Source organism: Lactuca virosa, chromosome 9, assembly GCF_052849685.1.
Source record: "Lactuca virosa cultivar CGN04683 chromosome 9, Lactuca_virosa_CGN04683_v6, whole genome shotgun sequence".
Classification (NCBI taxonomy): domain Eukaryota; kingdom Viridiplantae; phylum Streptophyta; class Magnoliopsida; order Asterales; family Asteraceae; genus Lactuca; species Lactuca virosa.
Genome location: NC_136434.1, coordinates 195599741 through 195671829, shown reverse-complemented (window position 1 = coordinate 195671829; position 72089 = coordinate 195599741). Strand labels below are relative to the sequence as shown.

The 72089-nt window shown below is 37.4% G+C and overlaps 2 long non-coding RNA genes and 1 pseudogene across 3 annotated transcripts; all 3 read left to right on the top strand.

Moving 5' to 3' along the window:
• The first annotated feature begins 23497 nt into the window (after window positions 1-23497).
• LOC145140794 (DNA replication licensing factor MCM6-like) lies at window positions 23498-27434 on the top strand (annotated as a pseudogene). The gene is made up of 17 exons (XR_013722287.1): window positions 23498-23677; window positions 23785-23937; window positions 24022-24147; window positions 24227-24583; window positions 24660-24858; window positions 24941-25018; window positions 25094-25323; window positions 25400-25514; window positions 25599-25673; window positions 25751-25891; window positions 25964-26167; window positions 26222-26383; window positions 26451-26506; window positions 26581-26687; window positions 26785-26890; window positions 27001-27133; window positions 27217-27434. The product of XR_013722287.1 is annotated as a DNA replication licensing factor MCM6-like (transcript).
• Window positions 27435-38405: 10971 nt separating this feature from the next.
• Window positions 38406-39570, top strand: LOC145136911 (uncharacterized). Its single transcript, XR_013720778.1, has 3 exons — window positions 38406-38498; window positions 38590-38674; window positions 39507-39570. It is a non-coding gene; the product is annotated as an uncharacterized LOC145136911 (long non-coding RNA).
• Window positions 39571-45936: 6366 nt separating this feature from the next.
• LOC145136679 (uncharacterized) lies at window positions 45937-47089 on the top strand. The gene is made up of 3 exons (XR_013720651.1): window positions 45937-46017; window positions 46109-46193; window positions 47026-47089. It is a non-coding gene; the product is annotated as an uncharacterized LOC145136679 (long non-coding RNA).
• The last annotated feature ends 25000 nt before the right edge of the window (window positions 47090-72089 follow it).

Here is a 72089-nt window from a genome sequence, read left to right as displayed (position 1 = left end):
ATAGATCCAACTCTAGGGTTGCATGCACACATAGGATTATTTGTATAAAACCTATCAATTATATGATGTATGTAGTGAATAAAGAACCCTAAACTTATAAGGATACTATGGATTCTTCTGAATCTCCTTATTGGAAATAGGCAATCAAAAGTGAGATTGATTCCATTGTGCAGAATAACACATGGAAATTGGTAGATTTGCCACTTGGGTAATAACCAATTGGGCATAAATAGATATTCAAGAAGATTTTTAGACCTGATGGTACCATTGAGAAGTGCAGAGCTCGTTTAGTAGCTAATGGGTATCATCAAAAGGAGGGTCAATACTTATTTGACACCTACTCACATGTTAGAAGAATTACATCAATTCATACATTTTTAGCAACTACAACCATTCATAATTTGGAAATACACCTAATGGATGCGAAATAGCTTTCTATGGTGAACTAGATGAATAGATTTATATGAATTAGCCTGAAGGGTTTGTGGTTAAAGGTCAAGAAAACAAAGTCTATAAGTTGGTTAGATCACTTTATGGACTAAAACAGACTCTAAAGCAATAGCATGATAAGTTTGACAACACATTACTTTCTAATGGATTTAGAATTAATGAATGTGATAAATGTGTTTATGTCAAACAATACAAGAATGCTTGTGTGATTATATGTTTGTATGTGGATGATATGGTTATAATGGGTACTAATAAATCAAACCAAGAAAATGCTACACTCCTCCTTTTCCATGAAGGACTTAGGAGTAGTAGATTTGATTTTTGGTGTAAGAGTTCAAAAAAGATCAGATGTATACACTCTTACTCAATCCCATAACATTAAAAATGCACTCAAAATGTTTGGACACTATGATGATAAGCCAGTTGTCACCCTTTTCGATCCTTCAAGTCATCTTAAGAAGAATAAAGGTGATAATGTAGCTCAGTTAGAATATACTCAAGTTCTTGGTAGCTTAATGTATATTTTGAGTTGTACAAGAACGGACTTAGCATATAGTGTAAGTAGATTGAGCCGCTACTCCTACAGTCCAGGGAAAGATCATTGGTATGCATTAGTGAGAGTTCCTAGATATTTAAAGCATACAATGAATTATGGATTGCATTACATGAGATATTCTCCTGTTCTTGAAGGATATTGCAATGCAAATTGGATTTCCAACACTTCTGAGGCAAAATCCACATGTGGATATGTGTACAATCTCGACGGAGCAACTATATTTTGGAAATTATCTAAGCAAACTGTGAATTATCGTTCTACAATGGAAGAAGAGTTTGTTGCTTTAGACAAAGTTGTTGAAGAAGCTGAATGGCTCAAAAGCTTCCTAGAAGGTATTCATTTGTAGCCTAAACCAGTTACTACTATTGGTATACACTATGATAGCATGACTACTCTCACTAGAGCACAAAGTCAGATGTACAATGGCAAGTCGAGACATATTAGGCGCATACACATTACAATAAGAGACTTGTTGAAGAATGGAATCATTTCCATTAGTTACATAAAGTCAAAGGAAAATATAGTTTATCCTTTAACAAAAGGCCTTAGTAGAGAGCAAGTTATCTTCACATCGATAGCGATGGGCTTAAAGCCAAAACAATGAGTCACCTCCTGGAAAAAACCTAACCTAGCAACATTGGAGATCCCATGGTTTATGTTCAACAGGAAAACTAGTTGGTAAATGCCTAAAGTAGAACTAACACAAAGGTATGCTCACTCCTATGATATTTATTTTGTATTTTTCTATTGATGATATACGGATGAATCTTTATTCTTAATATTTCTGAGCTTTTATAATGGAATAGTACATATTTTTCTAGATTGGGATTACCTATGTGAGATGGATGTGTGGCCATATCTTTGGGAGCTAATATGGCTAATTTCTCTAAAAGTCTCATGAAGAAAGGATTCTTCATGACATAAATGAACACAACGATAAGAAATGTACCATGTTTAGATATGATATGTGTGATACCTCTTGCTTTGATTCTACTATAAAACGTGGTTAGTTCATGACTCTAGTTCACTACCCACAAAGTAGATCCAAGTAATATTCACTATTAAAGGTTCAAGTTTTACAATACATATTTAGATGCATGTCATATCTTACTTTCCTTATTTGAATATCGAAGTTAACTTATTTTCTATTCAAATGTGGGGTATTCTTGGAGTTTGAATAGAAAATGTGTGGTTTTGTTGGATCTTTATTCTACAAAAAATACAACATGGGACTTGTCCCACATAGGAGGAAGAGAAAACATTTTCCCACCTTATAAGTTTTGTCCCACTCATTTAATCAAATGGACTAACTAATGGGTCAAGCATCTTGGATTTGGGTTGTGGTGTTGGACTAGTAAAAAATGGGCTAGTAAAAGGATTAGATTTACTATATATTAATGGTCAAGGATAGGGTCGTGGGCCTTGAGGCTCTTCTTGGATAATTAATATATTTTTTTTATTAAAAATCCAAAATAAATTTTAAATAATTAATTTTTATTTAGTAAAATTCTGTTAATTAGAGACTTAACTGCTTGACAGTTTTTCGCATTTAATTTCAGTTGATGGTTTACAACCACTACTTAAAGCCAATAAATAAATGGTATAGACAGGATTTTAAGGTTAATGAAACACACACTTTCTCTCAAAACTTCGTTCTTCATATCACAAGGGATCATGGTGATTTTCGATATATTGAAGATCTGTTCTTGAATTGATTGTTGTATCCTCAAGACAAACCAATATTAAGGAAAATTCTGTCTTAGGACACTGTTAAAGAAGACCTCAATCAGTACATTTTCATGATTGTATTTTCTGTGTTATCAACATTCAAGTATATTTTCTATAAACTGATTCATGTATATTACATTCAATTGAATTTCGTTTGTATTATTTCTATTGTTTTGTTGATTGTATATATCTATCATAATAACCTGTTCTTGGTGATCGGCTATTGACATCAAAACCCGTTAAAAAGTTCAAATGAAAAAAATCAGTGTAAATATTAGACATTAATAGACACAAAAAAATGAGTTTGGGTAAAAATTACAAAAAAATTGTAAATTTGAGGGGTTTTATGGCATTTGCTCTACATAAGAATGTTTGTCTATATATATATATATATATATATATATATATATATATATATATATATATATATATATGCATCCAAACATACAAAAACATATGAAAGCATTTTGCAAAACATTATATTTTTTTCATTCAAGTTATCAATATAAGCATCACATTTTTCATATATTCTCTTTGTATTTTTAGTATATTCTTGTTGTTTTCTATTCTATATTTTATAATTATACACTTAGTTTATTGTTCACACTTTAAAGATCATAATATCAAAAGTTATTAGCAATTTTTTGTTTTAAAATAATCCACAAAAAGTATACCCTTCATACAACAAGGCTTTCAAAAAATAAATGGTATATATCATATTATCATGATTACGTGTGTGTAAAGGTCAAGAAAATGAAATAAGTAACCATTCCTTCTATTTCACCTTTGCTAACTCAAGAAAATACACTTGATGATGGACATAATTTGATTTAAAGGGGTGTTGGTATGTTTTGACTTTAGAGTGTTTATCCAATAATTTGACTGAAATGTTAAATTCTACCAAATAACTAGTATGTCTTTCCTTGCAAGTAAATTATAAAGGGTCGAGTATTTCTAACTTATTTTTTACCGATTACCATTAGTGATGTCATAAAATTTCGAGCAAGCATTTGATTTAGGTTTACTAAAACTCGAGAAAGCTATCGATTAGTCTCTATAAGTAGGGGATGTGTAACAGTGGCGACGGTGGTGTTGAACTGTTGTGTTGATGGAATTAAGACGATTTAGGTAGGTGGGTTGCTAATTATAAGAGCACCGACTATGATGGTTAAGATGTTGTTTTCTCGATGGTCGTATTACAAGCAGGTGGGAATGGTTGTTGACAAGGATAAAGGTGATGGTGTGTCTAAGTTGGTGGTTAACGGCGGTGATGAGACTGAGAGTATTTGGAATTCGGAGGGTGAAAGGGGAGTGAGAGAGGAGAGCATCAAGGTTCTTGTTTAGTTTCCTTTTTATTTTACATCTTTGGTCCTTAAAGTTTATAAACAGTAAAATAAAATAAAAGACCAAATTATGGGTGTTTTAGTTATTTTACTTAAATATAACGTTTGATTTGTAATAAAGTTGGAAAAAAGACTAACCGAGCAAATATTTGAAACTATAGAGACAAGTGGTGTAACATTCTCATAAATGAAAGAAGATAATTTATGATAATGATCATTAATATTATACTTTTTATGCCCAAATTTTATGAAAATTTGTTATAATAACATGTTACCAATTAAAGAAAATAAGATGCATTGAAGGACGATTTATTATTAAATTCTTTTAATTAATATCAACTTAATTTCATTTAGATTGTTTTCTATTTTAAATTCGAGTGAAGGTGGTGTTTTCTTTTACATGAAAGAAGATAGTTTGTTCTACAAATAAGCGAAAAAGAAAATGTGACAAATATGTAAGAAGAAAAGAAATGTCCGCTAAAAAAAAGTTAAGTTAATCTTATAATGATTTTAAAAAAAAATTCTAACAAGTGAATGGTTGATGATGCGACATCGGAATCCGGTCATCAGTTCCTGAGTTTTGGATTTTGATCATGGATCGGAGATGTGCGCCGTTAGCATGTTCCTTGTAACGCATACATAAATATTCCTTAGCTTTTATAAATAATAATAATAATAATAATAATAATAATAATAATAATAATAATAATATTATTATTATTATTATTATTGTTATTATTATTATTATTATTTTGAATTTTGGGTGGAAAGTGTCGAGTGGAAAAACTTGTATCGTGATGAATTAGGAGTAAGGGGCTAGTTTTGCCATTATGACAAAGTGGACTTGTGGGATCCGTCCAATTTTTTTGGTTAGCCCTATTTTACCCCCTTGGGCCGATTTATCATTTAGAGACAAACCCTACTCATTATTTGATCGTGAACGAGTGTGCGTATACTGTAAGGCCGAGAGAAAAGGTAGAGCGGGAAAGAGAGGTGTGGCGGCACTTGGTGATCAGAAAGAAGTGAAGGGATGTTGTAGGAGGCTTGTGGAGGAGAAAGGAAGAGCATTTGAAGGGAAGGAACTTCATTAATTGAGAGGTAATACTAAGTTTTCTCCATACCTCTTATTTTTTTTTCGAAACTTGCATCCATCACCACCATTACTATTGGTGATGGCAACCACCACCGGTCACTACTGCCATGGTGGCAATGAGTGGTGGTGCTCCATGTTGGTGGAAGTTTAAGGGGCTTTTAAGGCTATTATGGTATGCAACACCTTAACCCTAGTTGTCAAATCCCAATTTTGGCAATCTACTTTGTTTCTCCTAAAAAAGCAATGTGCTTTGGAGTGTGGGATTAGAGTTTTTATTGAAATTTTGACTAAACGGATTGTCACTTCTCTTAAAAACTTAATTCCATAAAATAAGACCTTTTGGTTTAGGTCTTAAGGTGTTTAGAAGTAAATTAACCCTAATTTATACAAAGTTGTAAATGCTGAAAACACCATAATCTAGTGTAATGCCCGTGTTTCTAGGCTAGGCATTAATGATGATGTAATTGTCTAGGTTAACCTTTGTAACCCGTTTTGAAGTAATAAAAAATGTATTATTTGAGTATTATGTATTTTATGCTTAATTATTGTGACTTAAATGAATTAAGGATAAAAATAAGCGTTAAAATAAAATATTACATAAGCCCAATATCTATACACAGAAAGGTAGTGGTCGTGACAAGGATTCTGGATATATGAAGAATGCCGAATCCGAGTTATAACGAAGATGTTATGACCTGTCGAAGTTTCGCGACAGAACCGGTACGACACAGCGTGACGTAAATAGTGAATTTACGATGGAGCGATTTTTAGTCTTAGCAATCTAAACGAAAGTCGTAGAATACGTTAAACCGAGAGCGTGCATAAAAAGAACGTCCAAATCTGACTTCGTATGAGGAAGTTATGATTTTTCGAAGTTTTAACTTAGCAGTATGCAACCCAAAGTTCGAATATGAGATTGAGTGGTTTTTAGATGAAACAATCTAAACGAGAATCGAAGATCTCGTCGATACTAATGCAACTGTAAAAAGACAGACGAAAACGGACGTCGGATGAAGAAGTTATGAATTATTAACGGACTTTTCCTGTCCCGGCCTACTAAAAATATAACATTAAAAATAAAGTCAAAATTAGTCGACGGAGTCTAAATGAAAGTTGTAGAGCATAATCTCACCTACGCGTGGATATAAAGAACATCGAAAACGGAGCTCGTATGCGAAAGATATAAAATTATGAAGTTCGGGGAACGAACTTCAACCTGTGTCAGGATTCACGACGTGAACAGGAGCTTCACGACGTGAACCATTGAATGACACCGTCCAGGGCTAGGAGTCAGACGTCGAGTCTAAGAACTGATCATGACCAAGTTCACGACGTGAACACTTGTGGTTCACGAAGTGAATAGTGAAATCTCAGCCTATAAATAGAAAGCGAGGCCAGTCGATTTAGGTTGCTAATTCACACTCTCTCTCACTCTCTATACCCTCTCTAGCCATCTTAAAACACCCCCGAAGTCCCGGTATCATCCCGACACCCGAAGCAAGTCCCGAAGCCCCGAAGATCCCGAGAAAAAGAGTTTTCAAGCCGAAACTCTGCCCGCGTGAAGCCCGATTTTGGAGAAAACATCCCGGTTTCATCAAAGAATATTACTTTAAGAGCCGTAGTGCTGTCCAATTATCGTCTTATCAAATGAGTGTATATTTATTTTCTTCTAACATATAGATACAAAGTATTCTCTATAAAATACGTGCTATGTGTTTATACATTATTTGTTTATTTGAAATAAGTGTTGAATAAATGTTTTATACAAGTTTTAAACTGTATATGTATTTTTATCTACAAATATGTTGGGTTAAAACATGGGTAGATAGTTGATGTGTGATGAAATAAAATGATGAGAGACATCGATGTTGTTGCTGATTCAGTCATCTAGCGAAGTTTAGATGATGACCACGAACTTTTCTAGACAGTCCAGTGGAACGTTGGCAGGCTCGCCACCTGTAGGTGTTAATGAACTTGGGTGTTCATTTGTTGTACTCCATCCCCCACATGGTTGCCTTATTTGACATAAATTGTTGGGAAACCCCCAAAGCAGTGTTGTCGCCCCGATGAAAATCCTTAGGCTAGGTCCCTTGTGATAGTTGTTTTAGGGACGTAAAGTGAGGATAACGGGAATGGGTAATTTGGTTATTGTTGGTTGATGAAATTAATATAATTATTTATTGTGGGTTGAAAACCCTATATGCTCACCAGGCTCCCAAGTCTGACCCACTCAGTTTTCTTTGTATTACATGTAGTGGCATCAGAGTATAAGTTGGATGACTTGTCAGGATATTTTGGATTATAGACCTGTAGTTGTAAATAACTGTTGTAAGGTCTGTATTGTACTGTTTATGCTTTTGGTCTGTATCGGAACATGACATCCCGAGATTTTGTTATATAATAAAAATACACTTCTTTAAGAAATGCTTTGATAAATTTTTATCATATTTTGTTTTGGGAACAAATTTCGCAACTCTTTTAATCAAAGGATTACTCTGATTTTCTTTTAAAAGCATAAATTAAATCGGTCTTTTCTGGCCGTGAATTTGGGGATGTCACAGTTGGTATCAGAGCATTAGTTTAAGCGAACTAGGAATTTGTAGGATTTCTAGACTTAAACTTAGAATGCTAAGTAAAAATTATGAGATGAGTGTCTGTTATATTTTAGATACGAGCACTAGTTTATTTTAGGAAAGATGCCTAAAATGCTTTTATGTTCTAAATGCTATATGTTTGCCATATATGATATTATTTGTTCGGATCTACGGTTTGTTGCCAACCGGATCTGGAGACCTTATGTGTTTAGGATTCTAAGCGTAGGATTACGATATTACAACTAGCATGTAAACGTTGCGAGGTGATATGGATGATTTAAATATCTGCCGTGAATGAGGACCTAAATTCACCTTATTCGGTGTATAGATCAAATATGGCAAGAACCAGAAGTGGAGTTGGAAACGCAAACGAAAACAGGAATCAACCACCTGTGATTGAGCAAGTAGCTGTTGCAGCAGCAGCACCTGAGCCAATGACAATGGTTGGGGTACAAGCGATGATTCAAATGATGTTGGACCGTCAAATGGAATCGAAGATCTCGTCAATAGTAATGCAACGGTAAAAAGACAGACGAAAACAGACGCCAGATGAAGAAGTTATGAATTATTAACAGACTTTTCCTGTCCCGGCCTACTAAAAATATAATATTACAAATAAGGTCCAAATTTGTCGACGGAGTCTAAATGAAAGTTGTAGAGCATAATCTCACCTACGCGTGGATATAAAGAACGTCAAAAACGGAGCTCGTATGCGAAAGATATGAATTTATGAAGTTCGGGGGACGAACTTCAACCTGTGTCAGGATTCACGACGTGAACCATTGATTGACACCGTCCAGGGCTAGGAGTCAGATGTCGAGTCTAAGAACTGATCATGACCAAGTTCACGACGTGAACACTTGTGGTTCACGACGTGAATAGTGAAATCTCAGCCTATAAATAGAAAGCGAGGCCAGCCGATTTAGGTTGCTAATTCACACTCTCTCTCACTCTCTATACCCTCTCTAGCCATCTTCAAAACACCCCCGAAGTACCGGTATCATCCCGACACCCAAATCAAGTCCCGAAGCCCCGAAGATCCCGAGAAAAAGAGTTTTCAAGCCGAAACTCTACCCGCGTGAAGCCCGGTTTTGGAGAAAACATCCCGGTTTCATCGAAGAGTATTACTTTAAGAGCCGTAGTGTTGTCCGATCATCGTCTTATCAAGTGAGTGTATATTCATTTTCTTCTAACACATAGATACAAAGTATTCTCTATAAAATATGTGATATGTGTTTATACATTATTTGTTTATTTGAAATAAGTGTTGAATAAATGTTTTATACAAGTTTTAAACCGTATATGTATTTTTATCTACAAATATGTTGGGTTAAAACATGGGTAGATAGTTGATGTGCGATGAAATAAAATGATGAGAGACCTCGATGTTGTTGCTGATTCAGTCATCTAGCGGAGTTTAGATGACGACCACAGACTTTTCTAGACAGTCCAGTGGAACGCTGGCAGACTCGCCACCTGTAGGTGTTAATGAACTTGGGTGTTTATTTGATGTACTCCATCCCCCACATGGTTGCCTTATTTGACATAAATTGTTGGGAAACCCCAAAAGCAATGTTGTCGCCCCGATGAAAATCCTTAGGCTAGGTCCCTTGTGATAGTTGTTTTAGGGACGTAAAGTGAGGATAACGGGAATGAGTAATTAAGTTATTGTTGGTTGATGAAATTAATATAATTATTTATTGTGGGTTGAAAACCCTATATGCTCACCAGGCTCCCAAGCCTGACCCACTCAATTTTCTTTGAATTACAGGTAGTAGCACCAGTGCATAAGTTGGAAGACTTGTCAGGATATTTTGGATTATAGACCTGTAGTTGTAAATAATTGTTGTAAGGTCTGTATTGTACTGTTTATGCTTTTGGTCTGTATCGGAACATGACATCCCGAGATTTTGTTATATAATAAAAATACATTTCTTTAAGAAATGCTTTGATAAATTTTTATCATATTTTGTTTTGGGAACAAACTCCGCAACTCTTTTAATCAAATGATTACTCTAATTTAATTTTAAAAGCATAAATTAAATCGGTCTTTTCTGGCCTTGAATTTGGGGATGTCACATCTAGCCAGATATTTGAAAGACCATCTCTCGGTCTTGGAAAACAATTTTTGGTCGAAACTAGTGCCTAAAGTTTCAAATGTGAGTCCTCTACAGTTAATTAGTTTTGACCGAAATCCAGAAATGCCTCTAGCTAGGGTAAAACCGACCATTTACGCAGACTGGTCCGGACTGAACTGTTATGCGAGACGGTATTGTAAAATTCTCCATAAATTGTAAAAAAATTGAATGTAGGTATGTGAATACAAAGTTTAAAGATAACAATCTAATCTATTTGAATGTGATATAGTTTTGAAAAATATGGAGGTTAAGAGGGGAAAACAGGTCCCGAAAAGACGCTAATTTGTATGTGGAAATCTAGAATTTTACTCATTAGTATATTTGCTAAAGTAAGGCAATTATTAACTAAAATCAACTCAATTTGTTATTATTAGGAAGTGTGAAGGTAAATCATGTGTGAATGGCTTTCGAGTTGCATGGGAGGTTGCATTGCGTTTGGAGGTGAGTTCCTCACTACACTGTGTTGTGTTATACATTCCTTATGTTAGCTCGTGTGTGCTATGTGTGTATTGTTTATGTGGGAAGTACTAGGTTGGGTAGAGTCTAGTGGTTTGCCTCACATATTGAGGATATGCATGGCAGGACTCGACACATCTGAGCGGGGATCGGACATAGCCAATGTGTCCCAAAGGCTCAACGAAATGAGCAAGAGGGATCAGGCATGTCTATTGTGTCCCAATGGGTTCGGGTACCCCCCCCCGGGGGGGGGGGCTTAGCCATTGTGTCCCAAGGGCTTGATGTACTGAGCAAGGGCGATCTGGCCTAACCAATGTGTCCCAGTATGTCTATTACTAATGCGTTCTTTGACATGCATTCAAGATTATGTGTTTGATATTGTTTGTATCTGTCAACAGGGTAAAGTTGATATGAAATGATATTGTGTATGTTTGGAATTCACTAAGATTTTTGCTTAACCCATTTCCCTTAAAAATATTATTTTAGGTACACAGGATGGTCGGGCGTGATTGTACAAATTGGCTCGGGGCAGATGCTGTTTTTTTTATTGTTTTTTTTGGAACTTAAATAAAATGTTTTCATAAATATTTTAGAATATTGATTGACATTGGTTTTGAGAATTATAATGGATCTTGGGATTTGTTTAGATTTCATTTTGAATAAATTTTACTAATTGAAGATTTACAAAATTTATAAGATTTCAAATTTGTTGCAAATTTTGGGATGTTACATTCCCGATGGGATTCCTAGTTGTAATAGGTAACAAGACCGTTAGTGCCGCCCTATGGAATGTGCCCCTGGAGAAGGCTCCGAAGATCAATTCAGATCTATGTGTAAGAGAACATATCTCTCCAGGACAGAGATACCCATCTCAATGTGTTGGGTGTGAGCATAGGCATAATGAAGGCGGATCTATAGATCAGAAGGAGATCCCCCTCATGTAGGAAGAAGACTTCTATTTATAGGGGACAATTAGGTCACATTGAATTAGGTCAGACGTTGTGCCACCCTAATTCAAGACCATCTAGCTAGTGTCAACGCCATCCAGTTGGGTGGTCGCTAAGTGGTGCTAGGAAGGTAATTCTGCAGCCAAGCATGGCTGGCTAGCACTCTTACCAGGCAGTCGGGTAGTCATGCTATTTGGCCATGAGAATGGACCAATACCATCAAGTCCTCCAAGTCTGATGTGATTGGTTTGCAGCCAATTGCATTGGAATTAGCAAAATATGTGTGCCAACATAAAATGGAATAACTAACCTCGTACATATGAGGCTGTAATGTTCTGTAGTAGATCCCAAGGTCGACTTGGATCTGTACAGCACAAGGCTGGCTTAACATTCTGTATCGAGGCTAATATTTGGATAATGTGCAATAGGGCTACTATGATGGAAGTGTAACAAGGCTTCTTATAAGAATGCTATGGGGTAGATATATATATCGATAGGACGTTAGGTCAAGGTAGTTAAGAAGGGTAGCTTTGCCATAACAATGTTGTATCGAGCTTCGAAGTCTATAAACTAGATAAAATGTATTCTGTCTGTGATTCCTGCCTTCCAGTTACTGTGAAAAGTTGTTCATAAAAATGCCATCGAGGAAGCTGCGCGCTATGCAAGAATGAAATTTGGCCCATGGTGGAGATCTCCATTTCTTTTCCTGTAGATGGTAAACCTTCTGTGCCTAACCAATAGAGCATACTTTCAAAAGTCCAATGCAAATGTTCTATAGACTGAGTTTTTCGGGCGTCATGCCAAGCTGGTGGCCAAACTAGAAGGTTGTATGATGTGGTTGTTATGACGTGGGCAGGCGTAACAGCGATAATCCAGGGTACTAGGCTGCAGTTTGGAGTACTTTCAGTTTTTGAAACGTTTCATGAAGTAGCAGAAGTATACTACTCTTCTCCCTTTTTTGAAAACATCGTTTCATTGTACAACAACGCATGTGTTGTAATGAGATATAATGTGAGGAAAAGTTCTTCATCGTCCGAGTAGAGAAAAACCATGATGATTGTCTTTATTGATCTTTATAGGAGAAGATAATCAAATGTGTGGTGTTAAGCATGGCTTAGGCTTGTGATGCACGACTTTTGATGCACGCCAATGAATGTTTTATATCGTGTGACTTAGGGTTGGGCTTAATAGCCAATAATCGTCTCGAAATGGAATCAGGAATGAGGCAAAGGTTGCGAGCCTTTAAGGCGTGGATCCTTTCCCTTTACCACACATAGAATCGATGATAGATGCCACGTCAAGACATGAACTACTAACATTCATAGACCCCTTAGTAGGATTCCAACAAATACAAATGGAACCATCCAATCAAGAGGATATTGCTTTCATAACCCCTACAAGTATATAGTGCTATATTACTATGCCTTTTGGTCTAAAAAATGCAGGGGAAACATACCAAAGGCTAGTGAATCAAATGTTCAAGAACAAATTGGGGGACACCATGGATGTCTACATTGATGACATGGTAGTCCGGTTTAAGAGAGCTGAAGATTACCTCAATGATCTTCAAGGAGCCTTCGACATCTTAGACGAATACAACATAAAGATGGATCCCTCCAAATGCCACTTTGGAATGAAGGCAAGAAAGTTTCTCGAATATATGGTCACCAAGAGGGGGATAGAAGCAAACCCTGAACAGATAAAATCTGTAATTGATATGAGTTCCCCAACTATGACCAATGACATCCAAAGGCTGACTGGCAGAATAACGACTCTAAACAGGTTCATTTCAAGATCCTCAGAGAGATGTAAACCTTTCTACAACATCCTAAAGAAAAACAAGAAGTTTGAATGGACCAAGGAGCACGAAACGCCTTCCAAGAACTGGAAAAATACATAAGTTCAACACCCCTATTATTAAAACCATTAGATGAAGAGCCACTCCTCCTATACCTTTCAGTATCCTCAAATGTTGTAAGTGCAGTCCTGGCCAAGGATCTTGACGGGGACCAACATCCCATTTACTATGTAAGTAAAATTCTCCTAGATGATGAGACCATGCATTCTCATCTTGAAAAACTAATACTTGCACTAGTTACAGGTTCTACTACATTAAGACATTATTTTGAGACTCGTACCATACATGTAAGAACTAATTATCTAATTAAGAATGTTTTGAGAAAACCAGAGATGTCATGAAGGATGGCTAAGTGGTCGGTGAAGCTTAGTACATTTCACATAAAGTACGACCAAGATCCGCAATAAAGTCGCAACCACTAGCAGACTTTGTGGTTGACTTTAATGATGATCTACAAGCTAAAGTGGAAATGGAAACTCACCAACTTTTAGAAGAAGAAAAAATGGGAAGATGGACACTCTTCACGGATGGAGCATCCAACCAAAGTGGAACTGGCCTTTGGATTATACTAAAGTCGCCATAGAGGGACATACTGCCCCAATCCGTTAGCTGTGAGTTCGATGCTACCAACAATGAAGCGGAATATGAAGCACTAATCATGGGACTGCAACTAGACAAGGATCTTCAAATCAAGGATCTTCAGGTATACATCGATTCTTTATTAATAACTAACCACTTTAATGGATCCTACGCAGTTAAAGATGAAAGGCTAGCATCATACCTTCAAGTTCCCAAAAAATTAACCGATAAATTTGAAACTTTTAACATAAACCAAGTTCCTAAAGAAGAGAACGCCAAAGCAGATGCATTGGTCAATCTAGGATCCTCCCTTAGGATCCCACTAGAGACTAAGATCCCGATAATCCATATAATGATCCCAACGACTGAGGATCCTGGTAAAAGACCAGAAGATCCCGGCGACCATGATCAGACAACCAATGTTGTAACAATTGAAGATCCTAGTCCTCAGCCCATTCACCAGGATCCCAATGCTTAGGAGCTTGAGCCAAATAACCGGGATCCTATGAGATCCTAGATAAAACCCATTATAGAATACCTTCGAGATGACATAATCCCAAAAGAAAAAAAGAAGCCACAAAGCATTTAAGATGAGGGTCTCATGCTTTGTGATGATCCAAGGGAATTTATACAAAAAGTGCATGACATGTCCATACCTAAGATGTTTGGAAGATCACGAAGTTGTAGAAGTCCTAAAAGACATACATGGAGGATATTATGGAAATGATACTGAGGGTAGGTCCTTATGCTCCAAGATACTGAGGACGGGGTACTACTGGCCAACAATGAAAAAAGATGATTTCTTAAATGCATAAAAGTGTGATGTTTTTCAAAGACATAGCAACATCCATCATCAACCAGCAGAACCTCTACACCCTATCATCTCCTTCTGGCCATTCATGAAATGGGGAATGGATATATTTGGTAAATTACCAAAGGCTCCTGGTGGAAAGGTCTTCATGCTAGTAATGACGAACTCTTTCTCAAAATCAATAGAGGCGGAAGCCTTTGTTCAAGTAAGAGACAAAGAGGTAGTCTCATTCATTAAACGTAATATCTTGACCAGATTCAGGATCCCGACTAAAATCATATGTGATAATGTGATAACGGGTCCCAATTCATAAGCAAAATGACTAGAAACTTTTGCGCCAGTTGGTAATTAAAATGATAACATCCACTCATGTTCATCCTCAAGCCAATGGTCAAGCAGAATCCAACAAAAAGATCATAGTCAACAATTTGAAGAAAAGATTAGATGAGAAGAAAGGAAGATGGACTGAGGAACTTCCTTTCATTCTATGTGCAGATAGGACTACATTAAACATAGGTCAAACTTCCTATTCCTTAGTATTTGGGACAGAGGTCGTGATCCCAACTAATGTCTTAATCCTTACGGAAAGATACCAACTCTAAAATTATGAAAACAACAATGAGATCCTTGCTTAGGATCTCGATACTATTGATGAACTTAGGGATCTTGCCAATATCTGCATTGTTTCTCATCAACAAAGAATTGCTAAAGCATACAACAAAAACATTAAAGTTAGAAGATTCCAGGTAAGTGACATAGTTTTGAGGAAAGCATTCCAAAATACCAAGGATCCTAATGCAATAAATTTGGCACCCAAATGGGAAGGGCCATATCTTATTGATTCAAAATCAGGAAAGCAATCATATTGGTTGGCTACCCTAGAAGGAGACATATTGCCAATATCCTAGAATGTTATACACCTAAAAGCATATTTCATGTAAGTTAAACCTTTTGTTTTCCAACAAGATCTAAGGTACACATTCTTTTCCCTTTACTTTTGTCTAAATTCTTTTGTTTATTTTTTTAAAGACCATTGCTGACTTGAGCATTGGAGGGGTGTTAGTTAGCCTAACGCCCACCCCAAGCTAATGTTTGCAATTCATAGAAATTCAAGGATCCTAGCGGTTATGAATAGAGACTGATCATCTCTCCTCCGGCTAAGGGTACTTAATCCCCTCTAAGGTTTAAAGAGTTAATAACCTCTTTCTCATGATTTTAGGTTTCTACACCTCGCTTGGACGCACGATATCTTAGTATGGGATGTTAGTAAGGGGATCATTTCACGCTTAGTGACTTGGCGGCCCTCTTATATATGAACATATGTTAAGATCCTAATGTTTAGTCAAAGGTTTATAACATTGACATGTTATCTTATGTTGGGATCTTCCCCGGTTTTTTTCTAAGTTGGGATCCTTCACAATTACTTTTCTAAGTTGGGATTTTGCCCAATGAATTTCTTAAGTTGGGATCTTCCCCAGTGAATTTCCTAAGTTGGGAACTTCCCCAATTATTTTCTAAGTTTGGATCCTCCCCAGTTACTTTTCCAAGTTGGGATTTCCCCAATATTTCCTAAAGTTCAGTTTTTCTAGAAGAAGTTAAATAGGGATTTTCCCTAGAAAATCCCTAAGTTTGATTATCTTCAGAGGGGTCCTTCCCTATACAAATCTCCAAGATCAAAACTAAACATAAGGATCATCAGGTGACTGACCGTTTTAGATTATTAAGATCCCAAGAGTTCTTGTAAAACATGAACTCTTTAGGATCCTAATCACCCATGGATCTTCAAAAAACCTACTACTACAACCACATCAACCATGAAAGAAGATATAAAGAACCATGGATTAAAATAAAAGGGGTTGCCTACCAACCCTACCAAAAAAGAAAAAGTTAATTGTCTTATACCCAAAATACTAAAATTGTTTTTAACTAATTAAACCTAAACCACAGTTTGATCATCACCACCAGGAACCTTCTCTGATTCTTCCTTCTCTCCTCCCATCTTCAGCTGCCCTGTAGAATCCTGACTGGTGTTAATAGGCTCACTAGTTAATTTATATAGGCTTCATGCTAGCCAGCTACATTCCAGTATCCTATGTTGGCCATGTCTTCTGCAAGTTTGATCTTAGCTTCCCAAACAGCTCAACAACGCTACCCTTCACCTCAGCTATCACCTTCGCAACATGATCCTCCTCTTTCTCAGCCTTCTCTTTACTCGACAGCTCCATCCTAATTAGGAGGTCTTCGTTGGTGGCTTTCCACACTTTCTCCTGCGTCTGTAAGGTTAGCTCAACCTTCTCAGGTCTAGCCTTCAAGTCAGCGGTGGACCAAGAAATGTGGTCAGAAACCTGAAACAAGAACGAAATTAGTAGAAATGAAAATAGAAAAACAAAGATCAAAGCTCCTAAAATACTATAGGCTTAGGAAAAAGAGACTAGCTTCCTGAGTGCTTCCTCGGCTCCGAGGTCTTATAGGCTCAAATACGTGGCCTCAACCTCTTCCGGGAGACTAGGGTCTTAACAGTGATATCAATGTGAGCCCTCTTCGGAGGAAGCAATGAGGCATCTTTTTCCTTCTTGACCACAATCAAACTACTGTACATGTCATCTTCTAGATCAGAGATGCCAAATCGAGCACTGGAGTGAGTAGCTTTGGGTAAAGTAGATGATGAGAATAAGGCATGATCCTTACCAATATCCATTGAACCAATGGTGGAAGACCCCTCTTGGAGACTAGATTGCTCGAGCTTGAAAGACCTATCAACTGCAGATAGAGTGAGGAAGTTTGCGACCTTGTCTTCAGTATCCTTGACAGCAGAAGTAATCTCTTCAAATTTGAACCCTACATCACAATAAACAAAATAAGAAATTGAATTTCAGGATCCTTTCAACTAATGAGTAAATCCTACCCTTATTCACCTAGGTCTTTAGCAGGAGATCCCAGCCAGGAATAGTGTCACACCTAAAAAAAGTACTTCTCTTTCCAGGCTCCGTCAGGATGTTTTGATTTTAGAATGAGTGGAGATTTTTTGGATTTAAGCTTGAGCAAAAAATGGGAATTCCTAAAGGTGGAGAGATCATAAACACGAGCCATTTTAGTGATGCCTATGCCTTAATCGTTGAATTGGTTCAACTGATTGGTCCGAAATACGATCCTCCATATGACAGGAATGGATTGGATATATGAGATTTTTGTGGTTTGAAAAAACTCAGAAATTATTCCAGAAAAGGGGTACTTCAGACCCAAAGAAAAGGGGTATTCGCGAAAGCATACCCAAGAGGAAGAAACAAAATCTGGCTGAATCGAAGCATCTTAAGACCTAAAAATCATATCTATGGGAAAAGCCCCATTGGATTTCATGAACCCAACATCCTCGTCATCAAATGAACAAGTCTAGCTTAAGGTGAGGAGATTTTGATCGATGATGTCTTTTTCTGAAGGGGTAATGATGTTAAAGCGAGAGCGAACAATCTTTTTACCCATGGTTAAGAGATTGCAAAAACTAAAGAGAAGGAGAAAGAAGGATACCTTTGGGATAGTCAGTGATGATCAAAGAACGAGTGAAAGAACTTCTCACTATTTACCCCTTTTTATTTAGGAAACAAGAGAGAGAGGATTGAATTGACCGCGCTATCATGAGGGTTAAACAGATAAAATTCTATCTGTTAGGGTTTGAAATTTAATAACCTTATATCCATTTAAATGAAATTATACATCTAAATACTCAAAGATTAAGGTAAATATTTCAGACGTATAATTTGGGGGCAATTGTTAGGGCCAAGTCCTCAACACTGTTCAGGATCCCGGATCTTCAAGAACTTTCAAGATCTCAAACATATCTCAGGATCCTGACCATTATCATTACTATTATTTCCTAACATTTTTAACAGATACATTTCTAGTCTTTTTCTCACATGTGCAGAAATAGTCAACATAAGATTCATTCTTAACGAAGAAATGATTTTACCAGGCAAAAGACCCGGGAATACCAAGTCAAACCAATGTGTTCATATTTATTCGAGAGGGTCCCGGAAATATCGGACTTATTGTTACTTAGACTAGACTATAAATACACATGTACATCGCACACTACACACAACTAGGCTCACTAAAATAATTGTACTCTTTACTTACTTTCATCTCTATAATTTATATTTCAATCAACACAATTAAACAAGGCAGGTGATCATTATCACCTCCTAAGGTTTTGTGTCGGAGATCCTAGCAAGCATCAAAGGCTTTCCTTGTAAATCACTTGTGCAATCTTGTTCTAATTTCGATAATCACTTTACTAACAACACCATAGCCTCTCATACATTTGGGTAATATTCATTCAATTGATTTTTGACCAATACAAGAGCAATGGAATCATGAAGGAATGAAATGCTTCATTTTAGAGGTTCTTTTCCATTCTTACAAGTTCAACAAGTCTTTGATGAAGTTAGAGTCTATGGATTCTGGAAAGGCCTTTTCCCAACATTGGTTATGGTACGTGTCAGTTACTTCTACTCCATACAATATGACTGTCCCTTTCTTCCCTGTTTATTTTTATCAATTTAGCAATCCTTACATACAACTTATGTTGTAGGAGACCTTACTAAAGAATTTAAAGCAACATCGCGCCTTAAGCAATAGTAACAAAGGCGTAATTGTTTTAGAGGCAGGTACTTAAATAAACATCTAAATTTTCTTATTATCATATAAATAATATTAATGTATTGTTGTTTATTTCGGGTATTTTTCCTTGATGTATTGGCAAAACTTGGACCTATAGTTGTAACATATCCTTTGTGGAAATATTGGAACGTATTAATTTGATATGTTATATTTTTCTGATATGTTATATTTTTGACTTAATCTAAAGAAGAATCACTCAATAGAGAAGGTCAAGAAAACTTTCCATTCTATTTCGTGTAAGGTAAATACTTTTACAAATTATAATACGTTTGTTGATGATATTGACTTTGTATATGAAACAGGAATTGGAATAACATAATGGAAGTATATGAGTAGGGTTCCATACTCTAGTCTTATTGTAAGTCTCATGTATACAATGGTCTGTACCAGTAGTCAAGTGGATCTTGCGATACTTGAAGGGAACAACATATGTTTGTTTGACGTATGGGGCGAACAAAAAAAGTGACTTGGTTAGATATGTTGACTCAAACCTTAGTGGTGATTTGTTGAAATGCAGGTCACAAATCATGTTATCTATTAACTTTGTTCAAATGTTTCATCATTATAAGATATCATTGCTTTGTCTACAACTGAATCAGAGTGCATGTCTACGACTGGAGGAATAAAGGAAGAAATATGGTTGCATGGGCTTATTCGTAGTCTTGTACTAAAGGTGCAGAATCATATATTGTATTGTGATAGTCAAAGTGCCCTGAATCTTGCAAAAAATCCTATGTACCATGAGAAGACGAATCACATTGATGTCAGGTTGAATCTCATTCGTGAAATTATGAAAAGAGAAAAATTTTCTATACTAAATATTGATAGTAAGGTGAACCATCAGATATGTTGACAAAGTTGTTATCCATAGAGAAATTGAAGCTTTGCTTGGACTTGGTTCATATTCGTAGGAGTTAGGTCCCTTCGGGGATGGATGGAAGGAAGGGAAAGGAAGTCCTTGGTTTGGGATGGAGCTTAGAGGATAATCAAGTCAAGGTAAAGATTGTTAAATATGAATTGAGCATTTGGAGCATTCTCATGGAGTATTTGGGTTGAATGGAGCACTTAGAACTAAATGGAGCACTTGGAGTTCAATGGAGCATGTGAAAAAGTAACAAATCATCTGAGAAGGGACTTGATCATCTGAGAAAGGAAATAATCATGTGACCAAGGAACGAATCATATACAAGGGGGAGTGGAGCACCTGGGAAGGAATGGAGCATCCTGTGACGCTCCATGATGAAGATACGCCATCTTTTGAGTGGATATGCTACTTATAGGCATGGATATGCCATTTGGGATAAAGGTGCTCCATATATAGTCTAGATGCGCCACCTTGGAACCTAGATATGTCATTATGGAGAGATTGTGCCACTTTGGAAGCTAGATACGATGTTTAGAAAGAGTGTGTGCCATTTATGAAGGAGGTGCACCAACTTGGAAGCTTGACGCGCCACCCTTGAAGAGGATGTGCCCTCCCTTCCACAAGATGCGCCATCTTGATGAAGGTGTGCGTCATATGGTCCCTCGATGATACATGGTATCCCTTGATTAGATACTTATGCTATGATGTATACAATGATGCTCAAGATTGTCTAAGGATGCTTAAAAGTTGAAAATGTTTAAGGAATAGAACATGATGTGCCACCATGATGGTTGATGCGCCATTAGTGACCATGATACATCACTTGTGCATCATGATGCTCCACTATGGCTCATGATGCTCCATCATGTGTGTTGTTGATGCTCATGCAATGTATCTCAACGATGAAGGTTCTAAAAGCTATTGTATGGCAGATTGTGATTGGTTAGCACCATTCATGGGCCTATCGATTAAATGGGCTTAGGCCATTAGGGTTTTAGGTCTGATCCCTAATCTATAAAAAGGCATGTCTGTTAGTCATTTGTTAGTGTCTTGAAATCTAGAGTGATAGGTGAATCCCTATTAAAGAGTACTTGTAACCTCTATTTAAGAACTCATAAATAAAAAATATTCCACTCCTGCCCGTCAACGTATGTCACGTTGACTGAACCACGTAAATATTATGTCTTATGTGCTTTAGGTTTCGTGTTTTATCTGCATTACTTCCTAACAGCTGCGAAGAAGAATAAGTACCTCATATTTTGGCAGTTGATGTTATATGATTTTGTATATTTGACTGGCTATTCTGATGTTGTTTGATTGTAATAAGTTGATAATTTATTTTTGTTTTCTGATTTTATCTATTTGATTATAGATTGTTACCAATATCATATCATACATTGTTTAGAATGAGGATTTCTACACAATCTCTCAAGTTGTTGTTGCAAGCAATGCAATAACAAGTTGATGCAAATGACGTGTTAGAAGAAGATGGAATCAGAGAAGAAGACGATGAAGAATATTTTGAAAACAACTTTCAAATTCCTTCAACTTTTACTAGTATGGAGGAAACAAATATGACTAGAGATAACAATTGGAATGTGTCAAAATTAGCGAGCAAGAATGATTTTACACAAAATTCGGGAAACAATTCTTTCAAGGATAAAGAACTATTCATTGGAGCTATCAAACTCTACAAGATTAGGACACATAAACAATCTGAGGTCGTTGAGACACGTCCAACTTTATGGACCATAAGATGCAAGTTACATTTACAATCTAGTTGTAAATGGCAAGTGATCAAACGAAACTGAAGTTGATATTTTGAAATTACAAAGTACATCGGTCCACATACTTGTTTACATAATAATATTTCTCTAAGACCATCCAAACCTAGATGGAAGCTTGATAGCTCATGAAACCAAACACCTTATTAAAGAGCAACCTTCAATTAGTATTCATACTTTAAGAGCAACCTTCAATTAATATTCCTACTTTAAGAGCCGAAATAGTTGATAAATTAAGCTATATTACTTCAAACAAAAAGGTTTGGACCGGAAACAAAAGGAAATTGAACAAATGTTTCGTAATTAGGAAGAATCTTATTCCGAATGTTTCTTATTTTCTTTTGTATTTTGTAAGAAATGATTGTTGATTTTATATTTTAAATACTGTATCTGTGATTTTTTCTTAATTTAAGATGGTGTTGGTTGGTTTAGATTCAAAAAAGTGGTTGGTTTTTGTAAGGAACCTTTGTTGTTTTAGATTCAAATTTTTTTAATAAAGATTAATAGCAAAAACTCAAAAAAAAAAAAAAAAAATTTAAAAAGTTTATATTAAAAAAATCAGTAACCTGAATGAATTTTATAGAAAAAAAAGTGTATTTAAATTCGTGTGGAAAAAAGATGAAGAAAGAAGTAGACATTTTTTTTTTCATTCTTTCCTGTTTAATCGTTAAATAACTCGTTTTGGTAAATAAATTTAAAAATATAACTATCAAAGTAAATAATTTTTTTAGAAACACCTATTTAGTAAAAAACTCACAAATTTGGTCCCCACTTGACATATCCGGTTACCGGTTCACAATATATTCCTACCCACTAACATTATGACATGTGCCATAATTCCACAATTCAATTTAATATTATTTGATATATTTGTAAGATAGTCTTAATGAGATAGTTAAGTAAATATGGAATGATGACACATGCCATAATTTTAATGAGTAGAAGTATTTGTAGGCATAAAAGAGACAATTTAATTTCTCTTATACATATATTCAAGTTAAGTTTACCCTAATATCATACTCACAAAATAGAAAGAAAGTCAAGTTTACATAAATGAGTACGGATTTTTTATACAAACACATGACCAATTTGGCAATTTCCGTAATTTACCCTATAAAGTACATCAAGATTTTGTCCAAACTTTACATAAATAAGTGCCGATTTTTATATATTCAAAAAAATATAACGTACACGAAATAGAAGAAAATTAAGTTTAGAACAGAAATACATTTTAAATCGAATAAATACTGAAGTAGTGAAGTGCTGAACTAGGATATCTTTACATACGTTTTTCCCATTTTCGCCTTTACGCATAATCAGCCCAACGAGTGTGGGCTTTGCATTTTTATTTTAAAGGTATATTTACATTGGCCCATTATCAGATTATTAGTTAGACAAAAATACCCATAACATTTTATTTATATTTTCAGTCTAAAGCCCGTTGCAATGGCAATGGCAATTTGACAATGGACAAAGTCACAATAACATATCGAATGACAGAGAGTTGGAGGCTCTAATCAGACTTTCAAAGGCAATTGCCACTTGGGTCGGAGCATCGGGTCAAGGCGGCCCATCCCGCGAGATGTGGCGGGAACCCTAACCTTATTTTCCCACGGAAAAGTGCATACACACATCATTCATCTACTTCCCAATCAACGAATTCACTCACAGTTGAGCAAAAAAAGAAAAAAAAACTCGAGGAAGGCAGCCAACAATATGGATTCTTTCGGCGGCGCATATTTCACCGACGAGAAAGCAGCGAAGCGAAGGTCGAGAATATCTTCTTGGAGTTTCTTAAGAGGTATCGCATCAGGGTTTTTCGTGTAGATCCAAAACCAATTGATGCAATTCATGTTATTTGACAAGTTTTGGTCTTTGCTTTTTAATTTAATTTTATCATCGTTACAGTTTTAGGTTAGATGCCAATTCGAGGGAACCTTTCTATGAATCGGAAATCGAAGCAGTGAGACCAAACGAGTCCAACACAATGTTCATCGATTTCTCTCATGTTATGCGGTTCAACGATGTTCTGCAGAATGCTATTTCTGATGAATATTTGAGGTAAACTTTCCTGTTTCGAGTAACATTTTTAGCTAGACTTTTGTGTTTGAAATTGTTGAATTGTATGATACACCTACCTTTTAGGTTTGAGTCGTACCTGAAGAACGCATGTAAGAGGTTCGTAATGGGTCAGAAACCCACCTTCATAACTGACGACAACCCAAATAAGGATATCAATATTGCATTTTATAATTTACCTGTCATAAAAAGGTACAAAATTTCTTCTACTATTATCAATTTACTAGTATTTGTTTGAAGATTTCAATTTTTAATGTATGTTTGTGTACAGATTGAGGGAACTGAGCACATCTGAGATAGGCAGACTAGTATCAGTTACGGGAGTGGTGACTCGTACTAGTGAGGTTAGACCAGAACTCCTTCAGGGAACTTTCAAGTGCTTGGATTGTGGAACCATCATCAAAAACGTTGAGCAACAGTATAAATACACCGAACCCATGATATGCATTAATGCTATGTGCTCAAAGAAAGGAAAATGGGCACTTCTTCGACAAGAAAGTAAATTTGCAGATTGGCAGAGGGTGAGGATGCAGGAAACATCAAAAGAAATACCTGCAGGATCCCTTCCTAGATCATTAGATGTCATTCTTCGGCATGACATTGTTGAACAGGCTAGGGCTGGTGACACGTATGTAAATTCACACACCCACCTTTTTCTTTTCTTTACATTGTAACTCTTTTAACTTTTATACTTCACTTTGCAGGGTGATCTTTACTGGCATTGTGGTTGTGATACCTGACATTTTCGCATTGACAGCTCCTGGAGAAAGAGCTGAAGTTCGTAGAGATGGTGGTAGTAAACGCGACACCACTGGCACTGTTCAAGAAGGTGTCAAAGGCCTCCGGGCTTTGGGAGTTAGAGATCTTTCTTATCGCCTTGCCTTTATTGCCAATTCAGTGCAGGTTTTTCATTTTTGTCAATCATATATTGCGATCAATTGTTTTTGTGGGACTAGTCTTTAACAAAGATTGATTCTTTGTTCAGATTTGCGATGGGAGAAGAGATGCTGACATACGAAATAGGAAGAGGGATGCTGAGGATGAAGACAATCTACAATTCACGGTTGTTGTTTTGACCCATATTCTCTAAAGTTATATATATAATTCAAGTTTACTTAAATTTTTATTGTTATTGTAGGCGGAGGAGCTAGCTGAGGTTAAACAAATGAGAAATACACCTGATTTTTTCAACAAACTTGTTGATAGTATGGCTCCTACTGTTTTTGGACATCAAGACATCAAGCGAGCAATTCTGCTTATGCTTTTGGGTGGAGTTCATAAGTTCACTAATGAAGGGATCAATCTCAGGGGGGACATCAATGTTTGTATTGTTGGAGATCCCAGTTGTGCTAAATGTCAGTTTCTCAAGTAAGCATCTATCTATTTAAATCCTATCCTCTTTTATACAATGGGCGGAGTTTCACAATTTTTTTTTCTTTTGTAGATACACAACAACCTTAGTTTCAAGATCTGTGTACACATCCGGGAAATCTTCATCTGCTGCTGGATTGACAGCCACTGTTGTAAAAGAACCAGAAACCGGAGAGTTTTGTATTGAGGTATGTAAAATGTAAATTAAATAAATTCCAATTTTTTCAAATTCTATTTCTTTCCAAACACCATGTTTATGTGGTATCTATCAGGCTGGTGCACTGATGCTTGCTGACAATGGTGTCTGTTGCATTGACGAATTTGACAAAATGGATATAAGAGATCAGGTACTCGTTATTTTCTGTTTTAATTTTGCCCTAATCCATCTGATTCTGACTGATATGAATGTCAACAAATTAAAAAGGTCGCAATACATGAAGCTATGGAACAACAAACAATTAGTATCACAAAAGCAGGAATACAAGCAACATTTAATGCAAGAACATCAATTTTGGCTGCTGGTAATCCCACAGGAGGTCGCTATGATAAATCTAAACCCTTGAAGGTCAGAAATTTACTAATTTTGTCCAATTATAATGTATATGGATTTATTAATTTGAATTAATAATGGTTGCAGTTTAATGTTGCGCTTCCTCCAGCCATTCTTTCAAGGTTTGACCTGGTGTATGTGATGATTGATGATCCTGATGACACAACAGATTTCCATATCGCCTCTCACATTGTGAGGGTTCATCAAAAGCGTGAAAATGCTGTTGCTCCTGCCTTCACCACTGCACAACTCAAACGCTACATTCAAGTTGCCAAGTCTAAAAAGCCAAAGGTCCATCTCTCTTTTTTTTAATCATGTTATCTAAATAAAATGTTGTGAATGCAGCTAAGTGTAGAAGCAAGAAAAATTTTGGTTGATTCTTATGTTGCTCTTCGTAGAGGTGATACAGCTCCAGGAAGTAGAGTTGCATATCGCATGACAGTTAGACAGTTGGAGGCTCTAATCAGACTTTCAGAGGCAATTGCCAGGTATCACCTCGATGATGAGGTAAGTTTTTATCCTGTTGTCCTCTTTTGTGACTTGTGTGCTAAGTTTGCTCCAAATTGTGTATCAGGTTCATCCTCGCCATGTTAAATTAGCAACAAGACTTCTAAAAACTTCAGTAATCATGTATGTTTTGTTTTGTTTATTGATTGTTGTAGAGATGAAAATCATAATATATCACTATGTATTGGAACCTGCAGTGTGGAGTCAACTGAGATTGATTTGACCGAGTTCCAAGAAGATGGTGATGTTGATGGAAATGGTGAACATCAGACATCAGATGCAGCAGCCAATAACGAGCAACCAGGTTGCTATTTTGCTGTGGAGAAGATGGATAGAAACTTATTTGGATGTTGGATAGAAATTAACAACTGTAATTGGAATTTTGTTTAAATTATGTGCAGAAAATGGAGAAGGGAAGAAACATGTGATAACAGATGAATACTTTCAGAGGGTGACTCAAGCCCTTGTCATGCGTCTTAGACAACATGAGGAAACTGTTATGCAAGATGATATCACATCTTTTCTTTTTGCATCATAATAACATAACATACCTTCATTCTGTTGTAGAATTCTACTTTCTTCTTAAATATAAACTAAAATATATTTTTCTTGTTTTCAGGGAGTGGGCTAGCTGGAATGAGGCAAAGGGATCTGATACAGTGGTATGTGGGTCAACAGCATGAGAAGAACAACTAGAGCTCCATGGAAGAGGCAAAGGCTGAAGTCACCAAGATTAAAGCTATCATAGAGGTAATCAAATCCTTTCTAAAACTACAGTGTTGTATAATTATGCATAAAAAAAATCTGAAAAGAATGTTTGGGTATTGATGCAGAGTTTGGTGAGAAGGGAGGGGCATCTGATAGTGGTAGATGACGAGGCACAAGGGGATGATGGAGTACGTTCTTCTCGAAACAACAGGATTCTTGCAGTCGCACCTAACTATGTTATTGATTAAAATGCTAATATGCTTTCATTTTCAAATGTTGTTGATTGATTAAAAGTCTTGATTTCTATGGTTCAATGAGATATTAGGTTGTATTTCTATGGATATATATCCTCCAAATGGTTGTTTTAGGCTGTGTTTGACGCGCCACAGCTAGCTGATAAGCTAGCTTATTTTTCGAGCTTTTTTATGTTGTCGTGTTTGGTAAGCCAAAAAGTAGCTTTTAAGCTAGCTTTTTGAAAAGCTACTTAGACTAGCTTTTTAGGAGCTTTTTTAAAATTTTCCAAATACACCCCTTAATTAATTATAGAAACACATACTCTTACATGTCCTTTTATGTAATTTTATATATTTCATCTAGCTTTTCAGCTAGTTTTACCAAACGTTATTTTTTATCAGCTAGCTTTTCAGCTATCAGCTAGCTTTTTATTTAACAGCTAGCTTTTCAGCTATCAGCTAGCTTTTCAGCTAGTACGCCAAACATAGCCTTAGTAGAAATGGAACTTTTAAGTCTTTAGTTTATTTTTTGTGATTTAGTTTCTTCGGCCACAAGATCAACATTATATAATCCTTCCCCACTTATTTATCATCATTCACTATAAAACGTTAAAAGTGAGTAAAAACCGAACCAACGAACAAAAAACCGACAAAACCGCAACCGAGAAAACGAAACCGATACAAAAGTTGATGGTGCGAATTTAATTTTTGCAAAAACCGAAGTTGTCGGTCTGGTGCGGTTTTTATAAAAAAAACGGACCACCAATGTGCATAAATAATAAATTACTAATTTATATCATATACATAATCATAAAGAGTAATAAATACTTATATATAGATATGCATTGATAAGAATTTACAGTTTATTAATTTAATGACATTGGAAAGCTTTTAAAAGAAGGCCCGCTATCCCATTCTCCACTTCGTGTTCTTGTGGTAGACTTAGACGAGATAAATGTGTGTTTAATTGTGTTTGTGGAACCACAGAGCATAATTTTGATGGAGGTCACTGCTAGTTTTTTTTTTACATAAATAGGTTTTATCATTTTGTATGACATAAATTGTTTTTTTTCTATAAAACTTATTTAATCTGTTTATTTATCAATGCTTTTGTATTTGTATATATAAAAAGGAACTTGTTTCAGAAAAGGATATGACATAAAATCATAAATGATTGTTTAAAAAAAACGTTGTTTTTAATTTTTTTTGTCCATATGTTTGGCTATTTAGTTAAAAATTAGTTGAATTATTTTCAAAAAATGGCATCCACGCAAGAAGTGGATTTACAGAGTTACAAAAATCTCGACCCACTACAACAGAAACCGCACCAATGAATATGGCCGGTTTAAAATCGAAACCGTACCGTTTAAACTAAACCGTAAAACCGAACCATTAAAAAATCGCACTCATCGGTTTTAGTACGACAAAAAACTGCACCTTGCGTGTAACATCCCAAAAATCCAGTCCAAAAATTTTATTCTTAATATAACAATTTATAAAACAATTTATAGAAAACACTATCAAGTTATTCCATTTCATAAAACCATAGATCATACGTATCAAACCATATCATAAAATAGAAATAAAATCAGAGTACAATTCCTAAAAATCTCATATGCGGAAAATCATGTGTGTGTGATTCGCTGCTACCGTGTCGACTCCTTTCCCTTGGAAGAAGAAGGACCTGAAACAAAAACTGTAAACCGTAAGCACGAAGCTTAGTGAGTTCCCCCATCATACCACATACCATACATAACCGGGTACTAACTACCCATTCGGTCTCTTTCAACCGGTAACTTGCCTAGCATATTAGGGTGCTGGCCTACCCCTTCGGCCCTGTCGGTCGGTAACTTGCCTAGCATATCAGGGTGCTGGCCTACCACTTCGGCCCTGTCGACCGGTAACTTGCCTAGCATATCAGGGTGTTGGCCTACCCCTTCGGCCCTTTCGACCGTACCGGGGACTATTCCACCCCCTACTCTACCACATAGCATCCTAGTGCATAAACATATAATCATATACTGCCTAGCCTATCTGGGTGCTGGCATACCCCTTCGGCCCTATCGACCGGTATTGGGGTCTATTCTACCCCTCCTATCTCATATCACATAACAACATAGCATAATAGCACATAACGCAATAGATAGTGACATACATATAATTATCACAAAGACAATCATCTCTACTGTAACTCCTACTAGTCGGCTGACATTGTGGCCTTAGACCCACTTCTACCGGAAGGTAACTCAACTCAATGTCGTGATGTAGCTGAACTGTCCTCGGTGCTGGGATCAACTCCTCTCAAACTCCTACACATAACAATCTCCTTTAATTACCTTTTAACACTCATAACCCTTTAAGGGTCAACTCTGATCAATGGTCAAGGTCAAAGGTCAACTCTCAGGTCAAAGTCAACCTTTTGGTCCAAGTCAACTTTCTGGTTGACTCAACTCACCGAGTTGGTCCATCAACTCGTCGAGTTCCCCGGGTCCATAAAACTCTGAGGTCTCGATCCTACTCGTCGAGTTTTCCATGAACTCATTGAGTTCCTATTCATACAAGTCGGGGCATTTGACTCACAACTCTCCGAGTTCTATGATCTTCAAGTCCATAAACACGTCCAACTCGCTGAGTCATCTTCCAGACTCAACGAGTTTGCTCAGTAACAGAAAAGGTTGAGGGACCACGACCCAACTCGCCGAGTTGTATGAACAACTCGTCGACCCCCCCTAAGTCCCAATCTATCTGATCGATTTCAATCGGGCTTAACGCATCCAAAACGTAGATCTGGCCTCCTAGGGCCGATAACACATAAAGTTACAAACTTTACGTTCATGCATGGGTTATTTAGCTCAAAAGGCCCTAAAATGAGGTTCACAAGTTGCATGGGACTCCCGTGGCCATAAAGTTGACATCTTTATGCCATGGAGTCCCTCAAAGGTTCCAGATCCGAAGTCAATACCCCAAAACATGCTTGCATCCATGAATGGTTCCAAAATATGCTCCTAAAAGCCCTAAATGGCTCCATGAAGGGATCTAGTAGATGAATGAAGAGGGTATATACTTTATACCTCAAATGAGCTGGAAATGGGGTTCTTCTTCTGGATCCAAAGCTCCTTCCTTCAACCAAGTACTTCTAGATTTTCCTCCTTCAAGCAAACACCAAGAAATCACCTCTTTTTCACTCACACACACTCACAATGCTCGAGATCATGATTTAGGTTTTTCTGGACTATGGGAGGCGATGAGGGAGGCTGCAAGAAGGTGTTAAGATCCTTAAATAGGGTGTCAAACCCTAAAATTAGGGTTTCACTCGGATAGCTCTACTTGTCGAGTTGAGGGCTCCCAACCCGTCGAGTAGGCTCGTCCACCCGCATCCAAATCCATCACTACTCGACGAGTTTGGGGCCTCCAACTCGTCGAGTCCTAGTACAAAAATAAATAATTCATAACTTGAATTATATACCAGGAACCGGGTGTTACAAATCTTCCCCATTTGTTTTAGACTTCGCCCTCGAAGTCTGCTGTGCCTGGGAATAGCTCGTGGTAGTGCTCCCTCATCTCGTACTCCGGCTCCCAAGTCTATTCTGAGCCCTTGCGGTGCTGCCACTGCACCTTCACCAACTCGACCTTCTTGTTCCTCAGATTCTTCGTCTTCCTGTCGAGGATTGCTACTGGTCGATCGATGTAGTTCAGACTGTCGTCCACCTGAATATCCTCTAAAGGTACCACCGCAGAGTCATTTACCAGGCACTTCCGCAGCTGGGAGACATGAAAGGTACTGTGGATCTGACTAAGCTCGGCTGGCATATCCAACCTATATGCCACCTTGCCCACTCGGGCTGCAACCCTGAAAGGACCAATGTACCTGGGGCCCAACTTGCCCCGCTTCCTGAATCGGATGACACCTTTCCAAGGTGACACCTTCAGGAGAACCATATCCCTGACCTGGAACTCCAGGTCCGATCGGTGTCGGTCGGCGTAGCTCTTTTGCCGACTCTGAGCAGTCTGAAGCCTGCTCCTGACCTGCTGTATCTTCTCAGTCGTCTTGAGTACCACTTCGGTACTTCCCATGACTCTCTGCCCAACCTCACCCCATCATATCGGGGTTCTGCACTTCCTCCCGTATAACATCTCGAAGGGAGGATGGTCGATAATCGCGTGGTAGCTATTATTGTAGGAAAACTCTGCCAAGGGAAGGTAGGTATCCCAGCTATCACCGAAGTCGAGAATGCACGCCTGCAACATATCCTCTAGAGTCTGGATGGTCCGCTCACTCTGACCATTTGTCTACGAGTGGAAGGCCGTGCTAAAGTGCAGATGAGTACGCAACTCGTCATGAAATTTCTTCCAGAATTTGGAAATAAATCGCACGTCTCGATCAGAAATCACGAAAACTGGCACTCCGTCTTGCCGTGAGGCCTCTGGTGCTTGGCCTTGACCTTCCTGCAGATCAGACACCTCTCTACAAAATAGGATACATCCCGCTTCATGCAGGTCCACCAGTAATCAGGACGAAGATCTCTGTACATCTTCGTCTCCGAAGGATGGATGGAAAATCAGGACTTGTGCGCCTCCCCCATCAGGATCTGGCGCACACCGCCTGTATGCGGAACCCACACTCTGCGATGGAGTGTCAACAGCCCGCGACTATCATAGTCGAAGGAGTAAATCTGACCTACAATACACTCACTCTTCCGATGTTCCTCCTTCATAGCCTCCTGCTGGGACTCTCTAATATTCTCCAGAAGTGGAGTCACCACTGTCATCCTCAGACAGATGTCTCTGATCGGGGCTGCGAATGCCTTGCGGCTGAGTGCATCGACCACAACATAGAGGCAGTGTCACCAAATCTTGAGGGCGAAAAAAACCGCCCCCAACTCCAAGTCATGCGTCGGGTAGTTCGCCTCGTGAGGCTTCAGCTGCCTCGAAGCGTAGGCAATGATGTGCCCCCTTTGCATCAATACTGCACCCAAACCCGAGATGGAAGCATCGCAGTATAATACGAAATCCTCCACGCACTCTGGCAGGGCTAAAATCGACGCCTCGCACAAGAAATCCCTGCTACCTTTACCTAACTAACTCGTGAATATCATTACATATCACTAAGACTAGATAATTCTTCGAATGAGAGGTCCTACCCTACAACGGTTGGACTCAAACAAGAGCTGCGAGATAGGGTTAGACCTAATCTTCTGAAATTATTTAGTCCTCGCAATATGTAACTTAAAATATTCGTTTACTAGTTAGCTAAAGATAACTAGAACTCCTAAAAGCACAAAGCAAGCAACATTCGGGCATCGGGTAACCCAAACCAAACACATCCTATTTAGGACATCTTATACATGACTAATCAGTTCTAGCATAAAGTTCAATAAGCACATAAAGCAGGCACATAAGGCATCTTCCTAGATCCTTAGCCCTAATCTAGCATGCAGTTCTCATACTTATAGTAGGCATATAAGGCATCCTTCCTAGATCCTCAGCCCTAATCTAGCATGCAGTTCTCATAATCATATATCATAATAAACATGTTTGGGTATCTTGGGGAAAACTTACTTGAGCTCGGCCGATTGCACGCATCACACACCTTGTTCATTCTCAAACTCTTTATTTTAAATTTTAGAAAAACTATTTTCTTTGTAAAAATATTTCAAACCCTCGATTTGAGTCCAGACACCCCCGAAGGTGTGTTCGAATCCCTAAAACCAAGGCTCTAATACCAACTTGTAACATCCTAAAAATCTAGACCAAAAATTTCCTTCTTAATATAACAATTTATAAAACAATTTATAGAAAACACTATCGAGTTATTCCGTTTCATAAAACCATAGATCATACGTCTCAAACCATATCATAAAATAGTAATAAAGACAGAGTACAATTCCCAGAAATATCATATGCGGAAAATCATGTGTGTGTGATACGCTGCTACCGTGCCGGCTCCTTTCCCATGGGAGAAGAAGGACCTGAAACAAAAATTGTAAACCGTAAGCACGAAGCTTAGTGAGTTCCCCCATCATACCAAATACCATACATAACATATACATAACCGGGTACTAGCTACCCCTTCGGTCTCTTTCAACCGGTAACTTGCCTAGCATATCAGGGTGCTGGCCTACCCCTTCGACCCTGTCGACCGGTAACTTGCCTTGCATATCAGGGTGCTGGCCTACCCTTTCGGCCCTGTCGACTGGTAACTTGCCTAGCATATCAGGGTGCTGGCCTACCCCTTCGGCCCTTTCGACCGGTACCGGAGACTATTGTTGGATTTTGGTATAATACAACATCCTATGGTGTACATGCAACCCTATAAACCTTGGATCTATGTTTTCTCTATTATACATGCAAATATTAACTATTCCAAGGTTTCATCCTAACTAGCATATTATGAAGCACCTATATTACAAAGTTCTAGTTAGATGACATACCTTTTGATGTAGCTTGATGTCTTCAAGCTTTAAGAGCTTAGCCCCAATAGTGTGGAAGCCTCAAATGGAATCACAAATCACCAAAACACCTTGGAAGAACTTGAGAGAATATGTATGCACACTAAAATCGGCCCACTCTTATTTTCACACACTTGTGCCAATTTTGTGAGCCAAGGACCCCTTTATATATTATGGAGGATTAGGGTTACATCCATGTAAACCCTAATACCCATGACCTTTCATTTACATAGGATCCATGGGTTAAAAGCTCCATGGACCATCCATGAAAGCTTAGCCCAACCTAAATGAACTTGGCCCATTCCATATATATATAAGAGTCCATATTTAATTAGTTCTTTTTGATCACTTAATTAATTCTAAATTAATTCTTGATCAATACTAATTAAATAATATGATTCCATATTAATATATTAGAACTTATAATATATTAATATAAATCATAAATATACTATTCTCAAAAGACTATCCATATAAATTGTGCCGGTGAAGTGCAACCCAAATGGACCATGCCGGGTCGGGTCAAGTACATACCAAATATAGTTATGGACTTAGACATTAATCCATAAGTCTCCCACTTGGATAAGTCTAAAAATATTATTGAGTATGACTTCAAAACCTAACTGGCAATCGTAGCTCTTAAAGCCGCTGTCGAACTCTGACCTTGTCAATGACTTGTCCATTAGATAAGGGATCATATATTCCTCCATTCTAGATATCATATGGACTGAGACATGGATTATAATCATTCTCTCTGTCGATTTGTTGTTTCCCGATTTTCGATTTATGATGACTGACTGATTGAACAAATCAAATCAGTCCTGGCTTGGCCAAGCACTCACATGTGTCATCGCTAAATCATCGAGGGGCCCACATATATCGCTTTTATCCCGAAGGTAAAAGGAATGGATAAACTTCGACTCATATGGCTTGTTCTACTACTTGTTGAATCATACACAAAGGCACGTTTTATAACATCGAGTTACCAAATGTGTTTTCGTGCAATCAATGTATAACCAACTCATAGTAACAACTCATATCTCTAGGTTTGAAGAATATAAGATATTATCGTCTAATGATCACTCGTGATAAAATCCATGAAGTGATTCAAATGAGCGCGGGTTAAATCCAATACTCAGAACTTATGAGCACTCATGAGTGTTGTAGCACCACTTTGTCCACCAACTTGGACCTCTACAAACCAACCCATGACAGTCTTGATTCATATCTACTTCCAACATATGACCGACTGTGGATGGTTTGAATAACTTAATCATTCAGGAAGAGCGACTTAGTTATTCTGGAAGTCAAAACATGCAAAGTGAAACACAAGAATAAATGAATCAAATATGGTATCAAACCATATGAATATAAATAAACCACTTTTATTTATCACCATACTGATTACTCATTATTTCATTGTTTCGGTTTTATCAACTTTATACCTGAATTAAAAACACTAGTTGTCCCATGCTCCAAGCATGTACACTATGTTTTTCTAAACAATAGCTTTGGCATACACCAAGTATGCACTCTATGTCTGTCTATGATCCTTACTTTGTGAAATAAACCAATTGAACATAATTTCAATGATTCTAATTTCACACTCCCAAATCCTTATCGAAAAATGTGAGAATTTCAAATTCCTATCATTTATCGAAATCTGTTTAGATTTTAAACTTATATGCACTGACCCTCCTGTAATGAATATGTACAAAGTCAAAAAGACTTGTCAACAGTCATTATAAGATATTCCAATGGAGATCAACTCCATGGAAACTAAGTCTCATATTCAAAGTACATTGCTTTGGACATGCTTCTTGCATTAAGTTTTCTAATCTTACACAGATAACTTCCACCTATGGAGACAACTCCATATTCTCATTTTGACTATCACTTCTGAATAAGAGATGCCTCTTTTCAGAATATGTCAATATGGTCCTTCCAAAATTAGCACTATACTTCCAACTGTCCCTGAGCAACCAATCTTTGGTAAACCTCAGATTGTCCTAGACAATTGCTTAATCATTTTAGTCATATCCAATTCTAGACCTTTTCCCTTCTTAATGCCTCTGGGCATTTGGAAAAATTTAGAAATGACAAATATTATAGCACATGCAATCGATCCTGTACCCAAAGCAAATGGTACACGATTCATGATGTCTCACATAAAGACATGATCCCTTCTTATTTGCCATGTTTTCAAAATTTGACTATGAAGAGGGATGTCGTAATCATAATCGAATTTTGAGAACGCAATATATAGAATTTCCTTAATTTGAACCAATCCAACATGAAATTCATATATATATTCTTGACTAAAGATGATTAAGGTCTCAATCTAAGCCTTTAGAACTGAAATGAAGTATATCCTCTCCCTTAATTATAGCAAAACAACTTTTTCAATCCCTGCAGCCTCACGAATTAAAACTTTTGTTTTCTATAATTAACATTGCTAACTTGCAACACTAACAATAATTATCATGCTCCCACTAACATGATGATTATTAGCATAACACTTATGCTCCCACTAGCTTTGACATGTACTCAGAAATCAGCTGGACTTCTAGAAATCAATACTTTATTGACTTTCTTACCAAAGTTCAGATTTCTGATACGAGATGCTTTGATAAAACTTTATCAAAATCATACACCTTTCCTTAGATAGCATGCATGTGTGTCTAAACAATTTCAGAACTATGAAAAGGGATGCCGTAATCATGGTCTCAATTGTTTAGACCTTTTGCCATCTGCTTCAAATCTACTTGGTGGAAGTGTTTCCTCACCATCATTTTCATGAATCGGAGAGAAACCTTATGACCCTTAGATTTTATGGTGTATGTGTTCTTATCCATGTGAATCGTCAAAACCATAGTCACAAGACAAGGATAATGTCAAATCCAAACTCATATGGACTGAACTTATGCAATCTTAACTTCTTGCCACCTGGCAGTACATGGCCTGCCATTGCTTCCAAGTTGTTATGCAACCAATTGAGAACTTTCAGAACTCCTATGCAAAGCCAACTTTAACTGGAATGGGCACAGAATATGTCAACACGATAGGTTATAAACCTCAAGTCGTGTGCCAGTGAAGAACCTCAGGTTTTATTCTTGATTAGTTCTTGAAATTCTTTTTAGGATCTTTAAGACTCCCACTATCCTCTTGACATATAAGACTATCTTGCCAAATATTCAAGAGATAGTGCAGATTCTTTATCAAGACAAACACTTCACACAATTGGCCTTAGTTGGTCTTTGTTTTATCCAAAACATCACAACTTACCAATTTCAAATGTACAAGAGTAGGACACTTTTACTCTTACATTTGACAAGTGTTTTAAACCTTTCTTTAAGATATGTCACTCAAGTTACAATCTTGGAGTATGACTATAAGAATTGTTTTGGAACGAAGTATGACTCATCTTCCTGATCTAACCATTTCAACAATTCATGACTCCTCTTCTTAGTCATAAGAATGCACTAAGATGACCTTTAGAGGACTAATTGTGATATGATTTCTAAATCATTAAGATGATCACACTCACAATGCTCGAGATCACAATTTAGGGTTTTCTGGACTATGGGAGGCGATGAGGGTGGCTGCAAGAAGGTGCTAAGATCCTTAAATAGGTTGTCAAATGTGACAACCGTCAAATTTCGGTCAAATCAAAGTCAAACAAAGTCAACAAGTCAAACCGATCAACTCCATTAACCCTTGTATGTTAGGGTTTATATTATACAATTCGCTATTTCAATGAGAAAACATCATTTGAAAAATTCATGTGCCTTAACAGTGCTAAACAACGAACCAAAGCGATAAAACACTATTGCACAATCATCGGGATTGTGTAAGACACTAAATCATGGCTTAACGGGGTTTATGGACCTTTCGTTGCGAAGCCGGACACTCAAAAAGATCAGAAACGAAACCTCTCACAATCTCTTTCACTCAACCTCTCTCTATTAAAATCTCTCCCAAATCTCTCCTGAATCCCTCCCAAATCTCTCTCAAAAGTTCCTTTAACTTTTTGTAATCATTCGGGCCATCCCGACCCTTAACTGGGTCAAAAAAACCACTTGAACGGGGTAAAAACGGGTAAAATAGGCTTAAGGACCCAAAACTGAAGCTTCAGGACCAAAGTCCCTGTCATAAAGGAAGACGACACACATTTGTCTGTCGTAACCTTACGACGCGCGTGTTGATGACACGCAATGAGTATCAAGGAAGCCCCTGTCATAAAAGAAGACGACATGCATTTTTGCGTGTCATAATTTTTCCAGTTTTTCGACTACGACTTCGTTTTAAGCCCGTTTTTCATCATTTTAACGCGGAATTTTCACCAAAAACTTTATTTTTATATTTAGAACTCTATATTTCAGTAATCCCCACGTTTTTAGGGCCATTCATACCAATAATTAGTGGGGGAGGTGCTTGAGGTGGAAATATGACTTTACTTTACTTTATGACACATGCCACCACTTACACCCACTACATGGCCAACTCTTTCCCACTACATGAGCAGCTCTTACCCACTACATGACCAAATCATACCCACTACATGACCAGCCCCACTCCTTGTCTAAGTATAAAAAACCCATCCCCTCTCTTCATACTTCTTTCATTCTCTCATTTTCCTCCAAGGATCACACTCCAAATTCTCTCACCATTCTCTCTCAATTCCAAGACTTCCAAGGCTGATTATCAAGCTTTCTTCCACTCTTGGTAAGTATAATTCATTCTTCTTATGATTATTACACATCCTTCTACTCAAAATCATAAGAATCTTACACAAACATCGTCACCTTCATGTTAGGTTCTCGATTCGTCAAGGCATCTTCTAAGTGTTCTTGGGTTGAACACTTCTCTTCTCCAACATCCATCCTATAATAACACATAAGGTGAGTTCATACCCCTATATTTTCATGTTTTTCTTAAGTTTTAAGGGGGGGAATACAAGTTAAAACACCAAAAACACAACTAAACTCATTTAACAGTCTTCAACAGAAACGTTTAACTCCATTCACGGACTGTTTTGGTCAACTTAAACATTTTAGTTTTCAAAAATGTTTCAGAAGCATATAGTTCAGGTTCATACCTTTAAAATGACTACTTGCACATCACCATATGATTTTTCTACGATTTATGGTGATTTTTACAAAACTGTCTATCATTTCAGAAACAAAACCGGACCAGTCTGTGAATATGAATATTTTCTCACAAGTTGGAGATCACTAAAAATCATGAGAAAATTTATGAACAAACTAGACAAACTTTCTAAACTCTCATAATTTGCGGTTTTTGATTTAGACCTTTGATGATTTTTCTATAAATTTTCTAAGAACAGTAACAGAAACGTTATTACTAGAAAAATACCATCAATTTCATTTACGCCTTGTAACTCGTTGAGCAAGGTGTATATCATTATGTAATCATATATTATTACATTATATGTCATTTTGTCTTGGTAAGTAGACATACATCAGAAAACAAATGGATTTTTACCTTCACAAGTATGGTAAATAATTAATTTTTATAAACAACGTTTACATCCGTTATACACAAACATTTGGTAAACTATGACAATTATAGTTTATGAACACTACTACTACCCTTGTTGTGATAAACTATAAAAGGTATAGTTTATGATACATTTACATAACAAACTATAATTTGTATTAATACTCTATTCTCGTTTAGCAGTTCCTAAACCAAAACTATTAATTATATTAGGTGCTACGCCATTTTGACCCGAACCGTCTATCGTACGACACACGCATTTCGTTTTGGGACTAATGTGAGTAATCTACCCCATATTTTATAATTTTCAATACTTTTGGGGTATATCATGTGGTTCTAATATGTTCCAACTTCATTTTATTGTTTTATCACAATTGAGACATTGTTGGGACATTTATACGTGAGTCATTAATTGTATAACTATTGTTGTTTACGCTACATGTACTTGTAGTGCATTACCATTTTTAGTCTAATCTCCATGACTATGCCCGTATTCTTGAGGTACGTTATGGACAATAATAGCGTTATTGGGTTGACCACCCCGCCTTGGGACGCTAAGGTGATTGATCGCACGTGGTTGAGTGTGTTTGATGATTAGATGCTCCATCATATATATATATATATATATATATATATATATATATATATATATATATATATATATATATATATATATATATATATATATATATATATATACATATGTATATATAGGGTGAGGACTTATTGTTGTTGTTATCATTTGTTAATCAATTTTGGATTTATAAACCGTTATCTCAAATACAATTGTTTGCCGACTTCAAAAGAAAACAAATTTCAAATTATAAATGTTTCAACTTCACAAATTTTCTCTACTAAAATTAGATTACTCACCAACTCTCGTAGTTGACCTGTTTTTACCCATGATGCAGATTTGAAGAATGAAGTTGATGAAAAATAGGTTGTGCCTTAGAAATCCACAAGACTATTTAAATTTGATGTAATAAATGTTGTTCGTATTTGGATTTGTATTTGTATGTTGTGGATCTTGTTTGCATACTTAGTACTTAATTGAATCTAATCATATTATAACATAGTTGTCATGAGACTTTGAACAATATATCACGCCTTGATCGATTCCGACAAGGATCGGGGTGTGAAAGATTGGTATCAGAGCCCTTGACTATAGGGAATTAGGTTAATTGCCTTGACCTAGTCTATAGCCTCTAGGGTCCTCTCGTATGCTAGTTTATAAAATGCACACACAACTGCGTGTAATTCACACTTAGAAAAGCCTAGGAATACCTTTGTGTGTTAATTGCTCCCTTAAGTGCATACGTATTACTCCTGACACTTATATGTGTGCATACACTGGTGAATATTCTCCTCTTTCTCTGAAAAATCACACACATATTCAAGTGGTAAAAAAAATGTATATACATATATATTCCTTAAAGCTCATAGGAAATTCAAAGTCATCCACTCTAGTTGGGTAGGATCATAGTAATGGACGCGTAGTAACTGGAAGGGGGAGGTGCCGGTAGCCCGAAAGTCCTGACTAGGCAAGCATTCGTATACATCCCAATCAACCTAGGGACCAGTTTGCTTACCTGGGGACCAAAGGCGAGAGTTCCCAAACCTATAGGCCAAAGCGCGTCATTCACATTACTTTTGAGCCATCAAAATACCCGACCTTATCAAACGTATCTGAAAGGATACACTCCAAAATGGCCAACTCATTGGACTATTAAGTTCCCTAATGGGCCTAGAAGTGGGAAAGACATGTGAAAACTTAGTTTTGTGGGGGCCCACGCAAGTGCTACATGTTTCACATTTAGTAACCATGGAAAGCCCAAAAGGTGCCCAACACTCCTAACCATGGCCCAACAAGTGTTTTACAATTATTTTACCCAACAATGTCTAAAAACTTTATTTCCATAATCAATTTACAAATAACTCACAAGTCCATATGCGTGTTTCTCGTAGATGGCATTACGACCCCCATACGCTGCTCGCAACAACCGAAGGCTAGCTGCCCTTATCGCCAAGGAGGTAGCAAACGTCATCCCAACAATTGCAACCCAACTTCATTCTCTTCAGCCACAAGCTCCAGCAACCACTCCTCGTTGCTCGTTCAAGCACTTTCGTAACTGCAATCTGCCTTACTTCAAAGGCATCGAGGGTGCCACCGCACTCCTCACATGGATTGAAGAAATGGAGAGTACTTTCATCCATAGCGAGTGTCCTGAGGACCTGATGGTCCGTCATGCTACAGGGTGCCTCCAAGGTCATGCTCTCACATGGTGGAACCTAGAAAAATAGGCAAAGGGAGAGGCTGTATGCCTTGGTATATGTGAATCAAGTCTGGGAAGGATATAGCCTGATCAACTATATCTGTCCGAGGAGTGACTTGCATATACTGGGGGATAGTCATAATGGGCAACAAATCTAACAACCTAACTACATCCTACAGGGAATACTTTAAGAATCGAATCTAAACACCTAAAAATATTATAGGAGTATTTGGTGATACTATAACCAACTTATGTGAAAACTAAAGACCTCTATTAGTAGGCCTATGATAACTGAGTGCATACGCCAAGGTTATACATAATTAAAAATATTATAGACTCAGAATCTATGACTATTGCTCTACTTCCTTTTCCTTGTTTGGTTGTGGACTTAGAGTAGAGTCATTTATTCGAAGGTCTATTCTATCTCAAATTATGTATAACTGGTATGCACTACGTGATTATAAACGTAACTAATAAGGATCACCTCCTATAAGTAATTATAGGATTAGGCGTCTATTATTTATCTCTTCTACCCCTATTCTCGCACGAACAACATGATGGGTAAATCTTAACGCCCATACAAAACCTACTTCTACCCACTACCATAACTCCGTCTCCAAGACGTTAACAGAAACACCAAGAATAGTTCACTAAAGTGCGAAATTATACATGTGTATATAAATGGTAAGGATATTTACTAAAAGGTTCATCAATGAAATTGTCATGCATTTTATTTCATTGAATCTCACTACTTGGTATTACAAACAATTTACGACTGGTAACTCTAAGATTCTTTAGGTGTACCTCGAAGTTATGTGTAATTAAGAAATGATTGACCTAGAAATGGTGAGTCCGCCTTAGGACCTGTTCCTTGTTTGGTTGTGGACTTAGGGTAGACTCATTAGGATCAACAGTCTAATAAAATTTTAATTACACATAACTGGGGGCATGTCGAGTGAATCTTAGGAGTGGATCAGACATGGAACAAATCACAAGATTATAATCAAATTATTCCTACTAAATTCATAAGTCTATTTATAAAGACCTCTGGTATAGAGTCGTCGGCGTAGTCGTTTGGCAATCTAGAATATAGTTAAATACATAATACAAACTATAATACCTAAATTATACAAAATTTTCTGCATTAAAAATCAATAGACAAACACAATGAAACTGAAAAGGGTATCAAACTATCAAGAGGAAAACACATACAATGTAGATTAAAATCCACTAATTATAACAAAATGGCTAAAAGAAAAGGTAAGGACTAAGGATTGTTAAGTCTTCTCTTCTTATAAATAGCTTTGAAGCAAGTTTGCCTAAGATTCTTTGTTCCTTCTGTCAATTCCATATCTGGCAATTTCTCCATCATCTTCTTGTGCCCTTCTAACGTCTCTATCTCCTCCTTTAATCCCAACTCCTAGTTTTTTTAAAGGTAGATGTAATATATTTTTTCGTGTGAGTTCAAAAAAAAAATTACAATGAGTTAAGTTTATATAAATATAAATCAGGAAATCGTAGTAAATCAATTGATTTGATGTGGCATATGCCTAGGGCCTATGTTTATGTTATAAAGAAACTAATAATTAAAATTTTAGAAAATACCAAAACTACTTTGGTTACCAAGTGCATGCATACATGCATGAGTAATGTATAGAAGGTTATTATCGTAGTTTACCTTGGCATTTTGAATGAGGGATTGAAGGCTCTTAAGTTTTCTATGAGGCCATCTGTTTATGTTTAGCTCTCTGCATCTTTTCTTCAACAATGTTAACCCTATCCCTAGTTCCTTTGCTGCCATGATTATCGGCATCTCAAAATACTTCTCTATCTCTTCAAACTCCAATGGTCTCAATCTCTTTGCCACCTTCCGGCCACCGTGATCAGGGGTGGCAGCACTAGAACTACATGTAGCCTCACCATCAGATTTACAGTCTTCACTGAAACTAACCAATGGTAAATTACCATCCTCCCAACAATCCCATAAGCTTATGTCTTCAAGGGGATCAAAATCGTGAAACTCATTTCTAGAAATGATGTTTTGATCTTTGTTAAGTACTGTGGAAACGTTCTGATCGAGCACTTCATGCAATTTTTCCGACAACTCGTAATCATGATGGTCGAGCATGTCACCACTGCAAAAATCCAAAAACTCAAGATAATCAAATCCAACACGATGAAAGACTCTTTTTGATCCCTACAAATCCAAACCATGTTTTGATCAGTGTCGACAAAATCACTTTTCTGTGCGAAAGATGGTGTAATGAGTGACGTTTATATATACCTGAAAAGATCTTGATGATCAAAGTACTGAAACCAATCGAGGTCATCTATGGGGTTTTGATGATCTACAGGTGGATCCATTTGTGAGGGAGAAGTTAAAAGTCGCGGTAAGAATGTGATGATTTATATAAGTGAAGTGGGAGAAGTAATTAATAGCAAATTGTTGGGAATGCAACAAAACAAGTTAAGCACTTCTGAAAAATTGATAAATGATTTCGGTAACACTCGCGGAATATAAACTAGTGAAAATTACAAACGAAATTGAATATATATAGTCTATGATGTTATGGTTATTGTGTATCTAACAAATGAAGAGAAAATGAATATATATATATTCTTTGAGCCGTAACCTTCTTCTTCAATTCACACACATATACGTATCTGTTGCTGCAAATTATGACTTGTGTGCCTCATGCATTTAATACATCACATGCCTACTGCATATTCTTGACTTTGAAGCTACGTATCAGTTTCCAATTTCCCCAGTAGCACACTTTTCATTAGAAAATACTCCAAGTCTTTACACATGAACCAGTTAGAAAGTACTCCAAGTCTTCACTAATGAACCAATTAGAAAGTACTCCAAGTCTTCACACATGCAAATTATGACTTGTGTGTCGCTATAGGTATGTCGTTGGCTCTTGTTAAAAACCTATAGCGACAACAAGTCATCGTAATAGATTAAACCTGTGGTGACGACGAATGCCCTTGCAATCTTAATGATATACGACTAGTTTACGCCAAGCGACTATAAAAGAACTGGTAGGACTTATAATGCAAATTTCGTCAAAATTTGTTGAAACATTCGTAATGATGGAACTCGCTAACTATAAAATATTCATAGTGGTAATACCAAGGATAAAAAAGGGAGTATAAAAGCACACATAGAATACTCTATCATCCTAAAACAATAAACTCCTTTTAAATTGACTCAGCTCAAGTTACAATAAGAAATTTCCAAGGTCGTCATGTGACATCAGGCGGGTTGTTCCTCACCATAATCAATTTCTTGTACTACGAGAAGTTTTCCACATCTTTTTCCAAACTCTTGAAGTCCCAGTCAAAATGCAAATTTCGGGACGAAATTCCCTCTAACGGGGGGATGATGTGACAACCGTCAAATTTCGGTCAAGTCAAAGTCAAACAAAGTCAACAAGTCAAACCTATCAACTCCATTAACCCTTGTATGTTAGGGTTTACATTATACAATTCGCTATTTCAATGAGAAAACATCATTTGAAAAATTCATGTGCCTTAACAGTGCTAAACAACGAACCAAAGCGATAAAACACTATTGCACAATCATCAGGATTGTGTAAGACACTAAATCATGGCTTAACGGGGTTTATGGACCTTTCGTTGCGAAGCCGGACACTCAAAAAGATCACAAACGAAACCTCTCACAATCTCTTTCACTCAACCTCTCTCTATTAAAATCTCTCCCAAATCTCTCTCAAAAGTTCCTTTAACTTTTTGTAATCATTCGGGCCATCCCGACCCTTAACTGGGTCAAAAAAACCACTTGAACGGGGTAAAAACGGGTAAAATAGGCTTAATGACCTAAAACTGAAGCTTCAGGACCAAAGTCCCTGTCATAAAGGAAGACGACACACATTTGTCTGTCGTAACCTTACGACGCACGTGTTGATGACACGCAATGAGTATCAAGGAAGCCCCTGTCATAAAAGAAGACGACATGCATTTTTGCGTGTCATAATTTTTCCGGTTTTTCGACTACGACTTCGTTTTAGGCCCGTTTTTCATCATTTTAACGCGGGATTTTCACCAAAAACTTTATTTTTACAGTTAGAACTCTATATTTCAGTAATCCCCACGTTTTTAGGGCCATTCATACCAATAATTAGTGGGGGAGGTGCTTGAGGTGGAAATATGACTTTACTTTACTTTATAACACATGCCACCACTTACACCCACTACATGGCCAACTCTTTCCCACTACATGAGCAGCTCTTACCCACTACATGACCAACTCATACTCACTACATGACCAGCCCCACTCCTTGTCTAAGTATAAAAAACCCATCCCCTCTCTTCATACTTCTTTCATTCTCTCATTTTCCTCCAAGGATCACACTCCAAATTCTCTCACCATTCTCTCTCAATTCCAAGACTTCCAAGGCTGATTATCAAGCTTTCTTCCACTCTTGGTAAGTATAATTCATTCTTCTTATGATTATTACACATCCTTCTACTCAAAATCATAAGAATCTTACACAAACATCGTCACCTTCATGTTAGGTTCTCGATTCGTCAAGGCATCTTCTAAGTGTTCTTGGGTTGAACACTTCTCTTCTCCAACATCCATCCTATAATAACACATAAGGTGAGTTCATACCCCTATATTTTCATGTTTTTCTTAAGTTTTAAGGGGGGGAATACAAGTTAAAACACCAAAAACACAACTAAACTCATTTAACAGTCTTCAACAGAAACATTTAACTCCATTCACGGACTGTTTTGGTCAACTTAAACATTTTAGTTTTCAAAAATGTTTCAGACGCATATAGTTCAGGTTCATACCTTTAAAATGACTACTTGCACATCACCATATGATTTTTCTACGATTTATGGTGATTTTTACAAAACTGTCTATCATTTCAGAAACAAAACCGGACCAGTCTGTGAATATGAATATTTTCTCACAAGTTGGAGATCACTAAAAATCATGAGAAAATTTATGAACAAACTAGACAAACTTTCTAAACTCTCATAATTTGCGGTTTTTGATTTAGACCTTTGATGATTTTTCTATAAATTTTCTAAGAACAGTAACAGAAACGTTATTACTAGAAAAATACCATCAATTTCATTTACGCCTTGTAACTCGTTGAGCAAGGTGTATATCATTATGTAATCATATATTATTACATTATATGTCATTTTGTCTTGGTAATTAGACATACATCAGAAAACAAATGGATTTTTACCTTCACAAGTATGGTAAATAATTAATTTTTATAAACAACGTTTACATCCGTTATACACAAACATTTGGTAAACTATGACAATTATAGTTTATGAACACTACTACTACCCTTGTTGTGATAAACTATAAAAGGTATAGTTTATGATACATTTACATAACAAACTATAATTTGTATTAATACTCTATTCTCGTTTAGCGGTTCCTAAACCAAAACTATTAATTATATTAGGTGCTACGCCATTTTGACCCGGACCGTCTATTGTACGACACACGCATTTCGTTTTGGGACTAATGTGAGTAATCTACCCCATATTTTATAATTTTCAATACTTTTGGGGTGTATCATGTGGTTATAATATGTTCCAACTTTATTTTATTGTTTTATCACAATTGAGACATTGTTGGGACATTTATACGTGAGTCATTAATTGTATAACTATTGTTGTTTACGCTACATGTACTTGTAGTGCATTACCATTTTTAGTCTAATCTCCATGACTATGCCCGTATTCTTGAGGTACGTTATGGACAATAATAGCGCTATTGGGTTGACCACCCCGCCTTGGGACGCTAAGGTGATTGATCGCACGTGGTTGAGTGTGTTTGATGATTAGATGCTCCATCCTATATATATTTATATATATATATATATATATATATATATATATATATATATATATATATATATATATATATATATATATATACATATGTATATATAGGGTGAGGACTTATTGTTGTTGTTATCATTTGTTAATCAATTTTGGATTTATAAACCGTTATCTCAAATACAATTGTTTGCCGACTTCAAAAGAAAACAAATTTCAAATTATAAATGTTTCAACTTCACAAATTTTCTCTACTAAAATTAGATTACTCACCAACTCTCGTAGTTGACCTATTTTTACCCATGATGCAGATTTGAAGAATGAAGTTGATGAAAAATAGGTTGTGCCTTAGAAATCCACAAGACTATTTAAATTTGATGTAATAAATGTTGTTCGTATTTGGATTTGTATTTGTATGTTGTGGATCTTGTTTGCATACTTAGTACTTAATTGAATCTAATCATATTATAACATAGTTGTCATGAGACTTTGAACAATATATCACGCCTTGATCGATTCCGACAAGGATCGGGGTGTGACATCAAACCCTAAAATTATGGTTTAACTCGGTCAGCTCTACTCGTCGAGTAGGCTCATCTACCTGCGTCCAAATCCATCCCTACTCGAAGAGTTTGGGGACTCCAACTCGTCGAGTACCAGTACAAAAATGCATAATTCATAACTTTAATTACATACCAGGAACCGAGTGTTACATTGCGGTTTGCGGTTTGGTTTGACTCTAAAACCGCACCATGCTCACCCTAGTTAAAAGTACGTTGCCTTTTAATTTAATTTAATTAAATGGGAAAAGGTCCACATGCCTTTTAATTTCATTAGTTGAATGGGAAAATGTCCACGACTTTTCGTATTTAAATCAAGAGTAAATTACACGAATGGTCCCTATGGTTTGGAGTAATTTTCACGCTTGGTCCCCTGCGAAACTGATGATCACCGACGGTCGTCAGTGCCGAGCAAAGGTGCCTGCGGCGAAGAGCAGGGATTTCCAGATGTCTACAGTGGAGGCGCGAGCGGCTTCTGATGTTGTAGGTGTACATCTTTTACTTTCATATCAGTCTTTGTTTATGATTTTATTGCTATTGTCTTGCATCAGTATGAGTAACTGTACCTCGGGATTATATTTTCTGCTTATGTGTGGGTTATATGTCATCTGCATACCATGAGACCTAGGGTAGTGGTTCGAGATCGTCTTCTTATATAGTGTGTGCCTAGGATGCAGTGATTGTAGCAAGTGTGATTGGAACTCGGGAGGTGTTCCATTAGTCTTCAGGAGTGGTATAGTTTTAGTGCTGGTTGGTTTCAGAACACTAACAAAGGTAAGCATTGGTTTCTAGCAGATTGATCATTGGATGGAAGGAAGGATTGGGAATCCTTCCAGTCATGTGTGCTGTAAGATGTTAGCTGAATCAAAGTGGGGGAGAATCGTTCAGGTATCCAGGAATAGAATAGACGCGAAACTAGGGATGGTTCGCATTCCCGTCAGGGGAGGAAGGCGGCCCAAGTGGCTGTTGGGATTGAGAAGTGTGTGAGTTGGGAGTTTGGGAAACTTCCTAATGATGGGTTCGTGTGTTCTCAATGATCGATAGCTAGTGTTTAGGAATCAGATTGAGAATGCTTGTCAGGGTGCAAGTTCGGTCAGGATTCCGGGCCGCGTGAGTGCCTGACTTTGGATGTTTACAGATTGGTGATCAGCAGTAAGACCAAGGTCAGCGGTTGAGCCAGCGTGGGAAGTGTTGTCAGACTGCGAGATAGCCGCAACATTCACCAGCAACCAGATCGCATGGAAAGTTTAGTACGACTGCAGGGAAGCCGTAGCATTTTCACGTGGGCAGACAGTGTGAGAAAGTGTTGTTAGACTACGGGTTAAACCGTAGCGTTCACAGATTCAGTCAGATGAGCTAGGCCCGAGTGGGTCAGATCGTAGAATCGTGGAAAGGCCATAGCAAAATCAGAATTAGGAAAGGATAGGTCGATGGGATTCGAGGCGGAGTTGGGCATGTGTAGCCTTAGATAGGTGAGACCTGTGGGAAAGGCCGCTCCGAGATATAGTTTGGGTGAGACCCGTGTGCTTATAGCAATATCGGTGGGACCTGGTAGAGACCTTTAGGTCAAGATAGGGGATCGGGGATCCGATGATTTATAGAGCCAGAGTGACAATGTGGATAGAATAGTTTAGATAGCCGAAGTTTTCATCGGAAGTCGCTGGGAGCGACTAAGAGGGTGTTAATTGGCTTAGGAACCGGGCAGGAATCCGATACTCTAGTTAGTTAACAGATAAAATGGGACCTGGGAGGTCTCGGCTCAGTCGGACAGTGGATAAGAGACAACATAATGTTCGAACAAAAATAATGATGTGAGAATTCTTGTGTGTGTGGGGTAGCTTGCTGATCGGAAATAATAAGTCACTTGCAGCGGTATTGAATAATCTCAGAGTAATTGATTTGAACCTGTTGCACAGCTCTTGTCTGAGTCTAACTGTTTCAGGGATGAATCTTCTACTCGAAGGATTATCTGAGCCTTTTGTCAAGTATAGGCATTATACAGCTGGTTATGGACACAGATCATGTTTCTGATGGTCGCATCAAGATAATCGGGGTGGAAGGTTTTTATGGTTGAACAAGTTATTCGAGGAGGTTATGGCAGGATAGTCTTTGGAGCATAGATAGTCTGTCAGGGAGATAGACCATCACATACTTCAGATCTCGGAAGGACAAAAGTAGTTCTCTATATGGCCGTGAGGAGTTATCTTTCCTCGAGTAAGAAGAGGGTTTTGTTAGTTGGGTTCAGTTGCCTTGGGAAGGCCATTAATTGCGCGGGATGATGGTGGTATACTCAGGATAGCGGGTTCTAGTACTTATGGGAAGCATCAGCCGATTCAGAGTAGATAGGAGGGAATCCGCAGGCGTGGCACATGAAGAGTTTCCGGAGTAGGTGATCATAGCGGACTTCGAGGATGAAGTCTGAGATAAGTGGGGGAGAATTGTAACATCCCGACTTCCAGATATGAAATGTCAAAAGTTAGTAAACGATTCATGAGACCTACTCGATGAGTTGGTGGCTCCAACTCGTCGTGTAGTGGGTAGTCAACCAACATGACTTTTAGGACTTACTCGACGAGTTGGAGGACCCAACTCGACGAGTTGGTGCTGTGTAAGGAAACCCTAAGTTTTAGGGTTTGCACCACATTTAAGCATCTTAATCCCCTTTTGCCAGCGTCATTTACAGCCTCCAAGTCCCAAAACCCTAGCCACGAAACCCCAGAGCCTTGTGTAAGCTTGTGAGACCTTTTTGAGAGAAAACTTATGCTTTTGAAGCTTGTGGAAGAAGAGGATGCTAAAGGGCTCAAGAAGAAGAGAGTAGATCCAGAAACTACACTTCATTTGCAGCATTTTCGGGTAAGCAAGTCTCAAACTTGCTCAATGGTACCTTAGATCTCTCTATTTCACCTTTTTATGGGATTAAGGTCCAAGAATGTTAGCTTTTGGGAAATGGACGACCCAAGTGATATTCGTCCAGATCTAGGACCTTGAAGGGTTGTTATGGCATAAATGTGCAAGCTTTATGCCATTAGAGCCCCCATAGAAACTCTAAGATGTCATTTTGGCCTTTTAAGCCCCAAAAGGCCATGCATAGAGGAAAAGGCAGAAACTTTACGTGTTCAAATGATGTCTAAGGCCTAGATCTCTGTTTATATGTTTTAGTTTGGAGTATGGATGACTTGTGGACCAAGATCTAAGTCCTAAAGATTTAGGGTTTGAGCTAAACCCGTCAAATGGGGGTATTAATGGGTAAAGTTGGAAACTTTACCCTTAAAAGGACATTTTCTGTGTGCATGAGAAATAAGAAGCTTAGATCTGAAGAGTAGGGGCTTAATCCTTTAAGATGACCCAAACAGACTAAGGAACTCGACAAGTCCATAGAGGAACTCGGCGAGTTGAGTCGATTTTCCCTGATTCTAACATGGTAGAACTCGACGAGTTGACTCGCCTAATTGCGACTTGTTGGATAAGGTGTCTAAGTCCATAACTATAATTGGTATGTACTTGACCCGATTTAGCATGGTCCATTTGGGTTGCATTTCACCAGAACAATTTGATAGGATGGACGTTTGAGAAAGAGATTACTTATGATTTATTAATATATTATAAGTATAATATATTAATATGAAATCATATTATTTAATTAGTATTGATCAAAAATTAATTTGGAGTTAATTTAGTGATCAAAAGAGACTAATTAAATCATGGATTCTTATAGTGTGGGCCAATGGTTATTTAGGATGGGCTAAACCAATGTGGTAGTCCATGGAGGTTTTAACCCATGGATCCTAAGTAATGTGAAAGGTCATGGGAATTAGGGTTTGCATGTATGTAACCCAATCATGACACACAATATAAGAAACCCCTTAGCTCATGAAATCGGCCACTAGTGATCTTTGGAAGAGCATAGCCGATTTTTTGTGCAAGTTACTTTCTCTCAAGTCCTTCATTGTTGGTGGTGATTTGTGGTTCCATTTGAGGCATTCACATTATTGGTGCTAGGCTCTTAAAGCTCCAAGTTAACAAACTACAAGAAAGGTATGTCATCTAACTAGTTTTGTTATACAAGTATCCATGTTTTGTATGCTAGTTAGGATAATGCTTTGGAAAATCAAATTGCATGTATAATTAGAGAAAACATAGATCCAAAACATTTAGGGTTGTATGTGTACCTTAAGGTTGTTAGAGTGCTCAAAACCCATCAGTGGTATCAGAGCCTAGGATTGTTTTCTATTATATTGTTGCTGGAATGTAATTTTTCAAAGCAGAAAATGCTATCTGCCAGCACCTACTCGACGAGTTCATGCTTGGACTCGACGAGTTGGTGAGTTTTGCCTTGTACTCGATGAGTCCAGCAGTGGGCTCAACGAGTTGCATGAACAGACAACAATTTTTTGGGTTTTTTTGGCCAAAATTAGATTATGATCATTACCACTAACTGTTTTGAACCATTGAATCTGTTTTTTATGATATGGTAATGACCATCCTAATCTAATTACAAGGTAATTGTCAAAATTTCAAGATTATGATTAGTTTATAAGATAAGCTAATTTGCATGGAAATTGTTGATATGAATTATCTTGATTATGAGTTTAACAAGTTCATAGATAAATTATTTGATGATTTTGTTAATTAAAATTATGATCAAAATGCATCTTTGTGGGAGAGTCATCTTTGATGGTACTAACTTCAATGATTGGATTAGGAACATCAGGATGGTCACTCGCTATGAGGACAAGGAATATGTCCTTGACAAGGAGCTTAAGGTCATTGATGAGTCTTCTGCTACTCCTGAGGAGATTGCTGAGTATACTACTCATGAGAAGGATGTCGCTAAGGTATCTTGTATCATGTTGGCTACTATGACAACTGAACTCCAAATGCACCAAGACCTGATGGAAAGATACCATCAGAGTGCTTGTCAAGAGAAGTATGAAATCATCACCTCCATGATTACAACTAAAATGAAGGATGGAGAGTCCATCACAAGCCACTTACAGAAAATGCAAACGTTTGTGGACCGTCTGCTGAAGTTGAATGTCAACTTCGATGAGGAGCTGGCCATAGATATTATTCTACACTCTTTACCTCCCTGTTATGATCAGTTTCGTATGACTTATCATATGAACAAGGAGGAGGTCACTCTTAGGAAGCTTCGGGGACTTTTGAGGATGATAGTTGCAAATCTTGTTTGCTTGGAAAGATGACCAAGTCACCCTTCACTGGTACTTGTGAAAGGGGTGAAGGTTTGTTGGACCTCATACACACAGATGTATGTGGACCTTTCAAAACCGCTACAAGGGATGCTAACTGCTTCTATGTGACTTTTACTGATGATTACAACAGATATGACTGTATCTACTTAATCAAGCATAAGTCAGAAATCTTTGAAAAGTTCAAAGAGTTTAAACAAGAAGTGGAGAATCAGTTGGGCAAGAAGATAAAGATGCTCCGATCCGATCGGAGTAGTGAGTATCTTAGTATCGAGTTCCTTGACAATCTTAAGGAATGTGGGATTGTCTCACAATTGATGCCTCCTAGGACATCACAGCTTAATGGTGTGGCTGAGAGGCACAATCGAACCTTGTTGGACATGGTTTGTTCCATGATGAGTCAAGCTTCGTTACCTATCTCATTATGGGGGTATGCCTTAGAGACTTCCGCCCATATCCTTAATCTAGTCCCAACTAAAAAGGTTTCCAAAACACCACACGAGATGTGGACAGGGAAAGTTCCCTCTTTAGCACACATCAAGGTTTGGGGTTGCAAGGTTTTCGTGAGACGCGAGACTCACGACAAGCTCGAACCTCGTAGTGAGCGGTGTATTTTCATCGGCTACCCACATAAATCCTTTGGATATCTCTTCTACAGACCGAGTGACAATGTTGTCTTCGTTGCGAGGAGAGGAGTATTTCGTGAGAGAGAATTCATAGGCCAAGGAGACAGTGGTAGGCAAATTGACCTTGAAGAGCTTCAAGAGTCAAGCGGTGATGGAACCTCAAACACTAGAGATCAACCTGAGGAGGAAACTCCTGTTGAACCAATTGACGAATCCGTACCTCTGAGGCGTTCCAGTAGAGTTAGAGTTCCACCTGAGTTCTATGGTTTCCATATTACTATAGAAGGTGATACATTTATCTGTAATATCACACTGGTAAATTTGGATGAACCTAACAACTACAAGGAAGCCATGCCAGGCCCTGAGTGTGCAAAGTGGAAAGAGGCTATTGTTGGATATAGTGTGTAAGTCCATAACTATATTTGGTATGTACTTGACCCGATCCGACATGGTCCATTTGGGTTGCATGGCATTGCAACACTTGGATAGACAAAAATGAGAAAAAGGACACTTAAGGTTTATTAATATATTATAAGTTCTAATATATTAATAATATTATTTAATTAGTTTTGGTCAATAATTAATTTAGAATTAATTTGGTGATCAAAAGGAGACTAATTAAATATATGGGGTTGATTGTGTAAATCATCCATTCTTATATAGTGGGCTAATGATCCATGGTTTATGGAGTTGGGCTAAAACCCATAAGGTGCTCCATGGATAGTCCATGGGAGTTATAAACCCATGGATCATGGGAAATGAAAATCCATGTCAATTAGGGTTTACATGGTGTAACCCTAATTGTGACACAACTATAAAAGGACCCCATAAGCTTCTAAAATCGGTACTAAGTGTAAGAACTAGAGGGCAAGCCGATTTTGTGTCATAGTGAACTTCTCTCAAGTTATTCTAAGTGTTGTGGTGTTGTGTGAAGCATTTGAGGCATCACATTTGGAGTGCTAGGCTCACAAAGTCATCAAGGAATCCAAGCTACAAAAAGGTATGTAATTCTACTTGATTTTTGTATTACAAGTTCCTCATAACATGCTAGTTAGGATGTAAACCTTGGAAAAACAAATTTGCATGTATATTAGAGAAAACATAGATCCAAGGTTTCTAGGGTTGCATGTACACCATAGGAGTGTTAGAATGCTCAAAACCCATCAGTGGTATCAGAGCCTAGGCTTGTTTTCTTGATACTTGATGCAAACTTGTTGAAAAAGCTCAAAAATCTGCTATCTGCTGCATGAACTCGCCGAGTCCATGGGGGGACTCGACGAGTCCATGTGATAATTCATCCTACTCGTCGAGTAGGTTCTTGCACTCGATGAGTAGGAGCCCTTGAATGCAGATTTTCGAGTTTTGCTGCTGGAAATGGAATATAAACATTACCCTAAACTGTTTGGGTGTTTTAAAACTTGTTTTAGATGGTGTAATGGTTGTGCTAATCCATTTACAATGGCTTATATCAAAATTCCATGTTTTATATGTGTTAATATGATTCTTGAAATTTTGATATGAATGTTCATGTTCTTATGAATTTTAGAAGATCATAGGAATTATGTGTAACTTGCTTGTTAATATGATGCTTGATCTTAATGCCTAATGATGGAGTCCATAACTTGTCCTCAAGTTATGGATAACCAAAAGTCACTTCTTTAAAAGTGTCATTAAAGAATAAGAGGTTACATAAAATGAAGAGTCTTCATTTTAATGGACCATTAAACTCATAAGTTATGAAATGAAAAGTCTTGAATAGTTTCAATACTTGCCCTCAAGTTTTGGAATTTGTAAAGTCTTACACCTTAATACTTTAATTTCCAAATTGAACCTTAGAGTTTTAAAAGTTTAAAATTCAACCCTTATACTATTATTATATTAAAAGTTTAAATAGATAGATATGTATAAGAATAAGTCAGTCTTACCGTTAGTAGGCCTCATTCACGAAGCCGGTCTATAAGGGGGGTATAAGGTTGTTGCCTATAAAATAGCAGCTTAATGGGTGTCCACTCTCACCCACCGCTTCCTTGACTGGTGGAGGGTCGTTAGCCGAACGGGTAGGATAGGACCTTAATGCTCATTAAATGTATAATGAAATTATAAAGTAACTATACCTTAATAATTCCCAATCCTAGTTACTTTAGGAAAAATGTGAAATAGGTGCTAACCCATGAAATTACACTTTGCACCTTACCAAGTCGTTAGTGGAGTGCGTGTGGTTAACCGGCACACTAACAAGGACTAGTAAGAGTGTCAAAGGGTAACTTAATTTTATCATAGATTGGTGGAGCGCGTGTGGTTAACCGGCACATCGATTAGGTGATAAAAGTTAAGGGTACCAAGTCAATTTGCATGGTTATTCACACCTTGTTTGTGATCCTCGGCATCCCAGTCACAAACTTGAGAGGGCACAATCGAGATTCAAACATGCCATTGAAAGTTCAATGTATCTCAATAGATCTAGGAATTTCAAATCTAATAAAACTTAATAATCTGTTTCGTTTTTGTGGTGGAAATTGGTAAATCGTCATTTACCTACCTTCAAATATTTTATAGCTTGGATTACAGCATCCCTCTTCCAACTATAAATAGTTTGTTGGGTCCTAGCCTTAATATTTCATTTGGGTGACTTATTAAGGACTGTTTATCTAATAAAACTTGTCTTTCTTTCTTTTCAGATGTCTTCCAACACTGCTACTGGCTCAAACCCTACAAGCTCCTTTTCCCTAATGAACTTGTGTGGGAAAGTCACTTTTGATGGTTCCAATTTTAATGAATGGATTAGGAACATCAGAATGATTACTCGCTATGAGGGCAAAGAGTATGTCCTCGATAAGGAGCTAAAGGTTATCGATGAGTCGACTGCTACTCCTGAGGAGATTGCTGAGTACACTAGCCATGAGAAAGATGCCACTAAGGTGTCTTGCATCATGCTGGCCACAATGACAGCAGAACTCCAGAAATCCTATGAAGATTTCTACCCTTTTGAGATGCACCAGGATCTGATGGATAGGTACCATCAGAGTGCTCGTCAGGAGAGGTATGGAATCATTTCCTCCATGATAACGGCTAGGATGAAGGAGGGAGAATCCCTCACCGGTCACTTGCAGAAAATGCAAAGGTTCGTGGACCGGTTATTGAAGCTTAATATGGACTTCCCTGAGGACATGGCGATTGACATCATTCTCCATTCCTTACCTCCAAGTTATGATCATTTTCGTATGACCTATCATATAAACAAGGAGGAAGTCACACTAAGTAAGCTTCAAGGACTTTTAAGGACCGCTGAAAGTGGCCTTAAAGGTAAGTCAGCTGTTACTCCCACTCCTACTACTGCTCCTGTCTTGGCAATTGGGCAGGGAAAGGGGAAGAAGAGGAAGACCCCTTCGAAGGGTACCAAGGGAAAGTCTCTTGACGGCTCCTCTTCAAGTGGAACCAAGGAAGGTTCCATTCCTCCTTCTTCAAACCCAAAGGAAGCACAATGCTTCTACTGCCAGGAAAAGGGGCACTGGAAGCGAAGCTGTCCCAAATACTTGCAGGATGTAAAGGATGGGAAAGTTAAACCCACCCATGCAGGTATTTACACTATATTGTCTAAAAAGTCATTACATACTAACTCTTGGGTGCTTGATACAGGTTGTGGTATTCACATTTGTACTGATTTGCAGGGCCTAAGAAGAAGTGAGAAAGTGGAGCACGGGAAGATAAACTTAATCATGGGGAATAGGAAAGCATCACCTGTTACCAATATAGGAGTTTATTCTTTATTACTTAATAATGGGTTAATGTTAGATTTGAATAAATGTTGTTACTCGTCTGAAATGGCGAGAAATATTATTTCCTTTCATGGCTTGTACAAACAAGGGTTTACTTTTTCATTTGATAATGATAATGGTGCTATTAATGTTTATTACAATGATGTATTTTACTTTAAAGCATTACCTTGTGATGGTGTATATGAAGCTGTGAATGTTGTAGATAATCTAGGAAATAATGTGTTGTGTATTGATTCTTCAAATAGTTTAGACAAAGCATACTTATGGCATTGTCGTCTTGGACATGTTAACAAGAAGCGCATGGGCCAACTCCAAAAGGCTGGAGTTTTGGAATCATTTGACCTAAAGTCGGATGATTGTTGCGAGTCTTGTTTACTTGGAAAAATGACAAAATCACCCTTCACTGGTACTTGTGAGAGGGGTGAGGGTTTGTTGGACCTCATACACACTGATGTGTGTGGACCCTTCAGAACCGCCACAAGAGATGCTAACCGCTTCTATGTGACTTTTACTGATGATTATAGTAGATATGGATATGTCTACTTAATCAAGCATAAGTCAGAAATCTTTGAAAAATGCAAATAGTTTAAGCAGGAAGTGGAGAATCAACTGGGCAGGAACATCAAGATGCCCCGATCCGATCGGGGAGGATAGTATCTTAGTATCGAGTTCCTTGACTATCTTAAGGAATGTGGGATTGTCTCACAATTGACACCTCCCAGGACACCGCAGTTGAATGGTGTGGCTGAGAGGCGCAATCGAACCTTGTTGGATATGGTTCGTTCCATGATGAGCCGAGCTTCGCTACCAATCTCATTTTGGGGGTATGCCTTAGAGACTGCCGCCCATATCCTTAATCTAGTCCCTACCAAAAAGGTTGCCGAAACACCTCATGAGACGTGGACTGGAAAACTTTCAAATCTAGACCACATCAAGATTTGGGGTTGCGAGGCTTTCGTGAGGCGCGGAACTCACGATAAGCTCGAACCTCGAAGTGAGAGGTGTATTTTCATCGGCTACCCACAGAGATCCTTTGGTTACCTCTTCTACAGACCCAGTGATAATGTGGTCTTTGTAGCAAGGAGAGGAGTTTTTCGCGAGAGGGAGTTCATGAGCCAAGGAAACAGTGGGAGGCAAATTGACCTTGAAGAAATTCAAGAGTCAAGTGATGAAGGAACCTCAAACCTGAGCAATCTACCTGAGGAGGAAACTCCTGTTGACCCGATAGACGAGTCTATACCTCTGAGGCGTTCCACAAGAGTTAGGAATGCACCTGAGCATTACTATGGTTTCCATATTACTACAGAAGGTGATACACTTATCAGTGACAGTACACTGGTAAGTCTGGATGAACCTAACAGCTACACGGAAGCCATGGCAGGCCCTGAGGCTGCTAAATGGAAAGAGGCTATGGACAGCGATATACAGTCCATGTATGAAAATCAAGTTTGGAACTTGGTTGACAATGTACTAGAAGAAGACCGACATGGATGGTAATGTACACATGTATAAGGCGCGACTGGTTGCAAATGGCTTTTCTCAAACACCGGGAGTTGATTATGATGATACCTTTTCACCAGTAGAAAAGATTAAGTCTATTAGGGTTATGTTAGCCATTGCTGCATTTCATGACTATGAAATATGTCAAATGGATGTCAAAACCGCTTTCCTTAATGGAAAGTTGGCTAAGGATGTTTACATGCGTCAGCCAGAGGGTTTTGTCAGCGCAGAGTACCCTAATAGAGTGTGTAAGCTTGAGGAATCCATCTATGGATTGAAACAAGCACCTGATGGAATCTTTGTTTCGATGAAAAAGTCAAAGAGTTTGGCTTTTCGAGGAGCGAGGATGAGTCCTGTGTATATGTTAGGGCTAGTGGGAGCATAGTTAGCTTTTTGGTGTTGTATGTGGATGGTATACTAGTCATAGGAAATGACATCCCAACATTGCAGGAGGTTAAGTCCTGGCTTGGGAAGTGTTTCTCTATGAAGGACCTTGGGGAAGCTGCCTATATCCTAGGGATAAGGATATTGAGAGACAGGAGTAAGAGACTAATTGGACTTAGTCAGAGTACTTACTAGGATAAGGTGCTGAAGAGGTTCAGTATGCAGGATTCCAAGAAAGGGGAATTACTGATCCAGAGTAACGCCAAACTGAGTAAGACTCAGAGTCCGAGTAAAGAGGCTGAGATAGCTGAGATGAGTCATGTACCATATGCTTCCGCTGTGGGCTTAATCATGTATGCTATGACTTGTACTCGCCCTGATGTGGCCATTGCCTTGAGCATGGTCAGTAGATATCAAGGGAACCCTGGCAAGGCTCACTGGACTGTGGTAAAGAACATTCTCAAGTATCTGCGAAGGACTAAGGACTGGGTCCTTACCCTTGGTGGCAGTGATGACTTGAGAGTGGCAGGGTATAGCGATGCTAGCTTTCAGAGTGATAGGGATAATTTCCGCTCTCAGTCAGGCTGGGTCTTTATCCTAAATGAAGGAGCAATTACTTGGAAAAGTTCCAAGCAGGAGACGGTAGCTGATTCAACTTGCGAATCAGATTATATAGCAGCAAGCGAGGCAGAAAAAGAGGCGATGTGGCTAAAGAACTTCATTGGAGACCTTGGAGTTGTACCAGCTATAAAGAGCCAATGGAAATTTTCTGTGACATCGAAAGTGCGGTTGCTTTAGCTAAGGAACCAAGGGATCACGGGAGATCCAAACACATTGACAGAAAATACCATTTCATTAGATATCGAACAGAAGAAGGACTCCTCGTGGCAAAGAGGGTATCATCAGATGAGATCCCAACAGATCCCCTCACGAAGGGACTGAGTAGGGTTAAGCATTTGCAGCATGCGAGGCACATCGGGCTGAAGGATGATATTAGTTTTAATAATTAGATAGTTTTGAAACTTGTAAAATGTAATTGACATTTGATGATTAAATAAAAGTTGTTGTTTATTTATGAGTAAAGTGTTACTATCTTATGATTAATCGTTTACTATTGTTTCAACTTTGCATGTTTTGACTTCCAGAATAAGTATATTATTCAAATTCTCCACAGTCAGTCATACTTTGGAAGTAGGTATTGAATTAAGACTGTCATGAATTGGGTTTGTAGATTGTCTAAGGTGTATTAGACATAGCAATGGTTGCTGCAACATTCATGAGTGCTCATAAGGCCTGAGTATTGGACTCAACTCACGCTCACTTGTATCACTTCATGGAATTTATCTCGAGTGATCGTGAGACGGTAATATCATATAAATCTTCAAACCTAGAGATATGCGTTGTTGACTATGAGTTGGTTATACATTGATTGTACAAAAACGCATTGGTAACTCGATGCTATAAAACGTGCTTTTGTGTATAATTCAGTAAGTAGTCAGTACAAGCATATGAGTCGAAGTTTATCTGTTCCTTCTAGGATTAGAAGCGATATCTGTGCCCCTCGATGATTTTGTTTTGACCTACGTACCGGGCCCGGTCAGAACCTAATTGATGTGTTCAATTTAGTTCTATGTCAAACAGATCAGAGATCGAGAAACAAATGCTGGACAATAAGTAAGATCATGTTCCATGTATTTGTCTGGCTGATATCTTGAGAGCAGAGGATTATATGATCACTTATATTAAATGGCGTATCATCATCAGCTCAGTTCCGAGAGACTTTGAAAGAGCTACGATTGCTGATCGGTTCCTGAAGTCATACTTGCAGTAATAGTTATTAGACTTATCCAAGTGGGAGACTATTGGATATAGTGTCTAAGTCCATAACTATATTTGGTATGTACTTGACCCGACCCAGCATGGTCCATTTGGGTTGCATGGCATTGCAACACTTGGATAGACAAAAATGAGAAAAAGGACACTTAAGGTTTATTAATATATTATAAGTTCTAATATATTAATAATATTATTTAATTAGTATTGGTCAAGAATTAATTTAGAATTAATTTGGTGATCAAAAGGAGACTAATTAAATATATGGGGTTGATTGTGTAAATCATCCATTCTTATATAGTGGGCTAATGATCCATGGTTTATGGAGTTGGGTTAAAACCCATAAGGTGCTCCATGGATAGTCCATGGGAGTTATAAACCCATGGATCATGGGAAATGAAAAGCCATGTCAAGTAGGTTTTACATGGTGTAACCCTAATTGTGACACAACTATAAAAGGACCCCATAAGCTTCTAAAATCGGTACTAAGTGTAAGAACTAGAGGGAAAGCCGATTTTGTGTCATAGTGAACTTCTCTCAAGTTATTCTAAGTGTTGTGGTGTTGTGTGAAGCATTTGATGCATCACATTTGGGGTGCTAGGCTCACAAAGTCATCAAGTAATCCAAGCTACTAAAAGGTATGTTATTCTACTTGATTTTTGTATTACAAGTTCCCCATAACATGCTAGTTAGGATGTAAACCTTGGAAAAACAAATTTGCATGTATATTAGAGAAAACATAGATCCAAGGTTTCTAGCGTTGCATGTACACCATAGGAGTGTTAGAATGCTCAAAACCCATCAGCTATGGACAACGAGATTCAGTCCATGTATGACAATCAAGTTTGGAACTTGGTTGACAATGTAATGGGTCGTAAGACAGTCAGGTGCAAATGGATCTTCAAGAAGAAGACCGACATGGATGGGAAAGTACACATATATAAGGCGCGACTGGTTGCGAAGGGCATTACTCAAACCCATGGGGTTGACTATGATGAGACATTCTCACCAGTAGTGAAGATTAAATCTATTAGGGTTATGTTAGCCATAACTGCATTTCATGACTATATAATATGGAAAAAGGATGTCAAAACCACTTTCCTTAATGGAAAGTTAGCTGAGGATGTTTACATGAATCAGCCAGAGGTTTTGTCAATGCAAAGTACCCTAATAGGGTGTGTAAGCTTGAGAAATACATTTATGGATTGAAACAAGCATCTCGCAGATGGAATCTTTGTTTCGATGAAAAAGTCAAAGAGTTTGGATTTTCGAGAAGCGAGGATGAGTCCTGTGTGTATGTCAGAGCTAGTGGGAGTATAGTTAGCTTTCTGGTGTTGTATGTGGATGATATACTACTCATAGGAAATGAAATCCCAACCTTGCAGGAGGTTAAGTCCTGGCTTGGGAAGTGTTTCACTATGAAGGACCTTGGAGAAGCTGCCTATATCCTAAGGATAAGGATATTGAGAGACATGACTAAAAGACTAATTTGACTTAGTCAAAGTACCTACTTGGACAAGGTGTTGAAAAGGTTCAACATGCAGGATTCCAAGAAAAGTGAATTACCCATCCAGCGCAATACCAAACTGAGTAAGATTCAGAGTCCGAGTACAGAGGTTTGAGATAGCTGAGATGAGTCGAGTACCATATGCGTCCGTAGTTGGCTCGATCATGTATGCTATGACTTGTACTCGCCCTGATGTGGCCTTTGCTTTGAGCATGGTCAACAGATATCAAGGGAATCCTGGTAAGGCTCACTGAACTGTGGTAAAAAACATTCTCAAGTACCCGCGGAGGACTAAGGACTGGGTTCTTATCCTCGGTGGGAGTGATGACTTGAGAGTGACAGGGTATAGTGACGCCAACTTTCAGACCGACGGAGATAATTTTCGCTCTCAGTCGGGCTGGGTATTTACCCTGAATGGAGGAGCAATTACTTGGAAAAGTTCCAAGCAGGAGAATGTAGCTGATTCAACGTGTGAATCAGAGTACATAGCAGCAATCAAAGCGGCGAAGGAGGCAATATGGCTGAAGAACTTCATCGGAGACCTTGTAGTTGTACCAGCTATAAAGGAGCCTATGGAGATTTTCTATGACAACGATAGTGCGGTTGCCTTAGCCAAGCAACCAAGGGATCATGGCAGATCCAGGCATATTAATAGAAAATAGCACTTCATAAGACACAAGATAGAAGAAGGACTCCTCGTAGCAAAGAGGGTATCGTCAGAAGAGAACCCAACAGATCCCCTCGCGAAGGGACCGAGTAGGGTTAAACACTTGCAGCATGTGAGACGCATCGGGCTGAAGGACGATATTAGTTTTAGTGATTAGATAGCTATTTTGAAACTTATAATAGATAAAATGTAATTGACATTTTATGATTAAATAAAAGATGTTGTTTATTTATGAGTAAAGTTACTATCTTTTGTGAATTGTTTACTATTGTTTCATTTTGCATGTTTTGACTTCCAGAATAATAAAATTATTCAAACTGTCCACATTCGATCATACTTTGGATGTAGGTATTGAGGCAAGACTGTCATGAATTGGGCTTGTAGATGTCTGAAGTGTTTAGACATAGAAAAAGTTGCTACAACATTCATGAGTGATCATAAGGTCTAAGTATTGGATTAAACCCACGCTCACTAGAATCACTTCATGGAATTTATCTCGAATCTCGAATGATCGTGAGACGATAATATCATATAAGTCTTCAAACCAAGATATATGAGTTGTTCACTATGAGTTGGTTGTACATTGATAGTGCGAAACCGCATAAGTAACATGATGCTATAAAACGTGCTATTGTGTATAATTTAACGAGTAGTTAGTACAAGCATATAATGTCAAAGTTTATCTGTTCCTTTTAGTCCTTGGAGAATTAAAAGCGATATCTTGGGCCCCTCGATGATTTTGTTTTGACTTATGTGTCGGGCCTAGTCAGGACTCAATTGATGTGTTCAATTAAGTTCTCTGTCAAACAAATCGGAAATCGAGAAACAAACTGCTGGACAATAAGTATGGCATTGTTCCATGTATTTTTCCGGCAGAGGATTATATGATCACTTATCTAAAATGGCGTGTCTAAGTTTGACAAAGTGTTTTAAGAGCTACGATTGCTAGTTGGTTCCTAAAGTCATACTTGCAACTATAGTTATTAGACTTATCTAAGTGGGAGACTGTTCCATAACTATAATTGGTATGTACTTGACCCGATTTAGCATGATCCATTTGGGTTGCATTTCACCAGAACAATTTGATAGGATGGACGTTGTTGAAAGAGATTACTTATGATTTATTAATATATTATAAGATTAATATATTAATATGAAATCATATTATTTAATTAGTATTGATCAAGAATTAATTTGGAATTAATTTAGTGATCAAAAGAGACTAATTAAATCATGGATTCTTATAGTGTGGGCCAATGGTTATCTAGGATGGGCTAAACCAATGTGGTAGTCCATGGATAGTCCATAGAGGTTTTAACCCATGGATCCTAAGTAATGTGAAAGGTCATGGGCATTAGGGTCTGCATGGATGTAACCCTAATCATGACACACTTTTCTTAGCTCATGAAATCGACCACTAGTGATCTTTGGAAGAGCATAGTCGATTTTGTGTGCAAGTTACTTTCTCTCATGTCCTTCATTGTTGGTGGTGATTTGTGGTTCCATTTGAGGCATTCACATTATTGGTGCTAGGCTTTAAAGCTCCAAGTTAACAAGCTACAAGAAAGGTATGTCATCTAACTAATTTTGTTATACAAGTATCCATGTTTTGTATGCTAGTTAGGATAATGCTTTGGAAAATCAAATTGCATGTATAATTAGAGAAAACATAGATGCAAAGCATTTAGGGTTGTATATGCACCTTAAGGTTGTTAGAGTGCTCAAAACCCATCACAAATATGAGTAGCCAGGGAACTCGGTGAGTCAGAGGGGATGACTCGACGAGTTGGATCGCGATTTAAGGGTTTTTGATTTATGGAACTCGACGAGTTGATGGGTCAACTCGACGAGTTGAGTCAACCCAAAATGTTGACTTTGACCAGACTATTGACTTTGACCAGGGGTAAAATGGTCATTTTAACATAAGAAAGATTATTGGATTTTGACTAAGAGTTAATGTCTTAATGATAGCCGAGGAGTCGTTGGAGAAGCCATCAGAGATTCTTCACCGTGAGATTTCACAGTCAGCTTTGCGAGGTGAGTTTCCCTTTGTGTGAACGGGTCTAAGGCACCAATGCCGACCCATATGTATGCATGTAGGATTTATGTTCCGGACTAGAGTCCGATGTCGGGCGGTGCCTGATGTAGGTTTATATGTTTCCGGACTTCGGTCTAATGCTGGGGCAAGCCTGAGGAGTGTTTGTATGCTTGATGTCTGTGTGATTCTTGCATGTGTTTGTTTGTATGTTTCCGAACTTCGGTCCGATGCCGGGGCAAGCCCGAGGAATGTTTATATGTATGATTCAGGACTACGGTTCGATGTCGGATGGTACCCGAGGAATGTTATGCATGTTTAGTTATACTAGTTGTCTGTGTGATACTTGTATGTGCCTGGTAGGAAGGTGAGTGTGGACGGGGCCCGTATCTCATCACTAGTTGAGAGTGGACGGGGTTCCATATCTCATTAGCAGATTAGGGGCGGGGCACAAGATAGGCGAGGCCTTAGGACTAGAACATATTTTACTGTGTATGATTCTTTATGTCCTATCATTGATTATATGATATTGATGTATGCATATAGTGGGTGGGGCCCGTGACAGGCGGGGCCTGGGAAGAAACAGATATGTCTACTGAGCGGGGCTCGATGCTAGGCGGGGCCTGTTGCTGGACATTGTCCATTGCCGGGTGGGGCCCCAATATGTGGTTATGTGTATGGTATGTGGTAGGTTGGGGAACTCACTAAGCTTCATGCTTACGGTTTTCAGTTTTGGTTTCAGGTGCTTCCAGTTGCAAAGAGAAGAGCTCGGGATGACTGCATTGCACACACCAAGATGTTTTAGCCTGGGATGTTTTACTATGATATTTTGATATGAAACCCTGATAATAATGTTTTGGAATACTGTGACTCATGTTTTGATGGAATGATTTGATAACTTATGGTTTTATTATTAATTAAAAATGAAAATTTTGGACTGTATTTTTGGGATGTTACACTCCTATCTATATCCACTCTGTTGGCCCTACTATCAATCCAAAGGAAATACTCCCTTTGGATTTGGAGGAAAATAACCTTCGCCTTCATAGAACACTTCTTGAAAGTTTCCTCGTTTCGTTTTCTCCACAGGCCACATAAGGTGGCTATCCTAATAGAAATCAAAGCCAATTTTTGTTCCTTATTATGTGTCTCAACCTCCAGCCAAGTAAAAATGTCCTCCACATTCTTCAACTCCTTATTATTGAGACCCAACCAAAGCTTCACTTTTCCCCAAACATCTACAACCATCTCACAATCTAAAAAGGAATGAGCAATTGTTTCCTCTTTAGATTTATAGATATCACAAGAGTGTGTGTGTGTGTGAGAGAGAGAGAGAGAGAGATGTGACCAGTTTAAATGTTTATAAATATTATTTTAAGGAAATTTAACTTAATCTATTAATATTGCAAATATTATGATCGATAACCTTAATAAAAATGGAAATTGACTTATTAAGGTGATTACCTTTTTGTTTTGTTTACATCTGGATACCCTTTTTTTTACAGATCTAGGTAATGAATTTGTTGGAAGTGTTCACGTATGACCATTATGACCGACTGTAACTTGTGACAGTCATAATGGTCATATGTGAACAATTCCAAAAATTTCGTTACCTAGATGTGTACAAAAAAAAACATAGTTACACAGATATGAACAAAGTGAAGAGATAATTACCTTGATAAGTCAATTTCCCATATTTATTTGTTTATACATTCACTTTCATTATTTTTGCAAGAATAAAAAGTCCATGCTTCATTTGGTTAAACTTAATGTAATTTATATTGAAAGATTGATATATTTTGTTGGTATATTAGTGGGTGATTCTATACATACAACCCTTTTATTATGGTATTTTCTTTTTGTCTTATGTTGTTTTTAAGTTTTATTATTATTTAGCATTATTAGATAATAATAATAAAATAAGTACTAATAATAAACTAAAAATGTTTTAATTATCAGACAAATCAAGCATGTCAATTTTTCAATTTTTGCATGGTGCATTCGGTGGAACATAAACATTTAGTCGAAACATTGTACAAAGTTCCCTATCTAACAAAACGTATGATCTGTACATATTCAAAAATAACAAAACAGTATGCACTATTAAATATGCTTCTTGTAATCAACCATCATAATGAACATGTATGATAACAAATCCATGATTCAAGAGGACTTGTTGGCTATACCAAAGTGCACGTTATAGAACCTTGTCTACTTAGATAATGAATGAATAACACCATATTTGTAGCAATTAGAATAACAATATATGATATAATCAACCAACACTTAGATGACATGAAACCAAATCCATAGTAATTCAACATTTAGATGTTAGTGTGAACATCCACCATGTATTTCTAAACAACAAAAGGTTAAATATATGTTGATATTAATCGATTAAAACTAGTCGATGCTCGTATAGGCGACTGAATTCTAAATTATTAAAAAACTATGAATGGTAAAAAGAGAGAAAAAAGAAATGAATAGTAAAAAAACAAATAAATAAATACTAAAGAAAAAAAATAATATCAAATCAAATAATTATGAGATGTATGTTATTGGCATCATATTTGACTTTTAAAATCTATTTTTAACACCTTGGTTTTTCACTAACTTTTATTTAATAATTTTTTTTAAAAAACCTCTCCAATAATTAATATTTTTCATTTTTTAAAATATAAAGTCTCCTCATATAATTTATCATTTTTTAAATATATGTCATGTTTTTGGAATAAAACTTTACTTGATATTAACATACAACTAAATAAATATATTACAATATTGATATTTAAAATAAACTTTTATCAAAAGAAAAAACTAAACTTTTATTCAAAAAAATTATATTACAGTAAAATTTAATAATGTTTGATATTTCTTTTATTTTGACGTTCATATATATATATATATATATATATATATATATATATATATATATATATATATATATATATATATATATATAGAGAGAGGTTCAAATGTTTCTCACATCTATTGTGCGTTAGAATGTATCAATAAAAATTTAGTAAAAATTAAATTATTATTTAATCAAATAAAGATAGATATTAAATGATTTTCATAATTATATGTATATTAAATGATATACATAATTATATATTTTTTTATGAAAACTAATTAAATTCGTTATTAATGTCAACAATAATATTTTTCAAAATGAATTCGCATCTAGGTTTTATGTATGAGTTCGTATTTTGTTTCGTGACCCACTCACTCAAAATACAACAAAATTGCATGGAACATGGAGAACGAGAGTGTATTCTAGCATAATGAGTGTTTATTCTAGAAGAATAAGAGTGTATTCTAGCAGAATGTGAGTGTATTCTACTAGAATATACTCTCGTTCTTTATATTCCATGCAACTTTGTTGTATTTTACGTGAGTGAGTCCAGAAACAAAACACGAACTCATACATAAAAACGTAGATGTGAATTCATTCTGAAAGAATGTTATTGCTGACAATAATGACGAATTTAATTAATTTCCATAAAAAGAGAATTATAATTATGGATATTATTTAATATAAGTACAATTAAGGAAATCATTTAATACCTATATTTATTTAATTAAATAATTATTTAATTTTACTAAATTTCTGTTGGTGCGTTATAGCACACAATAAATGTAAGAAACACATGAACCTAGCCCTATATATATATATATATATATATATATATATATATATATACACACACATGCACACACATACAAATTACTGAAATCATCCATATGGTTTGGTTAAAATTACGCGTTGGGTCCCTAATTTTTTTTTGCACTCGGACCATCTTTATTGTTTATATTTGTTGCGGATTTAGTTCCTACCACACTGAGATACCCTTTCTTTTATTTTTATATGTTTTTCTATTTTTCTATTATTGATTTTATATTCTTATTTAGGGATGAGCAAAGGAACCGACCCGACTAGAACTGGCCCGGGAACCGAAGTCGGCCGAAATTAAGAACCAAACCGGACCGCCGGTTCTACTGGTTCCCGGTTCCTGCCGGTTCTTGCCATGTTTTCACTGTTGGAACCGGTCCTCGATAAATAGCAACAAATGGTTCTGGTTTTTTCCGGTTCTACCGGTTTTTGCCGGTTCTACCGGTTCCAGTTCTTACCGGTTTCCAGTTCCAAAAATCCACAAGAATATCGTCCCGGTCCCGGCCCGACTGGTTCCATCGGGTTCCGGTACCGGGTCCGGCCAGTTCCGCGGTCCATATGCTCATCCCTATTCTTATTAATATTATCTTATTAAGAAAAAGGTTTAACAAAAAATTATTTATGGGTCCCATATATCAAACCCACGGTCCCTATCACTCACTTATCTTGCTTCTTGCTGACCCATATGAGCCACCATGGGGTCATCTTCTCCAACTACCACCTTCTCCGGGGGCCTTCCTTCTCCCATACCGTTAACGACCATTAAACCCCTCACCATCAAAATTCTTCCTCACCCTAAATCCACCCTCTACGTCTTTATTTCTTTCTACCTCCTTCTACACCCACATAAATCAAATCAAAACCAACTAAAATCAAATCAAAACCAAATCAAGAAACGAAGCCTTCAAAAAAACCAACTAAAATCCAAATCAGCACCAAAAAGCAACAATGGAATGCAGATTAAAAAAGAAATTATTGAACGCATATGGGTGGAGAGAGATGACAACCCCGATCTCCTTTTCACAACCCACAAATCAAACCAGAAGAAGAATGTGAAGGTATGTTTCCCCTGGTTCATTAACAGATAGTCGAGGAAGAAGACAATCGAGAGATAAAACATAAGCGTTCTGTTCTTTTGCTGATTTGGAAGGGGAATGAGATAATCGAGCAGAAGAAAACCATCATTCCTAAAAGGATTGGTTGCTGAATCGATGAAAACCCACAATCAGGAGATGAAAACAACGTGTAATAGGCTGCTAAATCGATGCATGAAGCGTTATGTTCTTTGCGGAAAGCAAATGAGGGAGTTCGGAAGATTTAGATCCATAGACGGGGAAAATGGTTCTATTGGGTATAATTGAGCTATAAACCAGATCTTATTTACTCCTTGTGTTCTTATTACTTCATTTACTCTGATTTCATTCTCATACTCGATTAAACACTTGTACACCAACCCAATATTCCTCATAATTAATTTAGGTTTACTCTTTATCCTAAATCATCATATATTATCAGGTATACTCTTTAACACGTATGTTAGGCAACATCAAATATTTCACACATAAACATATATTTAATACTTCAATCAATACATGTATTAAAATCATGTTCATGAAAGGGACTATGCACTCACTTGTTAAGGTGGTGATTCTGAACTCAGACAACGCTTTGCTTCTTAAAAATAATTTCCTTCGACGAAACCTAGTATTATTACCCCTAAATTTTAATCTAATGATCACCGTGACTAATTATTAGTCTTAGTATTATTATTATTATATAATCGTTAAACAATATTTTCCAACAACTATTTACAGACAGGGGCCAGACATGAAACACCGGAAAGCAGGACCATTTTTGCATTAAACCACTTCTGAAATCGAACAACCCAGACGACCCTTCAAACCGGATTCCCCGCACCGTGAGTAGTTAAAAAGATATTATAATGACACTTATATAAGTTATAATAATAGCCCAAATATTTATTATAAGTTCATAATAACAGTACTTAAATTAAATATAAGCTATACTTAAAGTAGGTTAAGCGTATCTCAGTTACACTGGGTTTTCTTAAAAACCGGGCTCTGCTGGAGCAGAGCTTCTGAGCCGAAATGCACTTTTTCTTGGAGTCTTCAGGCGCTCGGAGGCTTTCTTCTAGCGCTAAGGAAGTTTCCTAGGCTTGAAGCAAGCCTCGCACCCCTTTTTATAGCCAGCCGAAGCCTCGGTGCGCAGGGCGCTCCTCGGAGGAGCGCAGTACGTTCTCTCTGTGCAGCGCACTCATGTGAACGCACCGTGTCTAAAGGTGCACGTGTCCAAAACCCGCTGGGTCGACGTGGAGCTTCCGAGGCCTAGTATCTGAACGCTGCGCGTTCCTTCCCTCTGCGCAGGGCGTTCCTCGGACCAACTCGCAATTGACCATCCTGACTTCAAAAATTCATAAGTCTCGCATACAAGCTCCGTTTTCAACGTTCTTTACATCCACGCGTAGGTGCGACGATACTCTACAGCTTTCGTTTAGACTCAATCGGCTAATTTTGATTCTATTTTTAAAGTTATATTTTTAACATGCCGGAACAGGAAAAATCCGTTAAAAATTCATAACTTCTTCATCCAACGTCTGTTTTCGTCAGTCTTTTTATCGTTGAGCTACTATCAACGAGATCTTCGGTTCTCGTTTAGGTTGTTTCAGCAAAAAATCGGTCGATCTAATATTCGAACTCCGGGCTGCATACTGCTAAGCCGAAACTTTGAAAAATCATAACTTCCTCATACGAAGTCAGATTTGGGCGTTCTTTTTATGCACGCTTTCGGTTTAACGTATGCTACGACTTTCATTTAGATCGCTAAGGTTAAAAATCAATTTATTGTGAACTCACTTTTTACATCACGCAACGTCGTGCCGGTTTTGTCACGAAAC